Source organism: Hyperoodon ampullatus (genome assembly GCF_949752795.1).
Source record: "Hyperoodon ampullatus genome assembly, chromosome: 15".
NCBI lineage: Eukaryota > Metazoa > Chordata > Mammalia > Artiodactyla > Ziphiidae > Hyperoodon > Hyperoodon ampullatus.
This window is the reverse complement of record NC_136928.1, coordinates 84,514,800-84,586,888: the sequence shown is the minus strand read 5'-3', so window position 1 is coordinate 84,586,888 and position 72,089 is coordinate 84,514,800.

The following is a 72,089-nucleotide window of genomic DNA, read 5'->3' as shown; positions in this document are numbered from 1 at the left end:
AAAGCCCGGAGGATGCCCTCTCCAAGGGGATCACTTAAGCTCTTTTGTACATGTTATCAAGCCTGCAGGCTTGTCCACGCTCACAGTTTTATGTTACCTCTTTATGCTTTTAAACTGCTCCTTTACCCTTTTCTCATCTATTTTACTTTCTTTTTTTACCTGCACTGACCACAGGTGGCATTCTGTCTAGTTATCATATCCCTGTTGCACTTTTTTTTTTTTGTAAAGAGAGAATCTGAATTAAATCAACAACAATTAAAAATTATCTATCTCCCCTTTCACAGCCATGTGTTATCAGGCTTCCCTCCCTCTTGCCTATATATTGAGAGGGTTTTCCTGCTGGCTCAGCTACGTTTCCATGACGTATCTCCTTTCTTGCTTTAGGTCGCTCTTTCCCCTTTACAATGGATTTAATTATTTAAGCCCATTCCTAGGAACGAGGCCTGATTTCTGCCTTTTAGAGATCATTCCCATCTGTCTTTCACATGTCGGGACAATCCAGGGCTCACCCACCCGGCATCCCCTTACACTTCCTGCCCTTCCTCTGTGGAGCCGACTTTGTTTTGGTGCCCACAGATTTGTCTGATTAAAATGCATTCAGCTCCCCTTGGTTCCCAGATTTTCTTCACTGCAGGCCTCCTTACCAATGCCCTAGGTATTCTAGCATCTGATTTCTTATACTGTGAACTCAATCCTCCTAAGTTTCCAAATCCTTTCCTTCAGGTGTCATGGCCACAGAGGTTTCTTCAACAAAATCTTTCACACCATGAGAACCCATCATTCACCCTTCTGTTCCTCTTCCCTTTATCCAGAAATCAACTATAAAAGATTCCTTCCTCATGTGATTTTCCCAAGAATAAAGGTTACTTTCGGTCTCAATTCTGCACGGTGATGAGTCCCTCTTGCTTGGAATTTTTTTTGCTCTTGACCTCCCCCCCACAAGGTCTTTCTCCTGGGTCTTCTCAACCTCCCCATACAGGTTTTTACTCTTTCTCTACCACTGCTGTTTCCTTAAACGTGGACTTTTATCCTCTTTGTATACTTAGGTAATGTATTCCCCAGTGGGCAATCTGCCGCATGATGGCAAATTCTATCAGTTCTCCACCAGCTTTCATATCTAAATCTCCAACCTGAGCGAATGTTTTTGACAGTGAGCTGCACAGGTCTACCTCAATATGTCACAGGCCCTCAACTCAACACCCAATTTTACTAGCTAGTTAGTTTCAGTATGTAAGTCATAACTTTTCTGAGGTAGACCTTACAGATTATTTATCCCCCAGTCCTGGTTAGTTTGCCATGTTTAGCTCACCAAAAATGGTTCATATCACTGAATACTTGAAATTTTACCTGTCACAGCCTACCCAATAGACAACCATACAATAAATAGATGTCTAGAAATCACTCAAAGTCACAAAAGAGGCTTCTTGTTCCTATATATCCAGTAAGTTCTCCACCTGACATAAGAAATTTCTGTAGGCTAGCAGCTGTGCAGACACCGGAGAGATGCAAATTTGAGTCAGACCCCATCGTTCCATTTCAGAAGCTCACACTCTTCTAGAAGAGGCAGAATATTATACACCATAGATTGTGCTCTGACATAGTGGACAGTTTTAGAGGATGCCTTTGGGTTTTTATGAAGGGAGAAACATGGATGCCAACTGGGCACCTGCATGTCTCCAGCCTTGCAGTTCTCCACTCTGTACAAGTCGGCATGTACAGAATAGAGTCTATGTCTGCCAGCTTCTTATAAAATCCTGGAGGTTCAGATGGTTGTCTCAGATACGGTACAAAGCAAGGGATTAATAGGAGCATCCATGCACATATTAGGTATGATTGGGACAGATAAATAAAAGAGGTATAGGAAGATGTTAGAAATTCTAGAATGTGTTGTCTAGGGAAAGAAGAAAGTTGTTACTAAACCACCGATTAAAATGTATGGAACTGGAACACAAACCTTTGCCTCCAAGAAGATGCTCCCATTCACATCTTTAGGCCCAACTCCTCTCTTAGTATCTAATGCCATGTGCTTTCTCACACTAGGAGTTGGACCTTGGATATCCCTGAAAACATATAGTAATAATATTTATGTTTTTTAAATGCAACATTTTCCCTGGAAAATATTTTTACCTTTCCTAAGTTTCTATTCACACAAACAAAACCACCCCTGGAGTCTGTGTCAGGTGTGGAACCCTGAACTTATTTCCCTTTGGTCCAATAAGCATTTCTCAGATGCATTCCTTTTCCTCAAGAAACCATCCTAGATCCTCACAACTAAACTTGAACTCTTTCCCTTTGTTTATTTCCCCCCATGGTTCCTGTTGAACTTGATTTTCTTCTTCTGCCCATGAGTCAGTCTCTTTACTGAATAACTTCTGGAAGAAAGGGACCATGTAAAGCTCTCTGGATATGAAGTGGCCCTTGCCTAAAAGAGCATAAAGTCTCTTAGGAAAGGTAAGATATGTACATGACGAAGTGTAGAAGAGTATTCTGTTTGAGAAATTCCCCAAGAAGAGTAAAAGCCAAGTTCTAATTGATAAGATGAAAAGTTTACTCCTGAGCAGGTAAAGCAGATTTCATGGAGAAATGGCATTTTAGTTTGGTTTTGAATCTATTAGAGAAGGCAAAGGAATGGGAGCCATTGGTTAAAGGGAAAGCATAAGCAAAGCATCATAGGTAGAATAACTCATGCTGTCATGCTGTGGTAAACATTAGGATAGAGAATCGTGAGTCTATGAAGGATTAGATGAATGGGGATAGGAATTAATGGTATTTGGAGGGACAGCTGGAAAGAGCATTCATTCAATACTAGGCTAACATGTTTGAATTACATTTGCATGAGAAGAGAAGTTATACTTTCATTAGGGCAAAAATATGATCTGATAAAGTTATTAAGGCAAAAATTTGCCCTAATCCATTGTTTGTATTTTTTTTTTCTAATTAAGTGTTTTGAAGTGAAATTTTAAAAAATTTTGAGGAGGTCTAATTTATCATATTTTTCTTTTGTACTATGCCTTTGGGATCGAATCTAAGAAATCCTTGTTGAACCCAACATCTTGAAGATTTTCTCCTATTTTTTTTCCAAAAGTCCCGTTGTTTTAGCACTTTCATATAATCATGTGGTCAGTTGTGAGTTAATTTGTGTGACTGACATGAAGGTCCACATGAAGGTCCTTGTTTTGCATGTGGAGACCAGTTGCCCCAGCACTAGTTGTTGAATAGACTGTTCTTTCCCTGATAATCGCCTTTGTGTCTTTGTCAACAATCAATTATCAATATATAGATTTATTTTTGGACTCTCAATTCTCTTCCATTGATATCTCAAATTCTGCTCCACTGATCTATACATCCTTATTTTAGGACCACACTATCCTGATGACTATAGCTTTATAAGTTTTGAAAATGTGAAGTGAATGTGCTCTAACTTCGTTCTTTTTCAAAAATGTTTTAACTACATCAGGAACTACGTTTTTGAACAGAAATATGTATCTGTGTGCATATACATATGTATAGATTTTTAGTTGAGAGGATTTAAAGAGAAATTATCTATACTTCATTTTAGAAAGTTATTGGAAAAGGGAAATAGAATTAAAGAAACTTTTATTCAAAATATTCTCTGTGTTTTTCAAGAAAAACTAAAAACCAAAAATCTTTCCCAGCTTATGTTTCTGAACCCAGAAGTCAGCAGACATGACTTTCTTCCCTAAACCTTGAACTCTTAGCTCATGCGTGGACCTCAGGAGGACCATCCTCTCTCCTCACAGGTGGTGCTTCAGCACTGACCAGAAGAAAACAGACTCTTGGGAGGAAGTCAAATTGACTAGAAAAATAAATAAACATTATTAAAACAAATAGACTCATACATACCCTGGAGATAGCTCTGTGCCCCTGTAGTTATGAAAAAGTAATGATACAAAATTTAACCCCAAAATTCAAATCAGTTATGTAATTGGAAGAGCACCCCAACCTCTGAACTCATTCTTCTTGTCAGATCTGGGGCCCAAATATTTCTTGATCTAGGATCATCTAGGAGGTTGGTCTTTTCTCGTGTGTGTGGCCAGATTAGAGCTTGATTCCCCTGCCTCCACCCCCCGACATCTGTTTCTTCACATCACCCTCTGTCTTACTATGAGAATGACTGAATTGTTCCGCAGGATCCTAAACTATCAAGCTCTAACCATTTCTCCCCGTGATCCTGTCCTCTTTAGACCCAAATGCTTTTTCCTTTAGATGCAGATAACAACTAATTTAGAGTATTTTTTTTTCTCCAAGATTGAAACTGTCCCTGTGCATCTGCTTTGCTGGAGGAACTATTCCTTTCCTTCTTTCCCAAAGGAAAAGGCAGACCCTAGTCTTATGAGGCTACTAGAAGTTTTCCCAGTATCTTTATTCCTAAGCCTCCCATAATTTAGGCACAAAGAGACTGTCTAAAAAGTCAACTAAGAGCACATTGTGCCAAAGGAAAGATTATTCCTCTTTATTGGCCTCTCTAATCTTGTTCACCCACCAACAGGTACCCAGGTAAAGAGGTGTGTGTGTGTGTGTGTGTGTGTGTGTGTGTGTGTGTGTTGGTAGGAGGGGGAAGTTTGGGAGGGAAAAGTAATTTGAGTGGAAATTGCCAGTAAACAGTTGGAGATGTGATATTGACACACACCCCAAATTTTTAGGGATAGAGTTGGAGTTTGCCAGGATGTGATCCTATAGTTAATTGTTGTAAAAGAAAAACAAAAAAAAAAAGCTGAGTAAATAAAGGAAGAAGCATTAGAGAAGTCTGGCGAGCTGTGACCCCTGGTGAGAATGGGAACACAATTCAAAGGAGTAAATCTTCAACTAAAACCAAGACAAGTGCTCAAAGGAAGAGCGTGGGGGGCACAGATCCAAAGATAGTAAGAACTAAAAAAAGCTATTTGACCTGGCAGTTCATCCATCATTAGTGCCTGGGGAAGGCAGACGCTACCAACTCATGGGTCTCCCAAAGCCTCTTCATGCAAAATGCACACTTGTCCCCCAGAATTATCAATGAGGTAACCAGCATGATAGTGGTGGAAATCATATTGTAAGGAATTCATTGTGAAACATGAGTAATTTATGTGTGGACTATGGCTTGCAGACTTTTGGTGATTCTTTTTTAAAGAAAACTGGCTGGAAGCAAGAAGAAGGGAAAGATGGCTCTCAGGATAGAGAACACAAAAAGCTTTTAAGCTGTGTGGAAAGAAATGCAGAGTTAGACATTAAGTACTTAAGAAGAGAGAAAAAAATGTGTAGAATTTTCAACATAGGTTCTAATGTAAGGTGATTTTATGTATATGTATATAATATTTTGATGAATATATATATATTATAAGTTATATATATATATATATATATACATATATATAACTTATATTCATCAAAAATATTTCAACGTATACAATGTTCCTTTGAAAAGTCTTGTTTCTAGGTAGGATTTCAGGGTCCTTCACTTTCATTATTATAAATTCAAGCTGTTTCCGACATCATGGCATAAAGACCCAATGTCTACAAAAAAAAAATCATGGAGAAAACTATGATGGTGAAGAATTGCCCTTGAACTGAAATGTTATTTTTGGATTCACTTTCTAATTAATAATCAGCATAAAAATTAACTCAGATGTATAGGGCAACTCACTTTTCCAAATAATCAGAAATTCTATAAAAACACAAATATATGAGGATCTTGAAGGCCAGTACATTTCTGAGTTTCAAATGAATCATGTCTGAACAGAATGTGGAGGACACGTATGCACTTTAACAAGGGCTACATTATTAGATTTTCTGAGTCTTCTTAATTTGATCATGCCTTTATGTCAGTGACTATAAGACACTAGTGCATTGTGTCTTTGATCCCATTGTCAGGGTCTAAAAGGCCTATGTGGTCTTTACTTTTAGAAAAGAGTAAATCTCTTCCTGGGTAAAGGTATCCCTGTAAGCCAGATGCCTTTCAAGTCAAAACAGAAGGGATTGTTTTCAGGCTGACAGATAACAAGCCTTCATTTTTTCCTTTCTTATGGTGGTATTGCCAGATAGCACTTAAGTGATACAAAGAGTTTCTCCTGGGCTATATTACCTTGGCATGAATAAAACTCAATGCATTATTGTAAATGACAGAGATGTTCTGATTTTGGTAGCACGAGGGCTTCAATGTGGAAGAACAAGAAAGTAATAATGGTAAAATGAGAAGGCTGGCCATAATGAAGGAAGAATCTCACTGGAGAAACTAGCAAATTATTGTGTGAGACAGAGACACTTTGGTGAGACAAAAGAATCGCATTGGCTGAGTCACCGAGGATCTCGAGAGTAAATCATTACAATCAGTCCTCTCTCAATTTTTAACAGACCCAGGCTGCTTCAAGCCCAGGCAAGCCATAAAGAACGCTGTCTTTAAAAGCCATTTAGTATGGGTTTATACATCCCCGAGTTTCATTTGTTTGGTGCTTGTCCTTGCACAAAATGGATATCTGGCTCCTACTCTTACTAGCCTCAAGTCTTCACTGTTTGACTTTTTCCATCGCTTGTCTTTATGGGGGCTAACACACTCACCCATCAATTACTCTATAGGCAGACTAAAAAGCAAGGCGTGCATGTTGCAGAAAGCAATATTACTCTTGGTTCCATCCTGTCCAGAGCTAGTTTGCTTTTGTCTTCCTGATGATACTCTTGGCTCCAGGTCCCATCCTCAACCCTGAATTAGCCAGTCTCCTTGACTTTTGTATGTTTGGTTGTTTTTCCTTTCAGTTTTATTGAAATATAGTTGACATTAAACACTGTATATGTTTAAGGTGTACAGCATAGTGATTTAACACACATATATTGTTAAATGTCTACTGAAACAAGTCTAGTTAACATCCATCACCTCATTTAGTTAAAATAATAGTTTTTCCTTGTGATGAAAACTTTTGGATCTAGTCTCTTTTAGCAGCTTTTAAATACACCATACACCAGTGTCACCTATTGTCACTAGGCTATGCACTGCATCCTCAGTTCTTACTTATCTTATACGTGGTAGATTGTACCCTTTGACCCCCTTCACCCAATCCCTCCTACCCCTGCCTCTAGAAGCCACCAATCTGCTCTGCATTTCTATGAGTTTTTTTTTTAATAGATTCTACATATAAGTGAGATCATACCGTATTTGTCTTTCTCTGTCTGACTTATTTCACTACTTGGACTCTTCTCTTAGCATCTTGAATCTCAGTGTGGCTTTGTAGTTTTTAGCTTTTTTATCCTTCTGGCCCAACATCCTTTATTTTCCAGGACCCAACTTTTTCTTTTACAATGTCCTCCATAAAGGACAAGAGTGCCTACACTATGGTATTTTACATTTATCCCCAAATAGATGTAAAATTGACCAGAACCTGGGATCCCTAGCTCTTTTTTGTAATTTTCAATAGCAAACTCAGTGAATTTGGAGACCATGGAGAAGCATTATTTAGCCTAGTTCTCAGAACTTAGAGACAATTCGTGAAGGTCTTGTCAGTTGAGTTTAGAGACCAACTAGCAAAGAGCTATCATCAAAGGAAGTCTGGAAAAGGCAGAGTATTCAAGTCCTGGAATAGCATTACCCAGGGAGAATAATATTTGGTTTAACTTTTTTTTTCCACTCCTATCTTTACCTTCTGTTTGTGCCTTGAGAAATCTGGGAAGAAATCTCACAGTGTATACTAGGGAAGAAATTTGACAGTGTATACTCAATGTCTAATGTTCAAATACGCTAGCCTTCAAAGTGAGATGTATTGAATCACTTGATGATGTGGTTACAGAAGATGTGGCTGTGATGCCAAAGAGTGCCTTACATGTAGGGTAACCATAAATGTCATCCAAATGATGTTTAAATGATTATCCAAACCGGGAGAATATTGAGGAGTGAGAGGCCTTGTTGTTAATAATCATGCCAGGACAATGTCTTTAGGGACAATCCCAGGAAAATCAGGGTATACATTCACTTCCTATTAAAGGAGTTTGTTAAAAAAAAGAAAAGAAAAGAAAAAAGAAAATAAGAAAGAAAGAAAAAGGAGAAAAAAACAGCCCTTTGTCCAAACTATATTTAAATAGCTACATACCTTGGATTTCATAGAAACAATGGAAAACACACTCTAAAACATGGACTACAATATTTTTTGAAATATCAACCAGTACCAGCTTAAGGCTGAGACAAATGAACTAGCAACCAATACAAATCAGAGAACAAGCTCTCAGAGCTGATATACAAGGGAGAATGGACCCTGTCTTCAGGTGAGGAGTGTCCACAGGTAAGTGGCTGTGGGTTTGTCATTTTGCATAAACCACCTATGGAAATGGGCTCAATTTTCATTTGTTCTTGGAAAGTGGGAAAATAGTAAGTTACATAATATATAAATATATGTTATTTAATAAATAAAATAGTAAAATATGTCATTTAATCAATAAAATAGTAAAATAGTTGTATATACAACACTGATCTGATATGGCTTATATCTATATGTGAGAGTGTGCAGTGCAACCTTCACTTCAACATAGAGAAGGGTGGTTTACATAATAATATAATAACAATAATAATAGGTACCATTTTCGAACATGTACTATGTGCCATATGCTTTTCATCTTCCATAATTCTATAGATGTGAAATCGTGGCACAGAATAGTTTAGTGACTTGCCTAAGAGCACAGTATGATTAGGAGTCTAACTATCGTATTAGTTTGCTCAGACTGTCCTAACATAATACCACGGACAACAGGAATTGATTTTCTTACAGTTGTGGAGGCTGGAAGCCCAAGACCAAGATGTTGGCAGGTTTCGTTTTCCTGGGGCCTCTCTCCTTGGCTGGCAGGTGGCTGCCTTCTCACTCGGTCCTTACATGGTCTTTTCTATGTGCTCACTGTCCTCTGGTGTCTCTTCCTCTTGTTATAAGGTGACCAGTCATATTGGATTAGGGCCCACCCTAACAGGCTCATTTTAACTTAATTACTACTTTAAAGGCCCTGTGTCCACACACAGTCACATTCCGAGGTACTGGGAGTTAGCGTTTCAGCATATAAATGTGGGGGTTTGTGGGGAACTTGATTAGCCCATAACAGTGTCCAAGCTGAAATTCAGATTTGGTCTGAGTCTAAAACCCATGTGTTCTCCCCATCAGCTTGGATCCAGCTACTGGAAGCAAGCCCTCTGCTTTATGCTTTATTAAGAGAAGTAGATCTACAGGGCACTGTCACTATCCCCTAAAGCTTCCCAATCGGTAGAGAAAGGAAACAAGTCAACCACTTTCTCTAATGAAAAACAAAATAAAATGACAAGTTAATGAGTGCTCAGAAGACGGTGGGCATAGTAGATCAAAGCACTGCCTCTGAAATCAAAGTACTGGAGTTCAGATATTAGTTCTGCAATTAATGTAGATACAAGAAAATGAGGATCAGAGCATTCATTCAAAAACTGTGTTGAGATCCTCCCATGTACTATGCATCATTCTATCTTCTTTGGCTACATCATACTGTTCTAAGTGTATTCAAATATTACTCAGGAAAAAAGTAAGGTGAGTTTTACAAAAATGCCTCTTGTTTTGTATTATCCTTATGCAAGGTCTTTGTGGATAATCAAAATTAGCTGCTTTGAAGATTTGTTGTTTTTTTTTTTTTTTTTTTTACTAAAGTTAAATGGTTAGGGACTCTGGTGTTAAGTTTAGGGTATTTATTTTTAATAATTCCTTCAAAGAAAGAATAAAATATTCACAATTAAACAAAAATTGGTGGTGATACCCAGCAGGACTCTGTGGGGCTCCTGGGCACAAAAGCTTCTCTGTGTCCCCCATTTCTTGATTACAGGAAACAGGCTTCATTCAGTCTCCATGACCTTCCCTGAGTTCCAAGGAGTAGGTTCAAAGAGTTGTTAATTAGGGAAAGAGGGGATGTGAGACATGGGAGGAGCAGTCAAGAGAAAACATAGTGCAGCCTTGAGGCAGGGTCCTGGTTCTTCCTCAAGGGACACACACAACAATATCTTTGAGCTGTTTTGCAGATACTGAAACTCCCTCCAGGTGGGAGAAGTTAACTGTCTACTGCCCACATACACCCCAGACCAGTTGAAACCAGAAGATCGGTGATGCCGACTACCACTTACCATACCACCAGCCAATCAGAAGAATGCCCATGAGCTGATCACTCCCTCTTTGAACCATTGCTACAAAACTTCTCACTACCCCCTCCAGGGACACACAGCTTTGAGGGCATTTTCCCGCTCTGGCCCCCTTTGCCTGGCAAAAATTTAAAGCTATTCTTTTCTACTTCACCCAAAACCCTGTCTTTGAAAATTAATTTGATGTTGGGGTACAGAGGCTGGATTTGGCTTCAGTGAGACTGACCAAAGCACTGGAAGAAAGCTTTTTGGTCAAGTAGCTTTTAAACATATATAAAGACTGACTTAAAATTTGGCTCCAACTGTAGAAGAGACAAGTTTTTATAAAGACTGGCTTAAATCTTAGATCCCACTATAGAAGAGAAGAATTTGAATGAAAGGAAACAAAGAGATCTTTGAGATAAGTAAAATCTGAAATCCTGATTCTCCATCAGGATCCGCAGCTCTCCCTCGAGGTACTGGGTCAGTCTCCCCAGGCCTTTCAACACTAAACATATTGTCAAGACGTTCTCTAAAGTGAGAGGCTTATGCAGCCTTGACGTCCAGCACAGAGAACAAGTGGATGGTTTTCCAGAGCCTTCCATATATATATATATATATATATATATATATATATATATATATATATATATATATATATATATACATACACATAGGTAGATGTTTATCTGTTTTGAAGCAGACACCAGGATTAAGATAAAAGGGGTGTGTCTCACTGGGTCACACTTTGGAGATCAGAGTAGCCACATTTTTCTACAATTTTAAGGATGTGAGACATCAGACAGCTTCCTAGACTTTCAACTAAGACCACAGAGCCCGGAAGTTCTGCACAGCATTCAATTCAGCCATCTAATAAAACACTCTTCATAGTTGTCATGACAACACCCTCATTCTCCCCTTGTGAAGTACGCTTCTTTCCTCCAGCTGGAAGTGTTTACTTGAGGTCTATTGGGATGGTGTGATTTTTTTACTGGAATATACCATCAGAAGGGCACTGAATTGGAATTCACCAAGCTTTCTTTGAGATTACAGTATATGAATCCAGGTAGTACACAACACCTTCTTGGTGTCCTCTTCTCATAGCAGCCAGAGACTTGTCACATCTCTTTGGAGGCTTTAATTTATCCTTTTAGGAGAAATTATTTTAAAAGGCTTGATTCAAAGCCCTAGGGTCTTTAACATTTTCAACTTTGTTCTTCATCCTTCCAGGACCAGGTAGCCAGCTCCTGTGAATTAGGCTTATACAGTTTTATGAAAAATTAGGCTTTATGATGCTGGCAAAGAAGTCCCTAATTTATTTATCAGGAAATGGCAATCTGTTCTTATTTTTTATTATTGAAATCTAGTTGATTTACAATGTCGTGTTAGTTTCAGGTGTACAGCAAAGTGATTCAGTTATATATATATATATATATATATATATATATATATATATATATATATATATATATATATATATCAGATTATTTTCCCTTATAGGTTATTACAAATTATAACCTTTGCTATATAGTAGGTCCTTGATGTTTATCTATTTTATATATAGTAGTGTGTATCTGTTAATCCCAACCTCCTAAATTATACCCCACCCCTCCCCTTTGGTACCCATATGTTTGTTTTCTATGTCTATGAGTCTCTTTCTGTTTTGTATATAATTTCATTTGTATCTTATTTTTTTAGATTCCACATAGACGTGATATCATATGATATTTGTCTTTTCCTGGCTTATGTCACTTAATATAATAATCTCTAAGTCCATCCATGTTGCTACAAATGGCATTATTTCATTATCTTTTTATGGCTGAGTAATATTCCGCTGTGTGTGTGTGTGTGTGTATATACATATATATATATATATATATATATATACACACACCCCACAACTTCTTTATCCATTCATCTGTTGATGGACATTTAGGTTGCTTCCATGTCTTGGCTATTGTAAATAATGCTGCTATGAACACTGGGATATGTGTATCTTCCCGAATTAGAGTTTTCTCCCAATATATGCCCAGTAGTGGGATTGCTGGGTTGTACGGTAGTTCTATTTTTAGTTTTTTAAGGAACCTCCATACTGTTCTCCATAGTGGCTGCATCAATTTACATTCTCACCAACAGTGTAGGAGGGCTCCCTTTTCTCTGCACCCTCTCCAGCATTTACTGTTTGTAGACTTTTTGATGATGCCCATTCTGACTCTTTAAACTCCCATCAAGGACTAGATTTCTTCTCCTGACAGAGAGCTGCTCTAGGCTGGTAAACCTAGCTGGTGCTGAAACAGTATGTGTGATGCCATGGGACTCTGGGGTTCTCCCCAATTGTCCCTTCTGAATGTTTCCTTATCTGCCCACCCTCCTCCAACACTATGATCTTAAGAATTGCTCATCCAGGAAAAACAAACTTTATTCAAATGCAAACAATAATCAAAGAGGATTTTGCTGTGATTTCCTTTTAACTATTGGATGTATACGAAAAGAAATTAGTAAAATGATATAGGAATGAACACCGTGAAAACAAAAGAAAACAATTAAAAAGTTTCCATGTAGCAAAAAAGGATCTCATAGCTTTAAGCTCAAATAACCAAACAAAATATCCACCTCCATAAAGTCAGAGCTGAAATCAGATACATCACTGCATATGAGCTTTGTTGCAGGATTTTTATATAAAATAATATAACATTTATGTATAGTTCTTCCCTTTCTAATATTCTGATATTTTTTAATGTTCACTTTTATTAAATACTTTATTCTGTCTCTCTTGAAATCTTTATGTAATTTTTCATCCTTTATTCTACTATATTAATATACTAATGAGATTATCTGATGTCAAAAATGTAAAAATGTGTTATGTTTTTATACACAGTTTTATTTAGTTAGCTAATATTTAGTTATTCCATAGATAGATAGATAGATATAGATATGCTTTTTTTGGTATAAGTTCTATTTAGACTGTTTTTAAATTTTCTAAATTTTCACCCTTGATTCTCTTCCTTTTGATTCAAGTTTGGAGAACTTTTTTCACCTACTTCTTGAAACTTTCTGTGTCTCCGGGGAGTTTTGATTAAAAATACAAGCATGACTGTACATATATATGTACACTTACATATACATACATAAATTTTATTAAGGTATTATTACATGTCACAAGGTGAATTCTTTGTAAGTCAATAGTTCAGTGAGTGTTGAAAAATCTATATATACTTGTAACCACAACAACAGCTAAGACACATTTCATCCCCCAAAAAGTCCTTCGTGTACCTTTGCAGTCAAACTCCCTTCTTCTCCAATTCCAGGCAGCCACTTACTTGCTTTCTTTCACTATGGGATTTTTTTTGTCTTTTGTAGAATTTCATTGCAATGAAGTGTATAGTGTGTCACTTTTTACATTTGGCGTCTTTCATTTAGCATAATGATTTTGGAATACATCCATGTTATTATGTGTATTGCTGATTTGTTCACTTTCATTGCTGTGTAGTGTTCCAGTGCATGAATGTATCATATTTTGTTTATCAGTTTACACACTGATGGATTGTTTCCAGTTTTTGATCATTGTGAATAAGTCTGACATTAACATTCATGTGCAAATTGCCGTGTGGTGTGTGGGCGTAGTTTTATTTCTCATAGGTAATGACTTTGAAGAGGTTATTTGCTTTACATGTTCATTTAACTCTATTAAGAAACCAATAGATTATTTTTGCGATCTTTCTAGAGCATCACTTAGAAAGTTTTTTGGCCTTTCTATTCTCTCTCAATTCTGTTCTCAAAAGTAATATCACCTCCTGCATCTAATTTAACTTTTCATTTTTGTATTTCTATTTTTTTTTTATATTAAATCTTTTTCTTTCTCCGTGCCCTTGGGAACTGTTTTATCTAGTCTGTCCAGCCATCAATTTGTTCTTCAGACATATAGCTTTTTAATATACCCGTCTATGAATATCTTTATTTTAACTACTAGATTTTATATAGTAGTTAAAATACTTGCTTCAAATATAAGATATTCTCCCTAAGAAAGTTTACTGTAAATTCCTGATCTCTCTGCTTTCATAATTATGCTATACCTGATATACTATGCTGTTATTTGTCTCAAAATGTCTCATTATTTATCCTTATGAGTTTATAATCACCTGATATTTTCAGATGTGTGTGACTGGGAAGGAGGGATGCTGACGGCGTCCTCCCCTTGTCCTTCCTGGTCTGGGCCACAATAAGTGAAGGTCGATGCCTAATGCAGAGAGTCTCTGGAACAATCACCTGCTCCTCACATGTGCCCTGCTCTGCTCAGTGTTTTCATGTGTAATCAAGCTTCACTTGATGGCTTGAGGCTGTTGGTATTGAAGAGCAAATGCTCAGAGGCTGGCATGATGTTAACAAAATTTTCTCTCTCGCATTTTTTTTTTTTTTTTTTTTTTGTCTTGAAAGAGTGAAAAAGCAGCCAGTGATCTCCCAAGGTAACATGGAAAGAGAAAAATGTTCTCTCGCCCATCTCCACACTGTGACCTTCAGCCAATTCAACCCCCAACATACACTGAATGGGGGGCTTTTATAATTCTATTTAGTTTGTTGTATTGTAATTGATCAACAGTCTTTCTTCCCGTGGAATCTTCAGAATTGAATTAGGGAGATGAATGGGGCATGTCCAATTTGACCTTCTTGTAATATACAAGCAAATTTCTTTAATACTTCCTTCATTGTCAGGCTAATATTTATTTTAGATGTTATATTATTCTAAGACAAGTTTCAAATCACTTCCATTTTCCTAAGCAATTTCCTTGCCTTCCTCCTTTCCTTTCTTTCTGTGTTGTCTTTAAAACTACCTAAATTACACTGTTTTTTTATGCTTACTAATTTATCGTTAAGGGCATTATAAAGGATACAGATGGACAACTACATGAATGGGTACATAGGGTGAGGTCTGCAAAGGGCTTGAGTGCAGGAGCATCTGTCCCCATGGAACTGGGCTGAACCACACTCTCCCAGCATGCAGATGTGTTCACCAACCTAGAAACTCCTGCACTGGGTTTTTCATCCAAAACCTGGTTTCAAGACCTGTCTCTGTCACTGTACAGCTCTGTGACCCAAGTGTGAAATAATAACTACCTGTGAGTTCTGTTAAATATCAGATCTCTCCTTTATAACATGGGATTAATAATATTTACCTCATTTAATTGTTTTGATAAAATAATACAATGCATGGGATGTTGCAAAATGCCATCCAGATCCCCAAGATGAAGGCACTGGAGGCTCACTGTTAACCGGTAAACATCTATTCAGAATTGCCCTTGCTCCTTGCCCAAAAGGCATTGTCTCCCCCAGGATATAACTGGGCTTAGGCGTGTCCAGTGACTGGTCCCTGGGGTACAAATGTCTGGTCCCTTGCTTAGCCTGGGGACAACCGTCTGGGCCATCCCACTTCCAGAGCCTCTTCCCTTATTAGCTGAGTCTCTGTTGCAGTGACACCATAGCTCAACCATCCTTCTGTCCAAGTGCTTCCCTAACTGCCTTACCGATGATTTTCTGAGTGCGCACCCCCAAAATCTCTTGCACATAAATCTCTTCTCTTTTTTTTTTTTCTTTTTGTCCACACCACGTGGCATGCAGGATCTTAGTTCCCCGACCAGGGATCTAACCAACACCCCCTTCAGAGGAAGCATGGAGTCTTAACCACTGGACCACCAGGGAAGTCCCATAAATCTCTTCCTTTAAAGTCATTTTCGGGGAACCAGACATAAGCCAGAAGTTTGTAAATATCAAACCACCATATATGGCGAAGCTGGTATCTCCTCCTGAATACCACATGGCAAGCATCAAAACGAGACCTACAGAAATAGAGTACATAACGGGAAACATCACTGTGGAAGGAGGATCACTGTGAGTTCCTGAATTGAGGTAGGGTTAACCAACAATGTGAAACATGACCTTCACCTTGAAATAAGGTGAATGTCTAGAGACGTCATGCCAACATGAAACCCATGTTGCATCTGCCTCTGAAGCTGCAGTTCCGGCTTCTATAACGTTTACTCCAGCTGGCTCCTTAAGCAAGACTGAGATCATTTCGTTCATGACTTCAAACTCGAACACACCCTTCAGTTTACAAGTGACATGACCTGGACAGGCCCCTGTAATGGTACCTTTTGGCAAAGCCTCTGACCTGGACTGAACCATAGATACCATCATTTTCATTTTAAATATCCAAGAGTAAACAATGCCTGTCAGCTCCACCAGGGCTCCTCCAAGTGGCTGGACATTTACACAAAATGTGCCTGGGTACAACATCTGTAGGAGGCAGTGTCAAGCACAAAGCCTAACCTGTGTGAGTATCGGGGACAATGAGCCATCGCAAACACTTGGCTGAGGCAGGACCAATCTGTTTTTTTTTTTGAACACTGCATGTTGGCTGTATCAATACAGATAGGCTAAGATGGGAGACGTTTGCTATGATGCAACCACGTGCCTGAATGCTTTTATGGTGCTAGATAGGCACCATAAAATATAGGCACTAAAAAGTTCAAAGAATGCATTCATAACAAATACTATACATATTAATTCAAAGTCCATTCACTCATTCTGAAAGAGCACCTACAAACAAATGACACACAAGAACCACGTTTAAGTGGTTGCAAAAATGGGATGGTCAAGAATAGATCATGAGTATACGAGAAGATGCAAATGAATTTTTTTTTAAAAAGGACCTTTGCACAAATCGGTGACAAAGGTGACCTGTGAACTGAAGAGAACAATTAACTCAGCTTCTGCACCTGAATGGTAAAGACTCCAAAATGCTGAATGGAAGACCCTGTGAATAAAGGTCAGATACACTCTCCTCTAAGGAACTGGAGGCTCTTGTTCTGTGTTAAGTCAATCTATCCCAAGGAGGAAGAGATATTGATACAGATCAAAGGGAAAATGGGCTCCAAGGGAACAAGAAAGCCAGCTGGGGGAGAGGAAGGATCCTCCTGTTGAAGGAACGCAGATACTGAATCATACAACTAGAAATTCTCTCTTCCTTCTCTCACTTTTTCCTTGAATGGACAACTGCCTCTTCTACTTCGTCTTCCCTTAGGTCCTTTTGATGGGTTAAGTAGACTTGTGACCACCTCCTGCTTAGGATGCCCCTAAGCAAGGGCAGGTTTAAGTGCAGATGGAAGATGGGCGGGCATGAGGAGGCCCCTCGAGCCAGCTTCTCCTGTAGGGTGGCTCATCTGTTACTCCAGTCAGGAAACTGTGCTGCCATTAGGTACTGGGAAAGATCCTGACCCTAGAGGAACTCATTTTTTAAAGCTTTACTGTGATATATTTCACATACTATGAAACTCATCAATTTAACGTATACAATTCAGTGGCTGTTAGTATATTCACAGAGTTGTGCAACTATCTCCACAATATAATTTTAGAATATTTTCATCACTCAGAAAGAAAGCCCCTACTCATGACTGGTTCTTCTTTCCTGCTCCCCACCCCCCAGCTGCAGGCATCCATTAACTTAATTTCTATGTGTCTATAGGTTTTCCTGGGACATTCCATATATGTAGAATAATACAACATAGAATCTTAGGGATTGACTTCTTTCATTTAGCATAGTATTTTCAGGATTAGCTATTATCGTATAAGCTTAGTAAGTCGCCCAATAAAAGGACCAGTATATCCAGCACAGACCGTGTTTCTGCTGTAATTGCTTACCTACTTTGTGCATTGCACTTTGCTCTACCTCTTAAATGATTTTTGTTATTCTTGTCTCTACCCAGTGACCCTGAAAGAAGGAGCATATCTGCACTACCAGCAACCTCACAATCAAATGGCTTACCCTGGCTTGTGTGATCCCATTGAGTCAGTTAATACCATGGATGTAGCCAGATGGCAGAGGGGAGAAAGAGGAGAGAAAGTTAAAAAAAAATGAAGTCATGTTTTATATACTACAGACACTGATAGTCTCTCTATTCACTAGTAAACTAATGCTTATATTTCCTCTATCCCTTTTTATAGTTTATATACAGAGTATGGAGTTATTTTGTCCATCATGAGAGGAATTTCTCTCCTTTTAATTGGCCTCCTAATATTTCTTAAGACATTTTATAAATAAAACCAACAGGAGACTCACACATGAATAGATGAGGTTCTAGTTATGTTAAGATACTTTAAGTTATTTGATGCATGTCTTTGACTTCACCCTTTTTTCACCAAACTCACCCTTCTGGTGTAAATACACACATCCAAAATGACCAAAAATTAATTGTTTCTTTGTTAATTTGAATTCAAGTGACTGTGACCTCTTTGTTGTCCAGAGCCTAATACTGGCATCTATTAAGGCTGGCATGTAGCAGCTTGTCACCAAGTGTGGAATTAAAGAAGGAAAGGGGGAAGGAAGGAAGGAGGGAGCAAAGGAGGAGCCAAATAATGAATAAAATAAAGCAATCAAACCAGTCAGCAAACTGAGACTGGGAGATCTCTTAGACTGGTTCATATATCAATGTAAATAAGTCTCATCTCTCATTGTTTTCATTGTATTTATCTAAATGTTCTTAAGTGAGATATGTTTCTCTTTCCAGGAAAATGTGAAGCAAGTTAAATACTGAGTATAAAGCAATTAGGTAAAGTGAATACAAGCAAACTTCAAAAAAATAATATTTCTGGAGTTGATTCCTCCATTCTTCCAGCTTTCCCCAGTTGCAAAGGCACTCAGAAATGTCCACATTTCCTAAAGTGACCCTAGGTGCTGACGTTGAGTCCCTTGCTTGTTCATGCTCTCTTCCACTGAGGAATTCCAACGACTGTAAGAGGACTCATAATTAACACCTTTACATGGAAAATAATTTGTTTCAATGTGGAATTGTTGTAAGCACCACACTTTTGGAGTCTGTGCTCATGAATCTATAGTGTTGTTAGTCTAATTGCTTTTTGTGAATGGAAAGTATCATAAGCTAAGTTTTTAACAGCTAATATATACATCATCAACATTATGCCTATTTTAATAAAAACCTGAAGGACTAACAAAAATGATTAGAAATGCAGCAGTCCATTTCATTTTAGGGTCACCCCACAGCATTCCTATCTGTGTGAGTCGCTATTAAGTTATTACCCCAGATAATAAATATATTTGGAGCTCTCATAGATGTGATGGAACCCTCAACTCCATGTGACCCATTCTGCGGACAAGAAAATGAGCTGTAATTCCAGTTCTCATCTCTTTGCACTGCCTTTATAATTTAGAAGTATCAGCATTTAACCATTTGGTTTCCAAATATGTCAGAGACCTGAAAAGAGGGGAAAAAAAAGTTATAGAAGAATCACTAAAATGATACTATTTCTAGGCATAATTGTTTTTAAAAACTAGTCTTATTTCTATCTTCATCAATTCACAATTATGAAAATTTTCTGATTCACACAATTGACTCAAATACTTTAAAAAAGCAGTGACTATAGTTAAGAGAAAGAAAAGCTTGAAAAATATGTATAACATGCTTCTACTCATTAAAAATAAATTTAAAAGCTGATTAGTAGGCTCTTTATAAAGCTTAAAATAAACATAACTAAAAAAATTGTGTTTGGAGTTAGGCTTGATAAAATTATTAAAAAGGAAAACATGGTAAATAACTATAAAATTCATGATAGTGATTACCTCTGATGGGAAGACAGTAGTATGGGCTTGAGAGGAGCATAAAGATAGTTTCAGCTTTTTTTTTTTTTTAATATAAAGGAAAAACAGGCACACATATTTTGGAAGACACATAAATACTTGCTAATAGTGATTGACTCAAAAGAAGGAGGTTTGGAGGTTGGGTAGAAGACTTGATGTTTAGTGTATATTCTTTGTATAGCTTAAACATGTATATATATATATATGTGTTTTCAAACTTTAAACAAAGAATAACTCATGAATCAAAGAAACTAAGAAACAACAAACATATTTTAAGCAACTACAAGAAATACAAAGCATGTTAGAGCCCAGGAGATCATAGACATGATAATAATACAATAATAAAATTAAAATTAAAAGAATATCTAACAAATATGGAGAATTTTCTCTGTTCCAGGCATTCTTCTAAACAGATTACAGATTAATGTTTCTTAAATCATCAAAGCTTTATTAGATAAATAATTCTATTTTTTCCCATTTTACAAATAAACTAATATTTATGCATTCATATAATTTGCCCAAGACCATACAACTGGTAAATGAAAAAGCTGAGCTGTTGAGCTTTTCTGACACTAACCATCATGCATACTCCCTGCCTACAAGGAACTGCATTTCTGGAAAGTCACTCCAGTTCTTAAGTGCTCTGACCATGCTATTTTTAATTCTGCTTGGAGAAATGGCAGAAACCATACCTCTTCACATTGTGCCCAGAGGACATTCTCTAGGGGTTGAGAATTCAATCATAAAAACAAGATAAAGATGGCAAAAAAATTACCACAACACTGGCAAGCAAGCCTTATCAGAGTAAACTTTGTAAACTCCCAAGAGGGAGCCATCTCCACAGCCTGCAGGGTTGCAAGGAGATGCAGTTTTTTGGTTAAATAAGAAAAAAATGGTGGTCATGATGGTGGCTTCTATAGGGCAAGTTTGGGGAAAAGAGTGTTACCACAGGCATAGTGTGTTGTGAATACAGTGAATAAGTCACCATAGAAATTCACCAGCATAACCTTCACCTTCATAGAATGCATTTGGTGAGGAGATCAAGCCCCATAGAATTTGACCAAAGTTCAGAAAGCATCAGAGATGTCTTTAAAAGATGGAAAGTTCTGGAGACTTTACTGTTACTGTCAGCCTTGCCTTAGTTTATTTATTTCTTCAGCTTCATTCTGTTAGGAATGAGCAGGACAGGAATAAGCAGCCAGGAGAGGAAAAGAGGAAAAGGAAGAAACTACATTGAGTTGAGTGACAATGGCTGGTCAAGGTCCATTGTGTTGCCCATTTCCTGCCAGCTCAGCAACTCTGCCAGCTGGTGGCATAATTTGTAGGGAGGACTAGAAGGTAACCCATGTGTCAGGGCACCTCCCAGGCCAGATGGAAGGAGGGCAAAGAAGAGAAGGGAGTCATGCATGGTTGGCGTGGCAGCCCCTGTTCCATTTGGCAGGGAGCAGACATGGATTGATGGTAGGACCAAGGGGATGGAGAGCCCCATACATCTCAGCAAAGTGCTGGTCCCCTGATGGGCCATCTGGTCAACCATCACGAAAAAACCTGCACTCTCTTCTCTGAGAACTGAGATTTGGGGAGTGATTATTCCTCAGTTAGAGCCTTTTCACATTGCTGATATCCTAATTTCTTTCCCAGATACAGAAAATACTATTAACCTGTGCACTTCCTCAATTTTAAAGAAATTTGTATTTAAACAATTGACTATAGCACTATTTTTGTCACATAAACAGTTAGTTTTGAAAATTTTACACTATTTAAAAATTACCCCTTGACTACTTCCTTGAAGCTGATATAGTCTATTGAATTCTAAATTCATATGCAAGAACTCTTTTAAAGAAATTGATCCTTGACCTAGTGAGGCTTTGACATGATGTGTATTTTCAAGTCTCCAGTGCTGATCTGCATAACTGAAACGTCTCATGGTAAACATTGCTGAGCATTCTTCACTGGCAATTTTCAATTGCTTTAGAAAATGGCTTTGATGAGGGTTACAGTGATCGACTAAAGAGGTGTCTGAACTCCTAATTATCTCCCCACTAATGTATGTGCTTAGGATGGTGAGGCCTTTTCATGCACTGAATCGTGATAATACTCCACAAAACAGACAATTTTAAAGAGCCATTTTGTGAAGATGTTCAGTGAAATCCCTCCACAACATTGAAATACACAAGCTTCCCTCACCTCCTGCCCTGTGATATGTGCTTGTCCAGAAGACAGCTCCATGTCTCTGGTGCCCCGTTCCAGCTGTGCCCTGAATCCAATCAGAGGAGCAAGAAAGTGATGGGAATGTGGCCTTAAGGGTCCCGTACCCGGGGCTCATCTTATGGATTTTGGTCCTGTTTTCCTTTTATGTATTTTTCTATCTTATCTTCAGGCGGAAAAAATCCAGACAAAGGCAGAGATTATTGAATTTGGGATAAAACGCCTTGGGTACTTCATTCTAAAAGATATCAATCATCTTATATCTATCAGAACTAATGATTGAAAACAGGCTGATATGTGACACAGAGAAGAAAACTTAGCAAATGTACAGCCCACGGTCATATGTTCAATTTCACTGTGACAAAGAAATTAGGTATAAGAGGATTATGAGTAGAGTTGTTCTCCTGTGTTGGCTTTACTGAGGCTGTATTCCTGCTAAGGAAAGTGGACGGTACTGAACAAATTAAGCAGAATTCCAGTTTCTAAAAGCACTAATGAGTCTGTGACTAGATTTTCTTTTTCAACAAAATATTATAGATCTCTGATTCATTATTTTGTCAATAAAATGATAGCTATTTCTGAGTCTTTCATATAATCTGACACATTTGCATCCAGAGAAATACCCTGCACCAATCGGGATTGGTACCTGCCTTGTTTTTAATAGTTCAAAATAGGCAGCATCTCTGGATCTCTTCCCTCCCTTCTTTCTTGTCGCTTCCCATTCCTTGGTTCCTTCCTCCTTTCCTATCTCTCATCCTCAGTTCTTCTCTGTCTCCTGCATTGGTTCTATCAGCTTTTCTGACCCCACTTTCCTCTCCACCTTCTTATCCCCGCTTTCCATACTTCTTTTCTTGCTACTCTACTTCCTTGTTCTATGTCCCTTCCCTTTCTTACCCTCTCCTTTATTTTTAGTAACAGCTGCTGTTTCATGAACGTCTGACACTGCTTTCCTGGAGGCTCTGACCTTCAAATGATTCGGGCCACTTTTTCCCCTCAATTCATCTGAACTTCCTCTGATCTATTCAAGATGCTCGAAAATCCCAAGCCTCTTTGTAGCTGCCTCCTTGGGAAATTCTGTGGAAAGGAAAACTGAAAAAAGGATGGGCCTTGGCAGAAGAAAGCATTTGTGGGGGGGACCTCAAGCCATCAAAACCCCAACCTCCTTTTCTTCTGATACCTCCTTTCTTCCCCGGTCCCTCATTTTCTATGTCTTGACACTTTGTAAGATTTTTAAATGTAACATATATTCTAAATAATTTTGACGGAGGCTGGAATCAGAAACAAGGGAGTATCTCTTCCTATATCTTGGCTAGATGGTGCAATATTTTAACAGTAATGTATCATCTATGGAAAGGAAAATATGTTGGCATTTCTGAGGGCAAAAATTTCTGCAGATCCCAAGTTTTTGTTAGTTAGATGCCTGGAGCCAGCCTTGAACTTCTCAGTGAACTCTCATTTATTCAAGAACATTGGCCTTCCCATTCTTTGCAAGTTCTTTTACCATTATCCAAATTTCTGTTTAATTGAGTGCTACCATATACGGTGAAATTCGAATTGTTTGTGCTATTTATGGCAATATTGTTATAGCATCTGCTCTGGTAAGAGACAGCTATGGATCTGTGACCCATTCCAGTCCGCACTTCCTTCCAGCAAGTGTCTGGCTGCAATTACAGGATTTTCATCAACAGAATTCTATGCCTTTTGAAATCCAGTTACCTTCTGAACCTATTGATCTGCCCCCATGGGCTGGAGATCAACCAGAGGGCACATCTTCCGCTCTATCAAAGTGGTCTTGAGAAATGAGAAATGAGTAGATGCTTTTAGTTTTTAAAAATCTGTTATATCCTAGAGTTTGAAAATACTCATACTCATATTATAAATGTGTGTGTTATCTAAACACATCAGTATCATATGGATACTTAGTATGAATAAATGCATACAAGTTTTTAAACTTTGCTTTAATTTAGAAGACATTACTTCTTCTCAAGGCAATTAAAGCCACCTTTAGTTATCCTAGTTTTCATAAGCCAAGATTTGAGGAAAATGTTTTTGCATGGAATTCTAAGAATCTCTTGATTTTTCAGTTGGTAAAAATGTTAGTGACAACACATTTAATATTAATAATAGTCATAATATTATAGTATCCATAATCATAAAAGTAAAGGAATGTTACATCTAGAAGAAATAATGAGAGCAAGAAAATTTATTTCAGAGTCAAAACTTTTTATATAATCACCTTGTAATAATAACATGATGTTAAGTAAGCAGACAATTATAACACAATGTACTAAATTCCTTAGCACTTTCATGTACTTTATTTTGAGCTTATATAGGCATTTGAAAACGTAAATGAACAAATATGTGACATATTTCAATTCACAAAAAAATCTTGATTCCAAAATGCATTCAAAAAGTCGTTGCAAAAAAAAAAATTGTAGTAACTCCATATTCCACTGTGCACTAAGCCTTTGCCTTCTGATGTAAACACTCCCACCCACAAGATGACCCAGAGCCACATGTGGCTCCAGTTTGCTCAGAAGAATAGAAGAGGGAGTGGAAGCTGGCCATGGGCAGCAGGGGCATTCCTCGCCCACAGCAGGGGCTTGGCAGCCACACAGGTACCATAATCAGCATAGGTGCAAGAAGAGGAGACCCACAAAGGGCAGATGCAGGAGCTGCCCTGGACTAAAAGCTCCTGGAGTAAAACCAGAGGCCTTAAAAGTAGTCAGTACCTTTTCCAATTCACAATTTCACAGGCATAAACACAGACCAGTCATAAGAGCCACCATAGCCGAGAAAGCCCAAAGCCTAGTGTCCATCAGGTATTTACAGCTTATTGGTTGTTCCTTCCAGTCCAGATACAAGGTGCAGTCAGCCGCCATGTTATCCTAAGGAGGGTTGCTTAGTAACAAAAGTAACAATCTTACTGTTGCCAGGTTACCAGGGAAACTGAGCCAGACAGCGTAACCAAAGGTCAGCCTGGAACCACAGATCAGGAGCAGATCCTTCTGGGCTGAAGAGGAGGTGAAGCCTCAGCTTTCTTGTCCTGGGATCACCTGGCCAGCTTCTGACAGACAGGAACTGGTTCTGGAACTCTGGACTTCTTATCCTAAACTTATGTTGCTGCATGATATTCATATGAAATATTATGTGAAAAGGTACAGTGCAAACATCACCTACGTCAGAGCACAGCCCCATGACTATGATTATATTTTCAAGTTATGAATGAGCTTGTATTAGGAGGCAGACGCCAAGGCTTTGTTCACGTGGAGCTAGGTTACATTCCTCATGTCCTTCAGATTTATCAGAGTCGTCACTCGGTCCTATAAAGTTCGATTTGAATTTATTAAACTTCTTGCTCTTATTAAGACATTCTGAGTGTTAACAGGTATTCACTAGCCTATACTGTGCTTAATACAGAGATTCCAAGGTGACTTTCAATACATTAATAAATGAAGATTTATTTAGCTATTACTATGAGCAAAACATGATCCCAGGCAGTTTGTAAAGAAAGGCAGATATTAGACTAAGAATCTTGTTTGTACAGAACTTTCAATTTAGTTGAGAAATTAAAACATATGAGGGAATTAACCAAATGAAAGAGAATATATGCTAAGTACCATCTACAAATACTTTACTACAAGCATATGTCGTTTTATTGTGTTCTGCTTTATTGTGTTCTCTACAAATTGAAGGTCTGAGGCAACCTTGTGTCCTGTGTTGAGCAAGTCTATCAGCATCATTTTTCCAACAGCATTTGTTCACTTTGTGTCTTTGTGTCACATTTTGGTAATTCTCATAATACTACAAACTTTATTATTATATTTGTTATGTGATCTGTGATCAGTGATCCTGATGTTACTATTGCAAAACAGTTATGACTCACTTAAGATTCAGATGATAGTTAGCATTTTTTAGAAATAAAGTATTTTAAATTAAGGTTTAACACTGTTTAGAGGTAATGCTATTGCACACTCAATAGACTACAGTGTAGTGTAAACATAACTCTTTTTTTTTTTTTTTCTGGTACGTGGGCCTCTCACCACCGTGGCCTCTCCCATTGCGGAGCACAGGCTCCAGATGCACAGGCTCAGTGGCCATGGCCCACGGGCCCAGCTGCTCCGCGGCATGCGGGATCCTCCCGGACCAGGGCATGAACCCGTGTCCCCTGCGTCGGCAGGCAGACTCACAACCACTGCGCCACCAGGGAAGCTCCAACATAACTCTTATATGTACTTGGAAACCAAAAAATCTGCGTGACTCACTTTTTTGTGATAATTGTTTTATTGTGGTGGTCTGGAACCAAAACCACAGTATCTCCTGGGTGTGTCTATATAGGATAGCATACCTACAGCAGAGATACAGCTATAGGATAGTACCAACAATAATTGCTGTAAAATCCATTAGAGATAGAGATTATTTTGATCAACATGAATCCATAAAAGTTTCAGGTGTGTTGTGAGAATTGATGCAATATTTAAATAATGAATTGATGACATCCTGGAATGATATATAGGATTTATGTAGATTTTCTATAGACTTAATGGAAATGGTGCTGTATTTCCAGACTCAAAACATAAATGGAAGTGAAGTTTCAGGCTTGGAATCCAGGGTGTTTTCTTTCTTCTTATTAAACTATGGGAAATTAATCACCTGTCTCAAGGAAAAGTGGAAATAGTGGGGGACACTAGACCTTCTTTGTCTAAATACACAATGAGAGGGACTTCCCTGGTGGTCCAGTGGTAAAGAATCCACCTTACAATGTAGGGGATGTGGGTTCAATCCCTGGTCGGGGAACTAAGTTCCCACACGCCACAGGGCAAATAAGCCCGTGCCCCACAACTACTGAGCTCGCGAGCCTCAACTAGAGCCCACGTGCTGCAAACTACAGAGCCCAGGCACCCTGGAGCCTGCGATCCACAACTAGAGAAGAGAAGACCCACATGTCACAACTAGAGAGAAGCCCGTGAGCCGCAACGAATGATCCTGCATGCCACAACTAAAACCCAACGCAGCCAAAAAGAAATTAATTAAGTAAATAAATAATAAGTAAATCTTAAAAAAGGAATGAGGAAGTTCTTTGAAAAAAATATTTTTAAATAAACACACCATGAGAATGTGAAATCATGCCTTTGCGTCCATTCTGATGTCTCAGGATTACTGACAATCTTCTGCATCTTACAAAATATCTATTATTGTACTTTCTAAACTATGCAGCATTATACTGATTCAGGCTCTTTATCCCCATTACATATCACAGTACTCATCATGTATGAGGTACTTAATGTCCGGTGAACAGACCAGGAAAAACAAGATAAAGATTCAGTTCATGGCACCTCCCTCAATACCTACCCAAGGGTCAGGTTCTACATCATGGTTAGGGTTTCTCAAAATACCAAGGATAAGTTGGCTGAACATACTTTCTGGTTCTCTAGGGAGAGTTCCAGTTACACCTGTCTCCTTGCAAAACTAACAATAATCTCCCTTTTCACTCAAAGTTGTCAGAGTTTAGACAATAAAGTATATGGACATCCTAATTATAAGGCTAATTCTAAGATGGAAAGTGTCATACATTGTCACTTATTCTAACATCATGATACAGAGATACCCATTTTAAACAGGTAAATCCTTTCTCCATTAAAAAAAAGTTTAAAAATCTAAAGTCAGACTTCATGTATAAGTCTTATATTCTCATTTTCTTTGAATGCAAAATACCCTCTTGTTTATGAAAGGAGCAGGTGCTCCAGTGGTGTGCTGAAGATGACCTTCACAAGCTCACGTGATGCAAATAGGGACATATCATCCCAAAGATGCATTCACTGATGTCACATTGTACACTTTAAATAAGCCACAATGGGAGAATTTACACCATGGAAATTGGCAAACACTACAGATCAGATATCAGAGTTTGTTTCTTTTTCTTTCTTTCTTTCTTCTTTTTTAATTTTTTTTGAGAGTCAGCTCTTAAATGATACTGGGTGCTTATATAAGACAATATAAAAAATTGATTGTTGATAAGTACAAAAAAGAAAAAATAATCATAATCTTACCATTTGGGGATCCCCGCCTTGTCAATGTTTCAATGTTTTCCCTCTTATTTTTGTATGCTAACACACATACTCACACATCAAAACACACAGTCATTGTAAAGTAATGGATGTATTTTGAACAGATATCACAAAATATATCCATGTGAATGGGTATCATCCTTGGAAATAATCATCCGATGAGTCTGAATGTCTCTTCCAAGAATGATTCCATGGCTCTAAATACTTTTGGATCTCCTGTGTTGTGACTGTCACAGAACGAGTTTAAGAGACCCACAATGAAATCACATCTGACTTTCTTAAGGCTAAATTAGAATTCCCAGATTTATCACTTAATTTATACAGGAGACTTGACTCTAAATGAAATGTTTTTTGTTTTTTGTTTTTTCCCCAAATATATCTGTAAAATGAAGACTAAAGCTATTCAAAACAATGTTTTCCAAACCCCGAAGACAACTTCGAAACACAGAAGTCATGTCATTTTGAAGGTGGTGGTGCTGGGATAACAGGCAGAGTGGGGCAGTGTGCTTGCACTGTGTAAAGGCCTTGCAAGTTGTCTATTTTGAAACAAAAATTCATTTGGGGGTAAAGTTTCTATTATGAATCTTAAACATCTATCACATTATTTTATAGATTCATCTTCTGCATGAGTGTATTTATGTATAAACAGATGCACATTTTAATAGATAATTTCAGCCCTGATTTATACATTTAATGCAATTCAAGTTATGTTTTACACATTTTAAGTTTGATAAAAATTCAAATGTATTTTCCTAAGCTCTTTTCTCCATGACTTTTAATCCCACGTGCATTTTAGAGGAAATGAATTCCGTGTGTTTCTTATTCCATACACTTAACTCATCAAACAATGTTTTGTAAGGACCCTTTGATATCCAAGAAGCTCTTTGAGTCTTTTTATGAGACTTTTTAAGCCCTTCTCCTCAGAAACAGGAAGTCATGTTTGGCCAGGACCAAAAGAACTTGCATACCAAATGGTTTAAGTTTAGTTTGAAAAGGCCACACCACTGAACTTGGATAGGCTCTAAACCTGGCAACACATGTTCTCCAGTCCTAGAGGAAATGGCCATGTAGGGCTTGATCAACTCAGAGACCATGAATTAAAGAGTATATACATAACATTTTGGAGTTGCTTAGAAATTTTAAGAGATGGCAGGATCATTTTCAAATAAAAAAAAATCTTTCTAAATTCTTGAGGTTTGACTTGCAGAAATTTTATTTACTTATTTATGTGTGTTTTATGAAAAATGACACTGCTGAGCATGGAGATGCATCCTGTCTATGGCATCTCACTTCCATATGATTACATTCAAGGCAGTGTGCATAATTTGTTATTTCTGATTCTTTTTCTTCCCACACACTGCTTTCAACTTTCTGTTCTTCTGCCACAATCACAAACCCACACCCAGTAGGGGTAAATTCTTCAGGGAAATGCTATTTTTTAATCCATGAATTCCTACAGCTCATTTGAACAGAGCTATCCATGTCCAAATTTTAAAATGCCCTATTAGTTTGTGATTCTGTAAGAATGGTATAAGATGTTGGGAAAATCTTAGAGGTATGTATACATTTGCACATAAATTAAGGAAAGATAACTTCATTGAAGCCTAAACCATGCTGAAAAATAAATTAGAATCTCTTCATGTTCAGTGTCAAAATAACGTATCTGCCGACATTCTCAGAGGGTGAGAGATACATAAATAAACATATGTCCAGTTCAATACTAAATAATAAAACAGGTTTAAAAAAGTACAATTTGTGTATGTTATGTTAACTGTATGTTAAAGCAAGAGAAAAAGGACCATATTATATAATAGACAAAAAAAAAAAAAAAAAAAAAAAACTCATTTGAGGTTAGAAAAAAAAATCTGCAAGTTTTCTCTAACACACCTGTATTGAAAAATATAAGGATAAAAGACAAAAGAGGTTTTAATACAGAACCACCACTGTCATTACTGCTGTGTCCATAGGAAAACATCAGCGAGTCTGTTTTCCCCAGTGTTCCCTCTCTGGTGTCGGTAAAATGACCATCAGGGTCATGAATCATATAAGCTTACCTTTGGATATTTTCCAAATGCTTTCAAACCTATTATCTCATTTGACCCTTATAAAAACCTCTAGGTGTGGATAAAATGGGTATTAATATTGACATTTGACAAGAAGAGAGCCAGTCACGGGGAAGTTAAGCAACTTCCCTAAAGGTCATAAAGCTAATTAATGGCTAAAGGAAAAAGCTTTATTGAATATCGGTACTATGTGAGGACCTTTCCATGATTCCTTCAGAATGACCCCGTAGGATAGTTGCTATCGATCTGAGAGCAGGAGGCTGGAGTTCTGAGAGTTCCTAGAGCATGATGAAGTCTGCATGACCAGTGAACGGGTGGCGCCCTGATTCCAAAACCCATCACCATGTTTCCTGCTTACATCTGAGACTGGAACTCTGTACATGTTTCTAACTGAGATACCTGTTCTGCCTTACTGGAGTCCACCCTTGAGCACCCCTCACGTTCCCAACCAGGTCGTGGAAGTCTCCATTTGAGCTGCTCAAATGCATGTTTAAAGTAAACCCAAACTAATGGCATGAATTCATTAAATTAGCTCTAAATGATACCAAAAGTGTTTTTATAGTTTGTGAATGGATACAAAACTATTGAAAAATAGATTATTAGTTGAACAGTTCAGAGGAGAACTAAAGTTATATGAAATCATAAGGAACAAAAGAAGCCATCAGCTTCCGTGAAGGACATGTAAGGCTGCGGACAGGACTGCACTGCCGTCATGCCAGCCTGCTGGGGGTCCCTGGATGCCCTTTCTGGCCACAGGATACAGGACAAGTCGCCCCCCTCATTAACTCAACTGGAAGACAGGGATTTAAAAAAATAGCAATAACACATGATGGGCCTGTTGAGGACGTTATGTAAGTTAACTGAGTATCTGAAACAAAGAATGCAGGTTGAAATGGTTGCAAAGAGGGTTTTTTTGTTTTGTTTTGTATTTTTGTTTTTTCCTGTAGAACCTGAAATGAATGGGTATCTTAGCATTTACCCTCAAGATAACACTTGAAGAGAACATGAGTGGATCATGCATTGTAAGGGATTTATGCAAATAATAGTCATTTGACTATGATGTCATCAACCTTCATCACAAAGTAACCAAGAAATACATCTTTGGGAAAGTCCAAATAGGGTCCAAAAGGTATCTTTTCACTGACTCTAGGGGACCTACTCTGTCATGAAATGGAAAAGAAAACAACAAAACAGCTACAAAGGTGAGAAAGGATGTCATGTGGACCTGCCACTTCGGGTCCAGAGAAAATAGGTAACAAGTTTAGCATGCACAGAAAAACAGGATTCCTTATCAAAGTAGAATCCAGAGGCACACGTTCTAAAAACAAAAAAGAAAAAAAAATAAAAACATTTGGAAAGGTCAGTATACATTGGTGACTGGTGACAAGTCTTAAATATGGATTATTCTTTTTAAGGGAAGAAAAAAAAAACTTTGCTTTTAGTTCAGGCACTAAGAGTTGCCCAGTGGAAATCTTATGGAATTAAAGAAAAGGGAAGAGTGATCACTTTTTGAAATGAATGTTTCATTCAATCACACTGCAATCATTCATGCCATCAGCATCCCTTAAGTCCTGATTAGAAGCAGGTCCTATACCCAGGGAAGGGAGGGAAAAAGGTTTAACCAATGTTAATAAGGAATGGGAACCCCATTCAAGGAGCTCACAGTGAAACAGGAGAGACAGATGAGCCAGTAACTAACTCAAATGCAATGTAATAAGGAGCCTAAGAAAGGTAAATTCAAAGTGCTCTGAGAGTGGAGGGAAGTGACATTTGAGCTGAATCTTAAATAGTGAGCAAGAGTTCTCCTAGTTGAGAAAGAAGGAGAGAGCATTTCAGAAGCAACCACGTGTGAAAAGATATAGAAATTGGGAAAGACGCAGTGTGGCTTATTCACAAAATAAAATATATATATATTCAGTATTGTTAGAAACAGGGCATTTGATGAGGAACGTGTTAAAGAAAAATTATCCTGACATTTGCTGAGATGGTAAAAAAGAATTTATTCAAGATTATTGTATTCAAGCTCAGTTCCTAATATAGCAAAGACATGAAGATCCACAGCCAAAAAGCGGAGGGAGGGGTCAGTAGATGGAAAATTATGGGAGAGGGAGTCTTGTTACACTGGCCAAGGACTTAGATGACAGAGGTAGGTGATGAAGGACCTGATCAGATATCAAGGGGGAGAGGATGAGACAGTAGGATTCTTTGCTCAAGCTGGGCTATGCAGACCAAAGACATGATGAGGGCCCAGGTCCAGGCTGAGCTGAGAAGGTTGACAACAGCCAGCCAGACTGAAGTCTTATCAAGAAGAGTCTTTGTCAAATAACAAGATTTGGGCTCTGATGAAGATCTAAGCTCTGGGACAGGCTGCATGTATGATGGGTTGAATTTTATCATCCAGGAAAAGAGAAGCCATTGAAACATTTGGGGTTTTAGAAACATATTTTTAGAAATTCTTTTCATTTTAAATTATTTAAGTTAGGAGTTTGGGATTGACAGTTACGCACTATTATATATATAATAGATAAACAACAAGGACCTACTATATATAGCACAGGGAACTATATTCAATATCTTGTAATAAACTATAATGGAAAATAATCTGAAAAAAATATATGTATGCATATACATATATATAACTATATATATATATATATATAGTCACTTTGTTGTACACCTGAAATTAACACAACATTGTAAATCAACCATACTTCAAAGAAAAATTATTTTCTTCATCGTGATATTTAGAAAAGAAAAGACTTACTAATCCAAGACCTGTGTCAGTCACACACCTATTTGAAACCATTAATTTCATAAGGAGTAATCAAGCTCTTTTCATATATCAGCTGAAAGCACCAGAAAACTAAGTGGAGGACCTTTTCTTCAAAGAAGTCAAAGTCCAGGCCTCACCATTCTGAAATCCCAGTGAAGATGAACCTACATGGGGACCGCGTGGGAAGGGCTTGTTGGAAGTACAGGATCATTTTGGAAGGTTGTTGAAAGTCAGCCAGGAAGTCCCCACTTGCAGAACCTGAGCTGGTCTGTGAGCTGTGGACCACTAACGACCTGCATCCTGCCCCTCCAGCCACTTCTCTCTTAGAAGATAGAGGGAAAGTCTCCCCTGGTACCCAAGTCCCTTCCCTTCCCCTTCCCTCGGGGTCACCTTGCCACAGTGCTGACTTTGACACCCCAGGCTTCCAGGTAGCAGGGAATAAATTCCCCTCAATTTGGTAGGAAACCTGTATTAAAGAATGCAGGTCACTGGACCAACAAAACAGTGTGTCCAACAAAGACACACCTAAATGCGTGAAGATGGGCTTTTGATGGTCATACTGAACTTTACCCAATTGTCAGAAAACCAGAATAGATTGGGCAGCATTAAATAAAAAACAAACAAGAAAAAAATCATGGACTTGGTATTTGGACACCTCTTTGGACACCTCTTATGTCAACATACATCTCTGCACCAGTCCTAGCTGTATGACTCGAAGGTCCTCAGCAGGTCCAAAATCCAGTTTCTTTATCCGTAACACCTAATTTGTGGTTTGCTGTGACTGAATTAAGTGATCCTTCAAAAATCTTTAATACCTTTCTCATGATAGGCATTCAACCAATGTTCATCTCTCGGATGTGGAGCTGGGTCACATTTGTCTCTGTTTAGTCCCTTTGTCTGTCTCTTTTCTTCCAAGTGATTGCACTAGAAGACTGGAAGCAATCTCCCTACTTTTTACACAGGAGCCCAGTTCTCTTGTGTTCAGAGCCCATAGGACCTTCTCTGAATTCTGGGGCAGAACAAACACTCCGTTGATAAACAATTCTTCCCTCCCACCTCTCACACTACATGGATCCACCCTAGAAAAAAAAAAAAAAAAAGAAGTCTCAGGAGAACTAAAAATGAATTTTTAGAAAGAATAAGTGAATAAATATGAGTTTAAAGTGGGAGTCTGCTCAATTCATAATTGAAGTGTGCAAACTATAACAAGCAAGCACAGCATTAACTGCATGGATATTAAAACTATGGAGCGTGCTTTCCATCCATTGTATTTGTGAGGTCTTCTTGAAATGGTCTATAAAACCTGGGAACCTGGACATCTTTCCCTAGGGGATCTAGGAGACCCATAAAGTGTTGCAGCTGATACTGGTAAAAAAAAGGTCATATGGAACCTTAGAAATTACAGCTTGATTTGGCCAGTGTTTATTGCCTGTGTAATGTACAGAAACAGTAAAACAGAAAAGCACAATTTTCCATCTGTGCCACATTAGAACGCCATGCATGAGGAGAAGAGACATTTTTCATTGAAAATGGTGGCAGCCCCATAGACCTTCTTCCTTTGATATCCTATGCTACCACACATGATACAGCATAAACAGACTGACAATAAATATGAATCTTTACAGTCCTGAAAGCTGAAACATTCCAACACTCACACCTCCACCAAATATACCTTCCAAAACATGAGTTAAATCAGGTAACCGTTATTCTCTCTCTCTCTCTCTCTCAATTGCTCTCTCTCTTTCTCTGATTTTCAAGCTGATTCATTGTGTTTTCTTTTCCTCTTTAGGGACAAAAGAAAAAAAAATACAACAAACATCCCTCCAAAGAAACCTCTGGTGTGCCCAGTTCTCTGTGATACTTAAGGTCCACGGCAAAGCACACTTGGAAACAAGGCAGGAAAATAAAAACACAGTTACTGGCCATTGAAGAGTTAAGTCTTCATTTTATATTCTGAAGCTCTGCTGAGTTTCTGAAGTCTCAGATTCCCTTTAAGCCTCAGCCTGAGTGATAGGAAAGGAACCCTATCCTGTCTTATCTACAGCCATTTGGAAGGTGAGAAAGCAGGATAAAGCAGATGGCCATCCATTCTGAACAGGGATTTTAACAGCTTTTTTTGTCCTGGTTGTTTTAGCAAGCCTGGTGGCTAGGCAGAGTTTCGAGAGCTTTGTTATTCCATCTGGGACTTTTCAAGAAGTCAAGTGAAAAGGAGAGTCAAGTTAAAACAAACAAACAAACAAGCCAAAGAAAAGAAAAACCCAATCCATTTTAAGTTTCCAGAAGTGAGAGAGCTAGGAGTGGGGACCACTGTCTGCCTCTCCTTCCACCTAAATATTACAGAAGTGCTTCTTTCCTTTGCAAACACACACTTTGTATTTGAAAAACAAAAATCCTTTGCTGCATTTGAGACCTGAGATTTCCATTTTCGTTTGGTTGAGCTCATGATGGCTCCTAAAGGATGTTATTAGACTTGAGCTGAAAATTTCCTTGGAGATCATCTCATAAATTAAGTCATAAAGAGGTTAAATATGCCCAAGATTATGCAGTTGAGAGTACCAGAGCTACTATATTTTACAGTAGAAGGGGAAAAAAAAAAAAAGGAAGAGACATTTGGAATCAGTTTAAATCATAGCGCTGGTACACACAAGTTGTGTAATCTGGGGGAAATTATTTAAATTCTCTGAGCTTCAGTTTCCTTACCCATAATAGTGTAAGGTTGTCATGAGAATAAATGTGATCTCTGTATGTGAATGCTCTGTGTTGACTGGGTCTGGGGATTGTCTTAAGGCTGTGAACAAGATTTTAAAAAATATTTCGTGTAGTTTCAGTCTCCTTAGTTGAAATCCTGTGTTATCAGTGAGACAAACTGTCTCTTTGTTCTGGGAGAAGTGGCTTTACTGGTTGGCTTTCAGCCCAACCACTGTTCTTTGGAGAACTCCTTGTCCTTGACCTGGGCTTAGTTGTCTTTCCTGGAATCCCAGCCCCTGTGCAGGCCATCCTCAACAGAAGTGTTGATACAAGACAGCTTGACAAGGAAAATGGAAGCTGGGTTCAGCCTGTGAGCTCTAAATGTAGAGAAATCTAGAAGCAGCTAGATGGACTGTGTCAGGTTTCAGTGAATAAGGCCAACAGTGTATCAGCCAGTGCATGTCCTCAGCTCACATGGGGGCACTGGTCCCAATTGTGAAGGAAGAGTGGGCAGCCATGGGAGGGGATGGGGCAGAGGAACCCCACCAAGGACACAGGATAGAGATGCCAAGAGCTGACCAGCAGAAGTCAAACCATGTCAGGAAAATGCAGGTGCTCCCGAGGGGTTCCTTAGGGACCTGAGAGGAGAGCACAATGATCTTACCTGAACATGGGAAGAAATAAGATGTTCTTTCCCTTTTGTCTCCTCATTCCACTCTCTTAAAAGCTGACATTAAAAAAAAATAAAAATAAAAAATAACTTTATGCAAGGAATTCACAACCATTACCTGTTCTCCTTCTCTGTTGAAGACACAGCCTACATTCTGGGAAGAGACAAACATTGTTGCTGCGCCTGGATCAGGAGTAATAAACCCAGGTTCTGCTTCCCTTGGGAAGAAAGATCCATCACAGGATGATCTCAGAGGGCCTCAGTTCTTACCAGGAATTTTCCCTGGTCTATCCCATCATATTCCATCCACTTATTATTTATTAATTGTATTTCCAAGTAAGTGACCAAGCAGGGCAGGTAGTCTGAGAAATGACACTTCATCAGACCTTGTCATTTGAAGTAAAATGAAAAGAGGTACTGGTCTTTTTCTAGCTTTATAAAATTATCTATTAAATTATAATGATAGTCAATGATCAAATTCCCAGGGCCAGCAAGCAAACTGGGAAATACAATCCACAGTCTCAAACTGGTCACTATTTTGACCAACATACTATTTAACAAATCTGAATATGTTTTCAGTGGTTTTGGTAACCCTCAATTCCTTACTTTGAGAGACAGAGAGCACTTGAGCTGAGGTAAGTCTCAAATTATTTTTGCTTGTCAAATTCTGGTCACAAGTTTTTACCTAAATGTGTTATTCTTTTTAAAATGCACCATTTAAGGATATATATATATATATATATATATATATATATATATATATATATACACACACACATATATATATATATATATATATATATATATATATATATATATCAGATATCATCATGGCTTTCACTTCTTTCTTAAAAGTTCTATGATTAATCCTTTGTATTAAACATTCTTATTCATAGTTATATCATTATCAAATGTTTGAAGAAATGGTTCCATGAGAGAAAACAAAGAAAATACAATCATTTTGAAATAGTTAATATGTGTCAGTTAATTTCATAGGTACTTTGTAGCCATATATCATCTAATGTGCAAAGAGTTTCTGCAAGAAGTTTGATTATTTTCCTTTTATAGGTTAGAAAATGAAGTTAGGGAGTCTTAGTGACAGTCTAGTAAATCCCAGAGATCAGATTTGAATCCAGGTTTTTCTGACTCAAAGATTCTTCTCTTTTCCTCTAAACCTCCTGGCCTTTCTATGAAAATCAATGTTTCTCTTTGCAACTAAGTAGAGAGACATTAAGTATGCTTTATTTGGCTTTTTAATAAAAAGGTGCTCTCTTTGATACAGACTTTTGGCAAAAGATTTATTTTTTTTCTCAACTTTAAATGTTGATAAAGCACTGATATGCCTCAAAGGAATATTAAAGTGCTAGGTTTTATTATTCCTAAGAATCTTCAAGTGTATACATCATGGTGAAAGTATAGATGCCTCATTACTGCTTTTCTTAAGGAAGCCTAAGAATTTGGTAGCTACAGAAGGAATGCATATGTGAATTTTTACTGTGCAAACTCCCAGCGATCCAATTATATTTCAATAATCACGTATAGATTTGAGCCTTTTAAAAATAAGTCATGAGACTAACATTGTGGCAGAAAGATTTATACCATTTGTCTAACTTCAACATGAAAAGTGACTGCCTGCACCCAAGATAGACTAAATAAGTAGTAGGGCCCAATGTAAAGTGAAAATATAAGCCTCTTGTTCAAAAGGAATTAGGAATTTCAAGATAATGAGAGCAGAACATTAAATCCGACACAGGGTCTTTGACCCTGGGGCTCTGTGTGACTGTGTAGGTCACACACCTTGAAGCTGCCCTGCCTGACCCTATGGAGAGAGGAGCTGCCTCTTGATCTGAGGTCTAGGACCTGAGTTCAGGTCCAACATGGTTCTTCCTTCATTCACAACATCATTAATTGACTGCTGCTCTCTGAGCCTGTTTCCTCATCTGGATTCTGAGAATAAATATTTCCCTCTTAAGGTTAGTTTTAGGATTAAGATAAGATAATGAGTGGAATGTTTGGTCATCAACGCTATGTCACACCCAGCATAACTTTTGTCCTTAATAAATTGTGTATATGTTTCAATTATTTTAAAACTGGCCAGAGGAAATGCCAGAGGGAAAGAAACTAGTGTCTTATTCTCCTTCCCATACACTATGAGACTTACTTTGGTAGCTGCAATAAGTGGGCATGAGAGAATGTTTGCTGATTTTCACATGGTTTTCTATTTGGTACCTCTATTTTTATAACATAAATATAGGCCTAAAAATTAAAATTCTACATAATCAATTCTTTTACTCCATTGCTGATCTTTATAAAGTTGCATTTTCTCTTCTATACTCAGCATGCTTTTGGCTATCTTTGCCAATTCCATTTTCTACCAATAAATACAGTAATTTAAAAAGAAAGAGCAGCAGACATACAAAATCTTTTCGAGCACAAACCAACTACACTTCGTTTAAACAAAGGTCTCATTGACAAATACCAACATCTGTAGACACCAGTATCCTCATTTGTAAAAGACAATTCTTGTTTTTTTTCCCCTAATTATGCTCTAACAAATGCTGAAGATTCATGAAGTCCCCTCAAACAGCCTACACACTAAGAGGAAGGCAATGGAGGCCAAGGTGGTAGCTTTAAGTATTCTCCTCTCTAGGTTCAACACATTGTACATGGGTGAAATACTACCCTAAATGTTAACTAGGGTCTTCCAGCCATCCAGCTGTCTCATGCACAATACACTTAACACACCAGGAAGATCAGTGTATTAGTCTGGTAGTGCTACCATTACAAAGTACCACAGACTAAGTGGCTTAAACAACAGCAATTTATCATCTCCCAGTTCTGGAGACTGGAAGTCCGAGATCAAGATGTCAGCAGGGTTGGTTCCTTCTTAGGCTGTGAGGGAGACTGTTCTGGGCTCTCTCCTTAGCTTGTGAATGACCACCTGTTCCCTTGTGTTTTCACGCCATCTTCCCTCTATGTGTGTAAGTCTCCAAATTTCTTCTTCTTATAAGGGCACCTGTCATATTGGACTAAGACCCTCTCTAATGACCTTATTTTGACTTATTACATCTGCAAAGATCTTATCTCCAAATAAAATGATATTCTAAGGTACTAGGGGTGAGGACTTCAGCATGTGAATTTTCAGGGGGACACCTTTCAAGCCATAATATGTCACAGCAGAATATCCAAGACTGAAAGGAGTCAACTTTGGCTTTATATTTTCAAAACCCTAATCCTGAATTGGATGGAGGTGTGAGAGGGAAGGACCTAAGTGGATAGAGGAAAAAAACAAACAAACAACAACAACAACAACAAAAATTTAAAGACATGGTTGGAAGAAAGAGAAAACATTCAGAAAGTTGTGATTTAAGGTTCTAGCAGAATCTACAGGAGGTTTGTAGAATCCAGGGAGAGCACTAGGTTGAGACCCACAGAAGTGGCAAGACATCAGCATAAAAATGGTCATGTCAACAGGTCTTAAGGACCCCCTGGGAATTCCCTCCAATACACCATGACACAGGGGCAGCCAAGAGTGTCTCAGAAAGAAATTTGTTTGTCTCTTGCCCTCAGTTCCCTCTTCTGTGAAATGAAATGGTTGGTCCCCAAGGCCTTTAAGCCTGAAAGTGTTGTGATCCAAATATTCACTGTGTCCTATGTTGAAAAGCAATGTTATAGATTATTTTCACAATTAGATTTCTCTTCCATTTAAAAAATTATATCCTAGTGAAAGAAGAATCTTCCTGTAAACTCAAGCTCTTTCTAGCATCAGCCAAATGAATTAGAACAGTAGGTACATTAGTAGTCTATTAAGGGAAGTGTTTAATGAATAGATTTAAGGACTCTGGGAGGATGCAAAGAGAATGGCAGATGGCAGGATGGCGCATTAACACCTAAAAATAATACAAGAGAGGGAGAGGGAGAGGGAAAGGGAGAAAGGGAGAGAGAGAGCAAGTGAGAAAGAGCAAAAAATAATAATAAAATGATTCAACAGAGAAAAACTTTTCTGTGAGCTTTGACAAAGACTCTCTTTGACCAAAATCTAGCCAGTCCCCTCTGAGCCATCTTCGAGACTAAACCTCAACCTGGGCCTATAAGGACCTGAGCAAACATGAACATCGTTTTTAACAACTCAAGGCCATATCCCATGGATGAGCCTGGGTCTCCTTAAAGTGCCTGAAAACACTCCAGGCTGCCAGAAGAGCTGACTGTGTTGCGCCAGCCAATGCTGACGACAAGGCCCCAAGTCCCAGCTTCTGCCGGAGGGCAGGAGCCCCACTTCAATAAATGCCAGATGGCTTTCAGACGGGCCAAGCCCCTCTTAGTATTTTGTATACTTTTCACATCCCTGACGCTCCTGAGCCCCTGCTCCCCTCCCCCACATTCCCCAATTCTCTCTTTAATACTCCCAGTCACCTCTGTACAAATGCAAGTGGAGTTCAGTTCATGCTGGACTCATTCTCTCACTGCAACAGTATATCACTGATTAAAATCTTTCCTTTCCACTTAAACTAGTGTCCACCATTGTTTTTCTTTGTCTGGGGTCAGAGAGAATCAGAGGGCATCATTCTGCTGGAGAGCCTCAGCCTCACAGCATCCAGACCCAACTTGCATTTCTGTTCAGAAATAGCAGGACCCTGGGAAGACCAAAGTCCAGGCTTCTCCTGGCCATACACATTGAGTGAGCTTCAACCTGGGCACAGGCTACTTACACTGGACCAGTGACCACAAAGAGGCTTTGCCTTTTATTTTAATAACTCAAGGTGTTGGTTTTTCTGTGGTTAGCAGTCCAAGAATGGAGTTGTATTGAGAAATTATTAATAGGAGTAGGACATAAATATTATGATTTCTGAGGTTTTTATTTTTCAACAACTTGATCTAATTGTTTATCTCAGTTAAATAAAGTGAGACATGAACTTGATTCAGGGTCATGTTTACATCGATTTAATGGAAGTAAATTTTCCAGATTTAAAAATCACAATATATCTGGAGGGAAGATAGAAAAGATCCCTCTTGTAGTTTCCAATGCCTAAGAGAAAAGTAGATTTAACCCACCAAGACACCAGCCTTACCTAATTAGGACACATCCCTGCCTGCTGGAGGTTTCCTATGCTCGGGCAGAGAACAGTCCCAGAGACTAGGGATCATGCCCACCATGGCCAGCTCCACAGGAAGACTCATGCTGGCTGGGTGAGTGCTAGTCCCAGAACACGTGTCTCCAGGCTTCCCTCAGAATACAAACACCCACAAATGCAAGTCATTCTTTCTGTTAAAGAGAGTCTTTTAAAATGTTGCATTGTCCAAAAAATTTTGTACAGAAGAGTCATGCTGAGAAACCTATAAACAAGAGATTCTTTAGTCAGATAGGTGGAAAATCCTCCCCAAGCATGACAGCCTAAAGAGCTGGATACCAAAGACAGACCCATACTCTCTGATGGACAGAGAATCTGGAGAGAACCCAGAGTGTGAGAGACTGCTGGGTGTTTTAGATTCCCATCTCCTCCAGGATAAAGCTTTCCAAAGTTATCATCACTCAGAACCTGTTCCAACGACTTAAATTCTCTTAGCCTTGTTTTCCACACTTGTGATGTTACCAAAGGAGCAGAACATCTTTATATCAGTGCATTTATGTGGTGGTTTAAAGTCATTCCTCGTGGCGCTTGTCTGATGGTTCTTGCACATTCTACTCTCTCCTGGCACAGAAATATCTGTGAAGAGTAACCGTCTGGGTCCTTGTCACTATCATCATTCACGTATGATATGATGGGGAGGTGAAAATACATTGGGTCCATAGAGGTACCAGCTCAGTGGTCTTGCTGACCATGAACCGTCTCCATCTAACCTCAGTGGACTCTGCAACTGACCCACAATCCATTCTGGTGCTTCCAGCACCTTCCTTTAACCCAAGATTTTCATCAGATCCATTCCTAGCAATCAAGCAGGGAAAATAGTCCAGGACTATATTCTGGAATGCTTAAGCTATTGACAAAACCAAGTGGTTAGAAAAAAAAAAAAAAAAAAGGAAAAAGAGAAAAGTTTCTTGATTAGGATACCACAGATTTATAGAATTCTAGAGTTGTAAAGGCTCTCAAGAGCACCTCCTCCACTCCCTTCTAATCCCACCTGAGGCTGGAACCTATCATACGACAGCTCCGCCATGGAACCACCTGCCTATGTTGCAGTGGATTCTCAGAGGAGGTGGAGCCCTAGTCTCAAAGAAAATAGATGTGGCCAAGGGTTAGTTACTTTCTAATAATGCTCTCCACACTGTCTTTAGAAAGAAACTTCCTGCATTCCAACGGCCCATGGTCGCAGAGAGAGAGGTTTACGTTTTGGTGCTTTGAGGCACCTCAAAATTAAGTTGAACTAAGTCGACTCAGGTACAGAATAATCTAGTCCAGTGGGTTAAGTGCACTGATTGGCTGAACACAGAACCAGGATGAAGGTCAGAGTCATGCCGCAGGCTTATATTCCAAGGTTAAACGGTGAGCTCTCCCGACTTGTACAACTGCAAAGTTCATAAAGTTTGCTGCTTTCCCATTTCTCCCTGAGAACCTTCCAAATGGGTAACCAATCTATCCAACTGAAATATTTTTGAAGTGGAACTAAACTGGTATGTTTCAGACTGGAGCTATGTGTTGCATTGATTCCTAACTGCGTGGCACTGGCACTACTCTGTCAAGCTTAGTTTTAGTAGAATTAATGTGGACCACAGGGCCACTGAGTTGATTATTGTGCTGGCTGCTGGATTCTTTCCATTCTCTCTGTGCTCGTTTTACTCCGAATTCTTGGGCTCATCTCCCTCTACTTTAATGGTAAGTGCTACTGTCCACTGCTGGTATATTATCTCCCATCTCTATTTCTCACTCTTACCTGTTATATAGTGGGTTTTAATGCATTATCTTGGAGGACTGGAGACAAACCCCCAACTGGTAAGTAGAGCCATGCATTTATTTTGCTTTCATCTTACTTTGTATTTGTTGTATGGTTCATGAATCCACAATCTTCAGGTTCCTTTGAGTTTTCCTAACCACTTTTGCTCTATGTTGGTTAATATCTTCTAGGGTCTGATTAACAATCCTGACCGTCTGAAGGACTGCATTCTTTAGTACAGGGCCCATGACATCACTGGAGTGATGTCATTCATGGTCCAGACTAGAGAGCTGCGCAGGAGCCACCACATTGTTTGCTCTGACCATCCCCTTTCTCTCCAGTCAATTTGGAGAATTGAGCCCTAATCACCTCCCACCACACTGGGAAGTTTAAAGGGACAGGGAGCAAATCTTCTAGACTAAATCATGTACAGGAGATGGTGCCCTTGGGAAAAGCCTTCCTCTAGTCTTGTCCTATCTCTCATCAGAACTTTCTCCTCCCTAATAATTCCATCTGAAGGGCTATATAACAGCTTTTCCAGAAGAAGAGAATAATATCACTCATTCAACAAAGATTTGTAAATGCTTCTAAGTTCTTTGATTTTTGTCTGTAACTTTTCATTTGCTTGTAGTTCAATCTTCTTAAATGAGTTTGTCTTGATCTTGACAATAGCTCACCTTGACTTCTTTGTACCCCAGAACAAGCATTGACAACATCATCCTTCAGGATTAGGGATGTCGTCTGTGGTCATGGCATGGCAGGTACCATGTGACAGATGTAGGGATCTCACACTGCTTGCCTCACCACTAAGTCCTCTGCAGGACTGAGCCTAATGTTTTCCCTTAGAATGGTAACTTTGCAATCAAATGTAAAAACTAAGAATATAATATACAAATCTTAAATAAAGTAATATATTTTTTTCTTTTTTGTCATTTCTGTAACAATATCCTACCAAACTAGGCACAATGTCCCATGAAACTTTCACTCCCTCAAACAAAGGAACAGTTCAGTATCAGCCCTATTTCATTTTCTGGCCTCAAACTCAAGTTATGCACCATATTAACTGCAAACAGCAGGGTCTTAATCATTCTTAGTTGCCAAATAGCCTAGCAAATTACATATTGTATTGGCTCTGGGTACTGAAAGAGGAAATAAATGCTTGTGTTTATGTGGAAAATATGATCATATCACATAATTGGGGGTATTTAATTTTTTTCATGAATATATAATTTCCACAATGAGAATGATGGGTATTGCTTGAGAATTCTTCAGAAAAAAAAAATGAATAACAGATTTCCCACAACTGTTAGAAACTGATCAGTGATTAGAGGCAATTGCTTTTAGTAACACCAAAATAGAGCAAAATAATCAAGGTATTCATTTGTCTTCAACCATTTTGTTCCCATATGGTATTTCCATTAAAGCAGCCTAAAGTTACTTAACATTCAAATCTGCATTGTGGGGAGAGCCATACTCCTAGGCAAGACCAGCCCAATGGTGAGGCATATGGGAGATTCACTCCCTTTCTCTGAGCAGATGGAGACCAAGCATGTCATAGAAATAATGTGTTTTGTCTCTGGAGGGAAGATACTGGCTGCTTTGTTCTTAGATGACATTGCTTGCCAAGCCTTCTGCTCAGGTTAGAACTTGTACATGTGGGGTTTCCACTGACTTTGCTTCTTTTGAAAAGGGTTTCCACAATAGAGATCCAGAAACACAAAAATACTTGCTTTGCAAAGTTCCAAAAGTCCAAAGGCCATACATGACCTTTAAATTCTTCTAAAGAGTGCAGTCTTTTCACACTGCAGGCCAATTTCATCTTACAACTTCCACAGAAGATCATGAGGCAGGAAGCAGGTGGCCCTCATACAGATGGAAAAGTTGAACTCACCTATTTTAGTCTATTCTAGCTGCTGGAAAAGAAAAATAAAGAAAGAAACCACCACAGGTTGAGAATGTAATAAACAACAGACATGTATTTCTCACAATTCTGGAGGCTGGAAGTACAAAAATCAAGGTATCAGCAGGGTGGTTTCTTCTGAGGCCTCTCTGCTTGGTTTGTAGATGGTTTTCTTCCCCATGAGTCCTCACATTATTCTTGCTCTGTGCGTCTGTCTCCAGATTTCCCCTTTTCATAAGGACACCAATGAGATAGGATCAGGGTCCGCCCTCACGACCTCATTTTAACCTGATTGCCTCTTTAAAGACCCTCTCTCCAAATACAGTCATATTCTGAGGTTCTGGAGCTTAGGACTCCACCATACAAATTTGGGGGGAACAAAATTTAACCTATAAAAACAAACACCGCTTCTTAAATTAGTTGTTATGTAAATATTCTGTGAGTGGATTAAAGGATTCATTTATTAAATATAAAAAATGAAAATTACCATAATTTTGTATCCTTGCTTTGCACTTAAGAATGTTACTGTGGAAGATTAGGAACAAAGATGGTGGAGTAGAAGGACGTACTCTCACTCCCTCTTGTGAGAACACCAGAATCACAGCTAGCTGCTGGACAATCATTGACAGGAAGACACTGGAACTCACCAAAAAAGGTACCCCACATCCAAGGACAAAGGAGAAGCCACAATGAGAAGGTAGGAGGGGCACAATCACAGTAAAATCAAATCTCATAATTGTTGGGTGGATGACTCACAGACTGGAGAACACTTATACCACAGAGGTCCACCCACTGGAGTGAAGGTTCTAAGCCCCACATCAGGGTCCCAACCTGGGGGTCCAGCAATGGGAAGAGGAATTCCTAGAGAATCAGACTTTGAAGGATAGTGGGATTTGATTGCAGGACTTTGACAGGACTGAGAGAAACAGAGACTCCACACTTAGAGGACACAGACAAAGAGTGTGCACAGTGGGACCCAGGGGAAGGAGCAGTGACCCCAGGGGAGACTGAACCAGACCTACCTGCTAGTGTTGGAAGGTCTCTGCAGAGGTGGGAGTGGCTGTGGCTCACCGAGGGGACAAGGACACTGGCAGAAGAAGTTCTGGAAAGTACTCCATGGCGTGAGCCCTCCCAGAGTCCACCATTAGCCCCAACAATGAGTCCAGGTAGGTTCCATCCCCACTCATCAGCAGTCAAGTGGAATAAAGTTTTACTGAGCTCTGTACACCAGGGCAACAGTCAGGTCTACCCACCACCAGTCCCTCCCATCAGGAAACTTGCACAAGCCTCTTAGGTAGCCTCATCCACCAGAGGGCAGACAGGAGAAGCAAGAAGAACTACAATCCTGCAGCCTGTGGAACAAAAACCACATTCACAGAAAGATAGACAAAATGAAAAGGCAGAGGGCTATGTACCAGATGAAGCAACAAGATAAAACCCCAGAAAAGCAACTAAATGAAGTGGAGATAGGTAACTTTCTAGAAAAAGAATTCAGAATAATGATAGTGAAGATGATCTAGGACCTCGAAAAAAGAATGGAGGCAAAGATCGAGAAGATGCAAGAAATGTTTAACAAAGAACTAGAAGAATTAAAGAACAAACAAACAGAGATGAACAATACAATAACTGAAATGAAAACTACACTTGAAGGAATCAATAGCAGAATAATTGTGGCAGAAGAATGGATAAGTGACCTGGAAGACAGAATGGTGGAATTCACTGCTGCAGAACAAAATAAAGAAAAAAGAATGAAAAGAAATAAAGACAGCCTAAGAGACCTCTGGGACAACATTAAATGCAACGACATTCACATTATAAGGGTCCCAGAAGGAGAAGAGAGAGAGAAAGGACCTGAGAAAATATTTGAAGAGAATATAGTCGAAAACTTCCTTAACATGGGAAAGGAAATAGCCACCCAAGTCCAGGAAGTGCAGAGAGTCCCATACAGGATAAACCCAAGGAGAAACACGCAAAGACACATAGTAATCAAATCGGCAAAAATTAAAGACGAAGAAAAATTATTGAAAGCAGCAAGGGAAAAATGACACATAACATACAAGGGAACTCCCATAAGGTTAACAGCTGATTTCTCAGCAGAAACTTTACAAGCCAGAAGGGAGTTGCCTGATATACTTAAAATGATGAAAGGGAAGAATCTACAACTAAGATTACTCTACCTGGCAAGGATCTCATTCAGATCCAATGAAGAAATCAAAAGTTTTACAGACAAGCAAAAGCTAAGAGAATTCAGCACCACCAAACCAGCTTTACAACAAATGCTAAAGGGACTTCTCTAAGTGGGAAACACAAGAGAAGAAAAGGACCTACAAAAGCAAACCCAAAACAATTAAGAAAATGGTCATAGGAGCATACATATTGATAATTACCTTAAACGTGAATGGATTAAATGTTCCAACCAAAAGACACGGGCATGCTGAATCGATACAAAAACAAGATCCATATATATGCTGTCTACAAGAGACCCACTTCAGACCTAGAGACACATACAGACTGAAAGTAAAGGGATGGAAAAAGATATTCCATACAAATGGAAATAAAAAGAAAGCTGGAGTAGCAATACTCATATCAGAAAAAAAATAGACTTCAAAATAAAGAATGCTACAAGAGACAAGGAAGGACACTTCATAATGATCAAGGGATCAATCCAAGAAGAAGATATAACAATTATAAATATATATGCACCCAACAGAGGAGCACCTCAATACATAAGGCAAATGCTAACAGCTATAAAATAGGAAATCGACAGTAACACAATAATGGTGGGGTACTTTAACACCCCACTTACACCAATGGACAGATCATCCAAAATGAAAGTAAATAAGGAAACAGAGCTTTAAATGACACAATAGGCCAGATAGATTTAATTGATATTTATCAGACATTCCATCCAAAAGCAGCAGATTACACTTTCTTCTCAAGTGCGCATGGAACATTCTCCAGGATAGATCACATCTTGGGTCACAAATCAAGACTCAGTAAATTTAAGAAAAGTGAAATCATATCAAGCATCTTTTCTGACAACAACGTTATAAGATTAGAAATGAATTACAGAGGAAAAAAAACGTAAGAAACACAAACACATGGAAGCTAAACAATACGATTCTAAATAACCAAGGGATCAATGAAGAAATCAAAGAGGAAATCAAAAAATACCTAGAGACAAATGACAATGAAAACACGATAATCCAAAACCTATGGGATGCAGAAAAAGGCATTCTAAGAGGGAAGTTTATAGCTATACAAGCCTACCTCAAGAAACAAGACAAATGTCAAGTAAACAATCTAACCTTACACTTAAAGGAACTAGAGAAAGAAGAACAAACAAAACCCAAATTTAGCAGAAGGAAAGCAATCATAAGGATCAGAGCAGAAATAAATGAAATAGAAACAAAGAAAACAATAGCAAAGATCAATAAAATTAAAGCTCATTCTTTGAGAAGATAAAATTGATAAACCATTAGCCAGAATCATCAAGAAAAAGAGGGAGAGGACTCAAATCAATAAAATTAGAAATGAAAAGGAAGTTACAACAGACACCACAGCAATACAAAGCATCCTAAGAGACTACTACAAGCAACTATATGCCAATAAAATGGACAACTTGGAAGAAATGGACAAATTCTTAGAAAGGTATAACCTTCCAAGACTGAACCAGGAAGAAATAGAAAATGTGACCACACAAATCACAAGTAATGAAATTGAAACTGTGATTAAAAATCTTCCAACAAACAAAAGTCCAGGACCAGATGGCTTCACAGGTGAATTTTATCAAACATTTAGAGAAGAGCTAACACCCATCCTTTTCAAAATATTCTTAAAAAATGCAGAGGAAGGAACACGTCCAAACTCATTCTGAGAGGCCACCATCACCCTGATACCAAAACCAGACAGAGACACTACCAAAAAAAAAAAAATTACAGACCAATGTCACTGATGAGTATAGACGCAAAAATCCTCAACAAAATACTAGCAAACAGAATCCAACAACACATTAAAAGGATCATACACCATGATCAAGTGGGATTTATCCCAGGGATGCAAGGATTCTTCAATATACACAAATCAATCAATGTGATACACCATATTAACAAATTGAAGGAGAAAAACCATACAGTCATCTCAATAGATGCAGAGAAAGCTTTTGACAAAATTCAACACCGTTTATGATAAAAACCCTCCAGAAAGTAGGCATAGAGGGAACCTACCTCAACATAATAAAGGCCATATACAACAAACCCACAGCAAACATCATTCTCAATGGTGAAAAACTGAAAGCATTTCCTCTAAGATCAGGAACAAGACAAGGATGTCCACTCTCACCAGTATTATTCAACATAGTTTTGGATGTCATAGCCACATCAGTCAGAGAAGAAAAAGAAATAAAAGGAATATAAAGTGGAAAAAAAGAAGTAAAACTGTCACTGTTTGAAGATGAAATGATACTATAAATAGAGAATCCTAAAGATGCCACCAGAAAAATACTAGAGCTAATCAATGAATTTGGTAAAGTTGCAGGATACAAAATTAACGCACAGAAATCTCTTGCATTCCTATAAACTAATGATGAAAATTCTGAAAGAGAAATTAAGGAAACACTCCCATTTAGCATTGCAACAAAAAGAATAAAATACCTAGGAATAAACCTACCTATGGAGACAAAAGACCTGTATGCAGAAAACTACAAGTCACTGATGAAAGAAATTAAAGATGATACCAACAGATGGAGAGATATACCATGTTCTTGGATTGGAAGAATCAATATTATGAAAATGACTATACTACCCAAAGCAATCTACAGATTCAATGCAATCTCTATCAAATTACCAATGGCAGTTTTTACGGAACTAGAACAAAAAATCTTAAAATTTGTATGGAGACAAAAAAGACCCCGAATATCCAAAGTAGTCTTAAGGGAAAAAAACGGGGCTGGAGGAATCAGACTCCCTGACTTCAGACTATACTACAAAACTACAGTAATCAAGACAATATGGTACTGACAAGAAACAAAAACATACATCAATGGAACAAGATAGAAAGGCCAGAGACACACCCACGCACCTATGGTCAACTAATCTATGACAAAGGAGGCAAGGATATACAATGGAGAAAAGACAGTCTCTTCAATAAGTGGTGCTGGGAAAATTGGACAGCTACATGTAAAAGACTGAAATTAGAACAATCTCTAACATCATACACCAAAACAAAATCGAAATGGAGTACAGACCTAAATGTAAGACCAGACACTATAAAACTCTTAGAGGAAAACATAGGAAGAACACTCTTTGACATAAATCACAGCAAGATCTTTTTTGATCCACCTCCTCGAGTAATGGAAATAAAAACAAAAATAAACAAATTGGACCTAATGAAACTTCAAAGCTTTTGTGCAGCAAAGGAAACCATAAATAAGACAAAAAGACAGCCTTCTCAATGGGAGAAAATATTTGCAAATGAATCAATGGACAAAGGATTAATCTCCAAAATATATAAATAGTACATGCAGCTCAATATTAAGAAAACAAACAACCCAATCCAAAAATGGACAGAAGTCCTAAATACACATTTCTCCAAATAAGACATACAGTTGGCCAAGAAGCATGTGAAAACTTGCTCAACGTCACTAATTAGAGAAATGGAAATCAAAACTACAGTGAGGTATCACCTCACTCCAGTTAGAATGGGCATCATCAGAAAATCTACAAAACAACAAATGCTAGAGAGGGTGTGGAGAAAAGGAAACCCTCTTGCACTGTTGGTGGGAATGTAAATTGATACAGACACTATGGAGAACTGTATGGAGGTTCCTTAGGAAACTAAAAATAGAATTATCATATGACCTAGCAATCCTACTACTGGGCATATACCCAGAAAATACCATAATTCAAAAAGACACATACACCACAATGTTCATTGCAGCACTATTTACAATAGCCAGATCATGGAAGCAACCTAAATGCCCATCGACAGACACATGGATAAAGACGATGTGGTACATATATACAATGGAATATTACTCAGCCATAAAAAGGAACGAAATTGGGTCATTTGTAGAGATGTGGATGGATCTAGAGACTGTCATACAGAGTGAAGTAAGTCAGAAAGAGAAAAACAAATATCGAATATTAACACATATATGTGGAACCTAGAAAAATGGTACAGATTAACCTGTTTGCAGGGCAGAAATCGAGACACAGATGTAGAGAACAAATGTATGGACACCAAGGGGGGAAAGCCATGGGGGTGGGGTGGGGATGGTGGTGTGATGAATTGGGCAATTTGGATTGACATATAAACACTGATGTGTATAAAATTGATGACTAATAAGAGCCTGCTGTATAAAAAAATAAATTCAAAAAAATTCAAAAATTAAAAAAAAGGTTACTGTGCCCATAGGCACTGTGCTGTTTCTTCAGAGTTCAAAATTCTGATAGGTTCTAAGCTTTGTTAGCACACAAGATGCCTTTAGTTTACATTGGGCATAAGACCACACGTCCTGCATTCCTGAGCATTTGTGACTGGTGAAAATGAAAGTGTGCTTGATTTAGGACATGGCTGTTTTGGCGTGTCAAGGAACCTTCTCATCTTCTGCCCTTGACTTGATAAAACCTCCCAGAGAAGCTGTATTGCACCAAGGTAGGGGTGGGGTCCAGACCCAGGCTCACATCTTGTCTTAGACAAACTACAGCATGGGCTAACTTTGGATCCATGACTTACCCCATGTGGGATGCAGGTTTCTCACTGAGCTCCCTATGATAATTTCAAGAGCTAACCTGTAAAGCTTCTGAGACAGAGCTCACATTTGACAAGATCTAATCTCTAGCCTCATGCCTCAGTACGTGGAATAATAACAGCTACCTTTCATTGTGTCTGCTAGTTCCCCGAGGCTTTATATGCATTATCATATATAATCATTGTAATCATCCTGAAAGATATATATTATTACACTGTTATATATGAGGAAACTTAGCTCAAAGAGATAACATATAATAGTTATTTTTTACAAATGGAGCTGGAATTTGAACCCTGGTTTATAAGGTTCATGGCCTTTCCAAACAGACTACCTTACCCTGGAACCAGTATTTTTTGTTTGCAAATTCCCTTTTTGTTTTTCTCCCACATTATGTATTTCTAAAAATTAGTCAAAATTAGTAAAAATTTAAGGGATTGCTATCTATTACTAGAGATTGTGTAGGTAAATTATACTGCTAGGCATTATAGGATAAGTACCCTTTAAATGCAACACACATGCACACACACACCCACACACACATTTAGACAAGCTTACAGTACAGAGAGTTGATTTCCATATGTGATCAGGACAGCTACTTAGAGAGAAAACACTTGAGCAGATCCTGGACAATATTTATATAGTAGGAATTTGGGACCACGGGTGGGTATAGAAGTAGATTTCAAATAGAAGAAACGAGGTAGATAACAATGTCACTATTTAAACCCACCTCATGGTCTGCAGATAAAAAGTAGATTTGAGTCAATTTGTGAGACCTTTGAACACAAAACAATAGCACAAATTCGGGGTTTGATGAGCCTCCTGGGGTCCTATAGCTGCTCTCACCAATATGTTCACCTTTCAACTCCCTTGTCACCTACTGTATCTGCCCATCTCCCGTTACTGTCATAGCACTTAGTATGATAGGTGTTCCCACAAGTTAATAAATGAAAACACCCCTTCATTTGAGATATCCAGACCCTCTACTAAACAGCTATTTTATTCAACTATGTGGACCCGAAAGTGAGGAAACCTCTGAAGTTACAATTTTATAACTAAAATACAAGTCTCAATCCGCCATACTATGCCAGGAACTGTGTTAGCATTTCCACATAGTGTGTCTTAATTTAATCCTTTCAACAAACCCACAGGTAAATTTTATCATCTTCTATTAGATTGTAAAATCTGCTTAGAGATGTTGTTCAATGATATAAAAGCTTGACAAAGGTACACACAAATTCTCAACTTTCTTTAAGCAGGGCAGGTGTTGGAAGCATAAACATAAGCATAACAATATATCCTCATGCCAGACATCCACCTCTGACTTGAGCACTTAGAATTTTGTCAGTAGGTTATAGAAGAATGTAGAAAGAGAAAGCATGTTATATTTTTTAAATATGCCAAAACCGGGGGGCCCAGGATTTCTTCAAAACGCATCCATGTATCTTTTTTTTTTCCTTTATCTTTCGTCTATCCATATTTTCCTCCTAGGTGCTTTCATCCATTTCTCATCAATTTCTATGGCTTCAAATAATAGATACAGACTGTAAACTCCCAAGTTTATAATACTAAATTCTGAACAAAGTCTTCCTACTTCTGATAAGATGAAAGAGAGTCCAGTCAAGAGTGCTGCTTCCTGGTTTTAACTGGTCCTGTGAATACGATGTGAGTATCGTCAGCGGTGTCTGGGGCAGATGGAAAATGAGGCCATTATGAAGCCTCCTCATTACTCCTTGTCAGTGCTGAGTTCCATTAGGAAAATTAATATATTGACTGTTTCTCTTGAGATAAATCACAAGAAAATGACCCATGCAAAAGCAGGTTTCAGAGTATCTAATATTTATGATATATCTGGTGGTTGTTTTGGAATATTTGGTGTCCAAGAATCCAGGAGTCTCTGTAACCTTGACAACCCAATCCTGATTTGCTGACATTAATGCCAGCTCTCCTAGTCAGAAAGCTCCCTAACAAGCAGGGGTGGAGTTTGTCCACAAGAGAATACTTTATAGATGCATAACTGCCACCAAAGCCTCATTTATCATTTTAATAAACTTTCCAAGAGAGAGGAAGGAATTCCCTAGATCCTCTTTATCTTTGGCATGGAAGCATAATGGGTAATCAAGTATGGATCAGTGTTAGGCCCATGTTAATCTCTCTTAATCCCCATGTGAATATTTTATTTTTATTAATAATCACACTAAAACCACTGAGCATTGTTTTTCTTAATGATGTGTTTGTTTAGAGAAGGAAAGCCTAGTCAAATAATAAAAGTTTAAACCCAAAGTTCAGGTCGAATAAACAGAGCAGATCATGAGAAAACCAAAGATACAGACATCCATATATTCTGAAAAATGTAATCTTAATCTTGTAAGAATCTGAAGGAGGAAAAAGGGACTGAGTCCTTACTGAGTCTCTGTGATAGGTCAGATGCCTTGTACATGTGACTTTATTTCATGCTACAATGTCATAGGGTATATTTTAGCTTCAGAATGGTAAGGTAAAGAAGCTCAGGCTCAGAGCACTACCAAATTGCCATGTCACATCTGAACGCAGGTGTAATGCTTCAGCCTATGGTCTCTCCATTGTGCCGTACTGCTATTTCCGGGAATGGTAAAGAATAATTTTATTTCCCAGTTATGAATGAAATTTTATTTCCATAATTTCTCCTCCCAACCTCACCTTCCCAAACCTTCTGTCCAGCCTGAAATGAATCATAATCTGTATTCCTATGAAACTATGTCTACCAGGATTCCCAGGTCTCCTACTAATATCCAGTCCTATGAAAATTGCTTAAATATGTCAGGAAATTAGACTGAAAAATGCAAAGTATGGTTCCTGAAAACTCTGAGCTTCCCTTGTAATGGAGCCATGGGAGAAAATCTCTGGTACCCTAAGTAGACTTTGAAAAATTAAGGAGGTGGGTGTCCTTGGAGGGAAACTCACCAGCCTCGGTTTCCCATGGTGGCCAATGAACTGGTTATTCCACCTTCCCTTTTGGCCTCCAATTGCTGGGACCATTCTTGAGGGGACCCCTAGAGATTTATATTCTCCTTGTTTGCATTGAATACAAAAGTAACAGCCAAATTTAGGAAACTGAGAATCTGTGGCCAGAAGCCAGAAAAACAAAACAATCAAGCTTAAGAAGAATGTGAAGAATTGGAGAAGAAACAGTGGAGGAACAACAGGAGGGAATGACATGAATGAAGCAAGTGGTTGCATAAATAGAAGACCCTGGACCACTCTGCAAATGTTGGCTGGAGCTCGTGCAGTGAGTTCCCGACTCCTAGGAGGCCCTCAGTAAAGAGTAGTTGATCAACAGAGGTTCAGACAGTGAGACAGTGAAGCCAAGAGAACAAAAAAGGTGCTATTGAAGAGATGAAAGTGGTGGATCAGAAAAGCACTTTCGATGATTGAGTCTCTACCCCATGCGGGACATTGACTCCTGTTCCCTGGGAGCCTGGGTCTGGGCTGTGAGGCGCTCTCTGAGACTCAGGTGTTGGCTAGATCTGCATTTCCTTTGTAAATGAAATTCTCACACTGTTTCAATACTGTCAATAACACCAGTACCTTAGCCTCTGACAAATGGGGCCAGGTCTACTACATTACAATGAAATCTTGTGTGCTGTGATTTCCCATTTCCCACCCTGTGGTTAAGAGAATGTTGGTACTTTGGCTGTGAACTACTACATCAGATGGCTCCCTGCCTTGAACGCTATTGCCAGGCATCATGGAGACAAGTGCTCTATCCTCCTCTGGGTTTCCATGGAGCTCTGCGTGCTTGTCTGTGGCACTGAAGGGCCTCCTTTCATACAATATAAGTTTGATTATGTAGTTGGTCACTGCCATTGAGAGCCACATTTCATGGGGCTAGAAAAATAAATTGACAAAAGGAAGAGTCACATATTTCCTTGCTGGTAATGAATCTTGCAAAACCAAGAGAAGAAGAAAGAAAATGACCCATTATCCTGTCAACCAAGAAAAAATTGCTAGTTTCTAAGCAACATTTGTCATCATTTAATTAATAAACATTTCTCATTGAATGTACCATCCTTTCCTAGTTATTCTCCATAACAACACCCTGATGTAAGTCACCATTATCATTTGCACTCTACAAGTGAGGAAGTTAATTCCTTCGCTGACTCTTCCTAACAAAAACAGACAAAGGGTCTTCCTCTCAGCCTTGCCGTTCTGTTCCCTGATGCTGCTGAAACCTCATCTCAGCAACTGGGGTGAAGTCTTAGCTGAGAGGCAAGGATGCAAAGACAAAAGAAGGCCAAGGTCATCCTGGTGTCACTGCTTTCTGAGGAAGCCCAGTGTATACACATGAGAAGAATGTGGACTAGACATAAGCTAGAAAGGTTTTCTGAGACAAAACCTCATCACGGGCACTATTGTCAATTGTCTGCCTTGAAATGTGTCCTTCATTTTCAGCTCCTGTAAGTCAAAGGAACAAAGGGAAAGGCTCATTCAGCTGGCAGGGGAAGATCCTGCAAACATTAATATTTTCCTGGAATATTTCTTGTTAACTGCCAGAAGAGAACTTGAGTTCAACAGGACTTAGCTAATTCTGAATTTGGGACTTTTTTAGTAGTTAGCTTTTTGTAGTCACTATTTTAATGGAAGTTTGAATGCATATCACAATGTAACACATTGGGGTGTTTAAGTATGCGTTAGCACATTTTAAATATACACATATGCCCATCATAAAAAGCTGTGAGAAAGTCATGTAACAGAAAATGGAATAAGATAAACAGAGAAAAAGAGTCTTTACAGATGTACAAAAAAGTCTTTTCTTTATAGACTTCTTTAGGCAGTTAAAAGCAATTTGCTTTTGATACGGTTACTCCCCTTGATATTTATTCTTGAGTCTAAGTTGGTGATATGCTTACCAGACTAATTCTCTACTTAAATCATGCTGATGTCTGGGCCTGCAAAGGTTGACACAGGGCTTAGCAAAAACTATAAAATCAATACCTCATGGGTCTATAACCAAAGATGAACTCAAAAACAGAAACAGACCACAGAGGTGAAATACAGGAAGGTGTTTTAAGACATTAAAAGAAGAGTTCTTTCTCTTTTTCTTCTATTTTCCTGGTTTGTTTTGGTGATTTATGGTTTTTCTCTCCAGGCAGGAGGATTTAGCATTTATAGAGGGAGACCAATTTAATGTTCATAAAAAGTTCTGAATAGACTAGCACAGACAATGCGTGTCTCTATGGTAAGAAGGGTATATATCATCACAAGGGCAGTAACCAGCTTACTTCCCCTGATTTTTTTTTTTTTTACATCTTTATTGGAGTATAATTGCTTTACAATGGTGTGTTACTTTCTGCTTAATAACAAAGTGAATCAGCTATACACATACATATATCCCCATATCTCCTCCCTCTTGTGTCTCTCTCCCACCCTCCCTATCCCACCCCTCTAAGTGGTCACAAAGCACTGAGCTGATCTCCCTGTGCTATGCGGCTGCTTCCCACTAGCTATCTATTTTACATTTAGTAGTATATATAATTCCATGTCACTCTCTCACTTCATCCCAGCTTACCCTTCCTGCTCCCCATGTACTCAAGTCCATTCTCTACATCTGCACTTTTATTCCTGTCCTGCCACAAGGTTCTTCATAACCATTTTTTTTCTTCATTTGTTTTTTTTTAGATTCCGTATATATGTGTTAGCATACAGTATTTGTTTTTCTCTTTCTGACTTACTTCACTCTTTATGATAGACTCCAGGTCCACCCACCTCACTACAAATAGTTCAATTTTGTTCCTTTTTATGGCTGAGTAGTATTTCATTGTATATATGTGCCACATCTTCTTTATCTATTCATCTGTCGATGGACACTTGGTTGCTTCCATGTCCTGGCTATTCTAAACAGTGCTGTAATGAACATTGTGGTACATGACTCTTTTTGAATTATGCTTTTCTCAGGGTATATGCCCAGTAGTGGGATTGCTGGATCGTATGGTAGTTCTATTTTTAGTTTTTTAAGGAACCTCCATACTTTTCTCCATAGTGGCTGTATCAATTTACATTCCTACCAACAGTGCAAGATGGTTCCCTTTTCTCCACACTCTCTCCAGCATTTATTGTTTGTAGATTTTTTGATGATGGCCATTCTAACTGGTTTGAGGTGATACCTCATTGTAGTTTTGATTTGAATTTCTCTAATGGTTAGTGATGTTGAGCGTTCTTTCATGTGTTTGTTGGCAATCTGTATATCTTCAATGGAGAAATGTCTATTTAGGTCTTCTGCTCTTTTTTAGATTGGGTTGTTTGTTTTTTTTGATACTGAGCTTCATGAGATGCTTGTAAATTTTGGAAATTAATCCTTTGTCAGATTCAATGCAATCCCTATCAAACTACCAATGGCATTTTTCACAGAACTAAAACAAAAAATTTCACAATTTGTATGGAAACACAAAAGACCCCGAATAACAAAAGCAATCTTGAGAAAAAAAAAAATGGAGCTGGAGGAATCAGACTCCTGGACTTCAGACTATACTACAAAGCTACAGTAATCAAAACAGTATGGTACTGGCACAAAAACAGAAATATAGATCAATGGAAGAGGATAGAAAGCCCAGAGATAAACCCATGCACATATGGTCACCTTGTGTTTGATAAAGGAAGCAAGAATATACAATGGAGAAAAAACAGCCTCTTCAATAAGTGGTGCTGGGGAAACTGGACAGCTACATGTAAAAGAATGAAATTAGAACACTCCCTAACGCCATACACAAAAATAAACTCAAAATGGATTAAAGACCTAAAGGTAAGGCCAGAGACTATCAAACTCTTAGAGGAAAACATAGGCAGAACACTCCATGACATAACTCACAGCAAGATCCTTTTTGGCCCACCTCCTAGAGAAATGGAAATAAAACCAAAAATAAATAAATGGGACCTAATGAAACTTAAAATCTTGTGCACAGCAAAGGAAATCATAAACAAGATGAAAAGACAGCCCTCAGAATGGGAGAAAATATTTGCAAATGAAGCAACTTCTCCTGATGTTTTCAAGGACTTGAATGAGCTGTGAAAGGCCTTCATCTTCCATGAGTATTTCATGTCTCAATCCAGAGAGTTGTGGTGAGATTTCTTTGTTCTCAGACATGGCAGCTCCACTGAGTGTGGAGGTGGGAAGTCAAATCCAGATGCCTTCAGAATCTTGAACCTTTCAGACCAAGATCTGGGCTTGACAGTTAGCTACCAAATTGAGCTTGCACAATTTGGCTTTATTATTAATTCTACCATTTATTTATTTAAAGAAAACAATTGATCAGGATCCTTTTATGTTCCTAATTCTGTGCTGAGCAACAGTATAAAAAGTGGAACAATGTAAATGTTCTAAAAATGTTTCATGGATAATTAAATGAATGAATTATATAATATGTTATTTTTATGGAAGTATGTATTTAGTACTTATTCTGTGCAAAATATTAAGTAGATGTTAAAGTAATATTGAGAGACACAGTTTACATGTTCTGACCTTGAATTCCTCACAATTTAGTGTAGGTTGATGACACAGATAAAACAGAATAAGCTCTGTGAATTAATAAAAGTTCAAGAAAAATGTGGTGTGAGTAGTAAGAAAGTTATCATTAATTGCAACCAGGAGGATTGGGTAGAAGAATGTCAGGTTTTAATCACAAGATAACATGTGAAATTGGAGGACATTCCTTGTGAAAGGAATTGAATGGACAAAGGAGGGAATTAAAAGGCATCAACAGAATTCCCTGCTAAACATTGAACTCTTCTAGAATGTCTGGCATTGAACCATGAACTTTACATGTATGATCTCATTTGTAAATAAATAAATAAAGTAAGTTCTTTTATTATCTCTATTTTACAGATGAGGAAACTGGGACTCAAAAGAGTCAATCCTTTTTCCAAGTAAGTACTAAAATCCAAACCTTTCTGAAAGCTAGAAAAGCCCCAGAAGGGAGTAAGAGATTCTCTGGCAGCTGGGTCCATTGAAGAGAAGAAAAGAAGGATGTTCTTGTGTTCAAGACACTTCTGGTACAACTGAGGAATGTACACATGATGGATAACTAACTGTACAGGGCAGTAATAATAAGTGACAAATAAATAAATAGGTAAGCCAGATTATACTTCACCAGTGCACCGAGACAAGAGGCCAAGAACAGTGACAGTGGCAGGAGACTGGGGGAACTACGAAGTCAGTCTACCTTTGCGTAGTCAGGGAAACTTGGAGCAAGTCACTTGATTATTTTGGTCTCTCTGCTACTCTCAAATGAGGAAAATTTCTCTTTCAATTCTAAATTCTGAGTCTAAAAATATTAACATGGGTTGGTAAAGAAAAAGAAAGGTACAAGGGAAAATGCAGCATATGATAATATTTGAGGACAGACAAAGGGATAAAGAATAGAATATAAAGCAACAAGAGGGTAGAGTGTGTGCAAAATCTCACACTCTCTTCCTTCTGCCTCCCAAGCACTCTTCCTTAGACTCCTCAGTATAATTTTTTTGAACTACTGATTGTCAGCCTCCCCAGCTGGGCTGTCAGTCTACTTGGATAAAGACTGTGTCTGTTTTGCTTACCTTTGTACTTTCAGTGCCTAGAACAAAGGCTACAAGAAATACCTCAGGCACTTAAAAAATTGTCAATGGAATTTTTAAAAAGCAATAATTATGTTAGTTTTGATTGAATGTAAATTGACAGCTAGAAGATTAGTTATCTGACCCTTCAGTCATACAGGGATATTAGAGGGTAAAAATTCAGTTCATTTAATGAGAAGAATTCTGGAAGAGAAGACTTGTAATATCAGTAGGGTTAGGGTTAGGGTTAGGAAACCAGGAAAATAATAAAGCTCTTTACCAGGCAATCAAGAGATTAGTTGAAAGAAGTGTTTTGCAACTTTTTGAAGGGTTGCAGAATTTTGTCTACTCAAACTAGTTAAAGTTGAAAAATAATTCTGAATTAATTAATGAGGTTGCAATATCAACTGAGAGGTAAAATTAGAAAGGAAAAAATATAAAAAGAAAGAGAGAGAGAGAGAGAAGAAAGGGAAGAGTTCCACTGTAAGTTACTGCTGCTGATTTCTGCCTTCAGTGGCAAGAGGTAGGCAAAGTTACTCTTAGTGTCACAGGGCAGAGGCAACTGTAACATGGTAAAAGAATTCCCAGTCCCTCCTCTGATCTTGTTACTAACTCTCTGGTGAGTGCGATGTCTCCACAAGTATACCAGGTAACAGCCTCTTCCTCCTCTTTGTGCTTTTTTAGTTTCTCCAAGGTTAATTTTAGAGAATGAAGTTCTAGCATCTATGCCAATTATCCATCTTTTAGAAACCAAAACTCTGTAGCCAGTTTAACATATGTTTAAATGCAGAATTACCACATGCTATAACAAAAGGGGGAAAAACTTCTGCAAATGATAGAAAGAGATGTGTATTCTTAAAATAGTAGAAATCCTTTTACTTATTCTTGGGATGTACATTACAAACTTAAAGATTTTCATTTTAAAATGTTTCAGTTATTGTCTTGAAAAGTGAAAAATTAAAACTTTCTGAATTTCCATCTGGCTCTCCTTTATATCTTCAACTATTTTTTTTTCTGAGACTTATTTCTTATTGAAGTTCTCTTTTTCATGTTTTTCAAGCATGTTTGTAATCGGTCAGCAAAGTGTTTTAATGATGGCTACTTTAACATCTTGATCAGATAATTCTAACATTATCTCTTCCTTTTTTTTCCCCACGTGTATTCATTGTCTTTTTCTCATTCAGTTTGAGATCTTTTAGCTACTTCATATTACCTGTGATTTTTAACTGAAGCCTGGACAGTTTAGGCATTATATTGTGAGATTCTGGATCTTATTTAATCCTTCTGTTTTAGCAAAACCTAAAATATATCAGTGACAAATAGGAGCATTTTATATTGGTAAAAAAAAAAAAAGTTATAACTGCTAAGAACATATGTGCCTCAAACAATATAGACTTAAATTTTATAAAGTGACAACAGAAATTTATAGAGAAATAAATATATCTATATTTTTACTTAAATATTTTAATATATGCTTCTCACAAATTGATCAGGAAGAAAATTATAAGGAGAGTTTAAATGATTTAAATAATCAAATTTCAAGTCATTAGACCTTTATAAATTAAAAAAAATACATGTCTATTACACAGGCAACATGCTATGGACATAATACAATAAAATTAAGAGAACAAGAGCAGAGAATAGTGTTTCAGATACTGTTACCTGTCCACCAAAATTTGTTTTTCCCTTATGCCTGTACACATGATTACATTTCACTTTCCAATCTCCTCTGTAGATATATATGGAAAAGATTAAATTTTCAATAAAATTTAAACATATATGATGTATACCACTATGACCCTTGTGACTTACCACTGTAAATTTATATCTCTTTCATGTTCTTTCACTTTTACTTTTTTCAATTGAATGCAACCCAGTTGTGGGGAACCTGAATATAGAGGCAACCCAGGTTCAATCATGTGAGTGAGAGTATTGCCATCCTGGATGCTGGAGGAGACTTGGACCACATGCAGGTGACTTCCTGCAACACACAAAATGCAACCCAGCCTCCCAGCCTAAGATGTCCACCTTCTACTACGTAAGAAAAAAATAAATTCACTATTCTTAAAGCCACTGTATCTTTGCGACATTTTGTTATAAAAATAGCCTCACCCTAATAGATATAACAAAAAGTCTAATATATAGCCAGTAATTTAAAACATCAATAATGTATTATGATCTAGTAGAGTTTATTCCAGTAATAAAAGATTTGACCAATCTGTGTAAATTACAATCTTAACAGAATATAAAAGAGAAAAATATGATTATAACCATTGATGTAAAAAAAAAATGTTTGACAAAATCCACACCCTCTTAATAAACAGGAATAGAAAATTCCTCAAATTGATAAAGGGCAAGAACAAAGAACCTATAAATAACAACATCCTTAATGTTAGAGACTGGACACATTCTTCCAAAAATCAGGAACAAGGCAAGGAAATCTGCTATGAACATTTTTATTCAATGTGGTACTGGAAGAACTAGTAAATACAATAAAACAAGAAAAAAAGGCAAGCATAATGTGTTCAATATTTCAACAGAAGACATGATTGTGAACATAAAAGGGCCCTCTTCTGGGTCACAGTCTTCTCGCTGTGTCCTCACCATGTGAAAGGGGTAAGGGGGTTCTGAGGTCTCTTTTATAAGAGCAGTAACTCCATTCATGAGGGCTCCGCCCTCATGACATAATCACTTCCCAAAGGCCTCACATCCTTCTACCATCACATTGGGGATTAGGATGGCAACATAGGAATTTGGGGGGAGGGGATACAAACATTCAGACCAGAGTGATAGTCCCTCTTGTTCTGTGTCTAGGGCTCTGACACTGAATCCAGCCATGAGCTTTGGAATCAAATTTATATGACTTTGCATTTCCTTTACAGCCTAACAGCTTCATGGTTCTAAGTTACTTAGCCCTGCAATGGGCTCCTGCAACATCACTTCTAAGATGGAATTAGAATGCTCGCCTCGAAGTGTTTTTAAGGGACTTGAGAAATGACATATAAACTGCCTGCCATACAGCATGTGCTAAACAAGTATAAATAGCAAACTGTCCTGAAGCTGTCTGCCTGCCTGCGATGTCCATGTGAGCTTGCCTCTTCTTTTCTTTCTGCACTGCTACACTCACCTGCTGGAAAGACCACAGAGTTTTTAATCCCTGATGTCGCTAATAGTGAATTCCCTTCCACAGGTGCCCTGTCTTTCAGATGGCCTCAACTCCTGACTATTTTCCACTAACCGTGTCACAAAATAACGAGATCTTTCCCTGGAACTGTCACAAGTGTTGTGAGGCTGCTGTTTTTTGTCTGTTGGGTTTCTGTTTTCCTTTCCTGCAAAATTCTCTGTATCTGTATCAGAGACTGCCGTCCGACTTTCACCACCACCTCTCTTGCTCCTCTGTGGCTTCCTGAGCTGACTGTGATGTGGTTTCCCAAAGTGTTAGGATACATTTCCTTAGTTGGAAGTCGTACTTATGGTTAGTGCTCTTTTTTGATGATCATGTACCATTTTGTCACATAAGAATATTCTAGATCTCATTACCGACACTAATTTGATTTCTCACCTCTCCTGAATCTATGCCCTTTGATGTGTAATTTGGAGTTCCTCCTATAAAAGTGGAATACATTTCCTTATCATTTGATTTGGGGCTTTGTCTTGTGCCTTGCTTTGATCAATAGAATAAGAGGGAAGTCACAGTGTGTCAGTACCAAGCTGAGACTTTAAGAAGCTTCATGTGTTCCTCTTGCCCTCTCTCACTTCTGCCATCCCTGTGAGAAGTTCAACACACCTGGACTGCTCTGCTCATCTCAAAAGGATGATTAAAAACAATTGGAGACTATTGTAAATACAGCTGCAATGAACATTTTGGTAAATGATTCTTTTTGAATTATGGTTTTCTCAGGGTATATGCCCAGTAGTGGGATTGCTGTGTCATATGGTAGTTCTATTTTTAGTTTTTTAAGGAACCTCCATACTGTTCTCCATAGTGGTTGTATCAATTTACATTCCCACCAACAGAGCAAGAGGGTTCCCTTTTCTCCACACCCTCTCCAGAATTTGTTTTTTGTAGACTTTTTTATGATGGCCATTCTGACCTGTGTAAGATGATATCTCATTGTAGTTTTGATTTGCATTTCTCTAATGATTAATGATGTTGAGCATTCTTTCATGTGTTTGTTGGCAATCTGTCCATCAACAGACGAATGGATAAAGAAGATGTGGCACATATATACAATGGAATATTACTCAGCCATAAAAAGAAATGAAATTGAGTTATTTGTAGTGAGATGGATGGACCTAGAGTCTGTCATACAGAGTGAAGTAAGTCAGAAAGAGAAAAACAAATACCATATGCTAACACATATATATGGAATCTAAAACAAACAAACAAACAAAAAACAACTGGTCATGAAGAACTTACGGGAAAGACAGGAATAAAGGCACAGACCTACTAGAGAATGGACTTGACGATATGGGGAGGGGGGAGGGTAAATTGGGACAAAGTGAGAGAGTGGCATGGACCTATATACACTACCAAACGTAAAATACATAGCTAGTGGGAAGCAGCCACATAGCACAGGAGATCAGCTCGGTGCTTTGTGACCACCTAGAGGGGTGGGATAGGGAAGGTGGGAGGTGCAAGAGGGAAGAGATATGGGGACATATGTATATGTATAACTTATTCACTTTGTTATAAAGCAGAAACTAACACACCATTGTAAAGCAATTATACTCCAATAAAGATGTTAAAAAAAAAATGGAGAAGCACTGCCTCAGCAGAGTCACCTGCTGTGCCCGTTCTAGATCAGCCATCTTCCAACCAACACACCAAATCATGACTAATAATACTATGACATGATGTGGTTTTACACCACTTAGCTTTAAGCGGTTTATTTTATCGCAAAATTAACTCATATAAAGTATTGTGGAGATTCAGCATAATCTGCCGATTACACAGGGATTTTGTACACTTTGCATTTATTATTGTTGATGCTAATTTGGAAGAGAGATATAAATTTTGCAAATATGATTGGGTTTAATAGGTCAGTGGAATAGCAAATCTGATTCCAACGGTCCTTTTAAATGAAAAAGATTTTCCTAAACAGCCAAGTCTTTCTGTTTTGTCTTCTCACTTTTCTTTCTACTTGTGTCTCCTGTCACACTGTTTCAGGAACATGTTGAATGAACATCAGCTTGGGATGCATCTTCAGAACAGAATGAGTTTTTAGGGACCTCCCTAGAAAACTGATGGTTTACAAAATGCCAACCTAATTGAAGAGCGAAAAGGAGAAATGGACTCATCTGGTATTTGTTGTGTTTCTCAATATTATGTGTCTGTGATTGTGGAACAATGAGGAAAATTGCTAAATCTGCAATTTTATTCAGCACACAAGTTTTTTGAGGTTACAGTGATTACCCAGGTTTCAGTATTTTACAGGAACTTGCAATAGAATACACTCAAAGTGAATTCTGAGTGACCAAAAGCTACCTGATCAGAAGAATTCAATTTATGATAAGATTCACCACTTCAAAGTCAATTCTAGGTCTTTTATAATCCAGAGGCTACAGAATGAATCATTTTCTGTGGATTGAAGTAAGTTCATATGCTAGATACCTACAGGGTTACAACTACTAAGATCCATGGTCTGAAACAATTATTACTAGAACCACATTTTGTGTCGCTCCACGGTACTGTCATGTTCTCAAAATTGGAGTTTCCTTTAATTTTAGGTTTATGTGCCCAAATTTTAGGCACTCTCCTGCTCATCAAAATTCAACTCTGGTACACATCATTCCTTACCTGTGTACCACACACTTCCCACTTTCACATACGCTACCTATTTTGCAGCCAACTCCTGTAACATTTCTGACACACAACATTATACCAAACCTGCTCTTGCTATGTGAATCATGGCATTCATGTTGTATACTTCAGCAGAACCTAAGGGAATCCCTGAGGGTCACCCCACTCTCCTATCAGCTCTCTACCACGCTCAAGCCAAAGTCTGCTGCAAATCAGAAGACATGGAACAGAAGTAGAAAATGTAGTCCTGAGCAAGAAAACTGAGTTGATTGAAATTATTTGACTTTATGCTTATTAAGTTCTAGGCAATCAGGTAAAATGTCTATTGTGATACAAGTTAAATTCAGTTGTAGATGCTTGAGAACTCTGTACCTACCAAACTCACAATTCCAATGATAATATCCTGGGATCAGTGATATTATATAGGAATGTACATACTGTTAAAGCAGCGTGGAGGAGAGGGGAGAAGAGTGGTGAAGGAAGACCTTAACTTAGGTAGTCATCTTCCTCTTTTAAATTGGATAAAATGTGCCTAGAATAGGTTATGTTAATTTCCTGGGGTGAAAATGCTAGTTTTTACTAGAACCACTATTTGAAGCCCAGTAGGTTTTAACTAAATAACCATGTTCTTTCTCTTTTACTATGTTGGGGAGAAGTCTAAATACAACCTTTCAAGTTAATATATATTTGACATTTAGATATCTTCTATTTTTTATTAGACTATGTATATAATATATTTTTTAAACTAATAGTGCAAAAGATGATTTTTGCTATATAGGTAAAAAAAAAAAGACATTTCAGACCTCATTTTCCATGAATTTTTTTCACTCATAATTTATTTGTTTTTATCAAGTACTATGCATAGCTGTTTCTGGACAAGGGGGAAAAAGGATACTGTTGTCCCCTTAACACATTCTGAAGAAGATTAATAAAATTAAGTAGTAGTTTATAGCCCAGGGAAGGGTAGTTTTAACTGTGGCATAAAAGAAGACTATTGCAAAGAAAAGGCACCAGTATACATAAATGTCAAAGTCACAGAGCAGTAATTTAAGCAGCACGAGCTTCGTCTCACACAATTTGTACACCTCTGTATCCCTGCAATTCTGTGAATCCACAGGGAGCATTAAACCCAAATGGAGATGGCGAGGCATTTTAAATCAGAGTCAAACTCACTGCTTCGGTGAATCGCTTCAGACTTGAATTAAGTCTCTTGTTTAATCAAGATATTAAAATCAAGGAGGCACCAAGAGCCTATGCCTTGTGCATTTAAAAACACTCTCTCAGGTGAAGTGGCCAGGTGTGGACTCATTGACAGATTGCTAAGATTCAGGCTCACAGGTTCACGGACACTCAGCAGGGTACTTGAGGAGGCCATTAATGCCGAGCACTGAGAAACACAGTCTTAAATCCAGACTCTGCAGTTATATGCTGTGGACATATGATAAAGTTAGTGAAACTTGCTGACCCTCCGTGTCCTCACCTAAGAAAGGAATCGGTTATGCCATGTGTTTACCTCACAAGACTGGCACTTGGAGGGACTCAACAGATGGTAGTTGTCCCACGGTGACTGCTTTCCCTCAGGAGGAAAAAATTTCCCTGTTCACACACCCATGTTCCTGAACATGCTGTAGAAAGGGGTGAGAGATGCTTATTCATTGGTCAAATAATAATCTCAGAGATGTGATACCAGTATTTCATGACTTCTTTATAACATAAAAGGAAGGAAAAAAGTAATGTCATCTTCACTGGTATGGTTGAAATTGTTAAAAGATAAACGGAGGCATATTAACAACTTTAAGAGTTTGAGCAAAAATCAATCTGAACCAATCCCAGTCTAGCAGATAGAAAGGAGCTCCGAGGACCTGTACCGAATGAAAGGCTTTCACAGGCAGAGGGAGTGGGGACGAGGAAACTGCACTGGGCAAAAAAGCAGGTTGGTTCCTGCAGAATTCCTTTCCTTTAAGGGATGGCTCGGGTCTAGCCGGCAAGTGACCTAACTAGTGCTGATCAGTTGATTCCTGGTTGACTGGTTTGAGATTCCATTTCTGGAACAGCTGAAATTGTAATTAAGTCTCTGTTTGGAGATGTGGGACTTTGCAAAAGTAACTCCATTTGGGGCCTCTTTTCTTGTTTTTAGGGAAATGATTAGATTCAGAGAAAGAGAAAAATATCAAAGTAATCAGAATACACACAAACACAGTGATGAACACAAGTCTTAGTGGCTTCTCGGAAAAGAGTCATACCCAGTTGATAATCTATTGTTACCAAGGACCAGTTCTGTGTTTTCTTTAAAAGTGACAGATTTTATTTTAGATTCCTTTTAATGGACATTCGTATTCCTAGTGTGTGAGAGGGCTAGGATGTATCCATTATGGAGACATCTCTGGAGTGGCAATTGTTTTCAAGTGAGTAAAGGAAAAGAGCCAAGGGAGCTGTTGGCTAATAACAAGAAGTACATTCCACTCCAGCTACAAGTTCTGAACCAGCAGTAAGTGACCCACCCCTTCAGACGTGTGACCTGAGCCAAGAACCAGCTCTTTGTTCCTGCTAAGCCAGGATCACCAAATGCGCAGGCGAACCATCCCCATCCTCAGAGGCAGCCCTCCAGGACACAGAACAATGGCTGACATCTTCCTCCAGAAAGGAGATCTGCTGCTGAAAATGTCTCCAGTTGCCTGTCCTTAGCTGAGGGATTCCTGTCTAAAGGATTTCAAGCTCTTAGTAATCATGAAAGACACTAAGAAAATTCAGGTAAATTACCCTTCCCAAACCCCATGGATGTCCTGTGATGAGTATCATATGCATTTCAGTATTTTAACATCAAAACAAATGTGCTGGGACTTCCCTGGTGGCGCACTGGTTAAGAATCCCCCTGCCAATGGGCGGGACACGGGTTCAACCCCTGGTCCTGGAAGATCCCACATGCCGCAGAGCAACTAAGCCCATGCATCACAACTACTGAAGCCCACATGCCACAAATGTACATGCCTACAGCCTACAGCCTGTACTCTGCAACAAGAGAAGCCACAGCAATGAGAAGCACATGCACCACAACGAAGAGTAACCCCCACTCGCCACAACTAGAGAAAGTCTGTGCACAGTAACAAAGACCAAATGCAGCCAAAAACAAACAAACAAACAAAAAACCCCACAAATGTGCTATTTGGGGATGGGAGGGACATATCCATAACCTTTTCTTTCCCAGATGTACAAAATTCAGCATTGTGGATTTTTTGCTAAAAAATGGAAATTTATTTGGAGATCGAGAGGAAAAAGGAATCAACCCAAGTTACCTTGAAAGGGAGGATTTGGCCAGGACACAGGTTGTTTCTCCATTGTCAAGGGCTGCTTTCTCAGTTTTTAGAGTGCAATGAGCAAAAAGGAATTTAAATATCATCTAAATAACAACACACCACATTGAACTCTGCCCCAATCTCAACAGATATCACTTTTTGCATAAGTCCTTATTGTCCATCAAATGCTACCGTGGAATTAGTCAGAGTAACAGCAGTTTTATAGACCACGTTTCCACAAGTCACACCATTTCCTGATTACATAGCAAAGACATTCACGATGCCAACCGATCTGTCAGCATTTAAATGAGGCATTTTGGAAAAAAAAAAAAAAAAAGGAAGTCAGACAGTGTAAATGTGACTAATGCTGCAGCATTAGAAACCACGCTCTGATAGAAATGCAATGTACCTGTGTACCCCATCAGTCACGTGATGTTTCTTTTGATGAAGCAAGACTAACTCCTCAGCATTACCTGTGCAGATGAGATTATGCCTCCTTTTAAGAATATACACTAGAAATATCTGCCAAGTTGAGCTCATTCCTTCCTCCTTTTTAAACACCTTCCTCCTTTTATATCCAGGGCTAGTTTCAGGTAAAACTGTGAAGGGGTCAGATTTGACTTCCAGAACTGTGTTTTGAAAGCAAGTACATACTATTTAGGAAAGTACTGGGGAACTAGACAGACCTGGGTGTCAATATTCTCTGTCATATACTAAATAGATGACTTAAGGCAATTCATTAGATCTCTAAGAATCTCAATTTCTTCTTCTGTAAAATGGAAATAATTATGTCAATTCCCAAGTTGGACATGTCTAAATTATATGACTCCTAAAATGGCCACATAAAGAGGCCTTTTTCAGATAACAACCTTCTTCATTTTGTTTAGTCACTTTTCCATTTCTCATCAATTTCCATATTTTAAATGTGTTTATTTCACCTTGTTACCAGATTGTATTGTAGCTTCAGCAGATCCACGAGGAAAAGGGGAGACTGTGTAAGTAAGCAGAAATCAAATGCCCACAGGTTCTTAATTCTCATGATGGTATAAAGAGCTGATAACTCCGTGCTATGTGTTTCCCAGCGGGATATGCATCTTCACTGATCATTAAACCCAAGGGCTGAAGTTCCTACAGTGAACCTCAGGCACAATCAGAAAACATGAAATCATTATGGACGTGGGGAAGGAGTGAAGCTAAGGGAGTGTCTGGTCCCCTCCAATGCCTCTGAAATCAGACCAGATGGGAGAGCGCTGGCTCCATCCTCGAGTCAGGCTGGTCCTGCCAATATGAGATATTGAAACCACTGAGATTTCATCTGCCTGGTTGAATAAAAACTGAAAGGATCCGTTCAAACCAGATGGACCGGGAAACTGCAATAATTGCCGACGAGGGTTTCTGTTCGAATTTAAAGAGCACAGTACCAGCAGGGTGTGAGGGGCAGAGTAACCCCAAATACTGCCCTCTAGGTCACTTGTCACCACCAAGATCTGAACTACATTTTGGAAGGGACTGTCAGCCACCCTGCTGCCTCCTGAAGCTAGATTCACAGCTTCTGGAGCTGGACTTATGGTGAGTTTAAGAGCTGGAGCAGAAACAGAGAAATAGATGATGGAATCCTGGTGACAGTTAAGTCAACTGCTTCCAGGGACGTGTAAGGCTCAATCTTGAAGAAATTAAATCCAAACACCAAGCTCATTGACCAGAGATGAGAGAGGAGTCATTGAATTAGGACCCTGATGGAGAATCAGAAATGTAGAACAACAGGAAGATGCAGGTGCATTCTGGACGCCATTGGTGGTTGTTACAATGCCTTGGGTGTCAACAGTTCTCCCTGTGGGGCTGAGGGTATGTGGCCTCTGCTGAGCTAGTGTCACAGCCTAAGAAATTACAGGCCTCTTCTTCATGGTCTCCTCTTCTGGGTGCAGAAAGCATGGCCCTTGAATAGGGTCCTGAAACCTAGAAGTGAGGACAAGCAGAAATTACCAACAACCACTGAGCAATGAGGAAAGAGCACCATGAAATCCCATGGACAGAGTTAAAGCGTCGTGTCTAAGGACAGGGGGCCAGCTTGGGATGTGTCATGGACCGCATTTGTGTGTCCTCTGCACTTTCATATGTTGCAGTCCTAACCACAAATGTGACAGTGTTTTGAGTCAGGGCCTTTGAAAGGTAAATAGGGTTAGATCTGGTAATAAAGGACCATCATAATGGGGTTAGTGTCCTTATAAGAAGGAAGAAAGAAAGATCTCTCTTTCCCAAGTGAGGACACAGAGGGAAGGAGGCCGTTGACAAGCCAGGAAGAGGGCTCTCACCAGAACCCAGCCCCACTGACACTTTGACCTTGGATTTCCAGCCTCCATATCTGTCAGAGATAATGTCTGTTGTTTACCCCACTCAGTCTGGGGTATTTTGTTATAGCAGCTGGAGCTGATGATCAGATCACAGGCAAAGCATCAGCAGAAAAGAATAGTTCAGCTGGGGGCTGTGGGCAGGAGGCATGGGGCTAAATCCACACGTCCTAGAAGAAGGACCTGTTCCCTGTACTTTGCCTGGGGGAGGGGGAGGCATGAATATAGAGGATACATATTTTGAGGAGTACATAGAAAGCCAAATATTTGAAGCACAGCAGCAGGGAGGGAGCTCTGCCACTTCTACCCAGGAGGGGCTTGTTCAGCAAGGGTGAGACACACCACCC